Here is a 60,948-nt window from a genome sequence, read left to right on the forward strand (position 1 = left end):
GAATTTGTAGTAGTATATATACACAATGTAAATTTAATTGAGTTTCATTTTAGCAACTAAAGATTTGGGTGGCTTTGGATTGGAGTTAGACACACGTAATTTGATGGCATTTCCTACGTCGGTTTTGAAATGAATCGAGTCGAACTTGTTCCAGCTTAGTTTGACTCGTTAAAAATTGGTCGAGTTCATCGCGAACTTTTTTTCAGGTTAAACTCGACTCGTTAAAAATTTATCGAGTTCGAGTTCATCACAATTTTTTTTTAACTCAAATTTGACTCGTTAGAAAGTCACGAACAACTCGGTTCAACTCATTAGGTTTATTTCATTAGATTCAACTTGTTTGTTTCACAGACATACAAATAATTTTTAAAAGCTATTTTTATATATATTTGACATTTTGAATTAATATTTTTTAAATAAAAATAAAATAAAAGTTATTAGATAGAAATTTAGACGATGTTAATTTTATTTATATAATTATTTGTAGAAATATTTTGTTCACTCGAGAATTTAAATTATCAATTAAAATTGTTAGACTAACAGAAAATATGAGATTAAGATTTGGAGTAAATCTTTAAACCTACTCTTAAAGACAATATAATCTATCTCATATATAATCGAGTTGACTCATACACTTAAGGAGTCGAATTATGTATAGTTTAAGTTCAGCTTATTTAATTAACGAATTTAGTTTTTAGCTCATATTTAGTTTATTTGGGTCATAAACCTAGTTCAATAATTTAATTTACAAATCAAATTTTAAATTATTTTTTAATTGATTCGGTTCATTGTCAGTGTTATCTTTACCTTTTTATTTAATATAATTTTATTGGCTTTTAAAAGAAATTGAGTTCCACTATAGATTATTTAAGTGAAACTTTAGCAACTAAATAAAACTCATTTCGGGTATGTTGGTCTCCCACTATGGCCATATTATGTTAATCAATAACATGACAAAGAAAGTGGCCTTCAAATAAAGTGCACCTGTCCTTATTACTAATTACCCAACATATGTATTTTATGGTAAAAAAAGAAATTTATAAATAACTTTTTGCAATTTCATATACTATATCGTTAAAAAAAATTTCTATTTAGTGTCATTTTTTTGTCATGGTTATAACAATACGCGAGTGTGATTGGACATTTGTAAATTGGGATGGGTAGATGTATTAGCCTATTAATTGTGATTTGGATACTAAACAATGAATTTATATGGTTTTGTCTTTTATACTAAAAAATTGTCTATCATGATGTGCCATTTTTTGTTTTTATCCAAAAATATTAACTTTGCCTTTTATTTCTAACCACCGTCCAATTCCAAAAAAAAACAATTTCACATCATCCATCCAACACATCCTCCACTCCCATGAATTTTTTTATCCAAGGATAGGTTTCTCACTTAAATTCGTATCCAATTTACCTTCCATTTGTACCCCGCACTCAATTCCAAAAAAGGATAACCTCACTACCCATTAAAAAAAGTTGAGTAACGTACATTCAATCAATCTCACAATTTATTTAATTTTTATATTTACTTAATTATAAAATAGTATAATTTTTTTATTTCTAAAAAATATTACATTAAGGGTAACTTTACCCAACTTTTTAAGTTGGGTGGATAAGAATTCACCTTCCAAAAAATCAACTTCCCATAATTCAACACATTCTAGACTCTCTTAAATCCACCCTTAAATTCTTATCTCTAGAGTAAACCATAGCATTTAAATTAAATTAATTGAATGATTTTAAATAAAAATGTTACTATGTTAAATTAGTATTTTTATTTATAACCATATGATTAATCAAAATTAAACGCTATGATTTAAAGTAATCAAAAAAATTTATTCTTGTAGTAAATTTAACATGATATTTTCGATAATTTTTTTACTACATATTCATATAACAAAATCTATCAATTAAAAATTAATATTATATAGATCATGTATATAAAATTTAACATTAATTGAAATTTATTTGATATGCTAAAGAGAATGGTTAAAATTAAATTTTTTCTTTATCCACCTCCCTATGGGGGTCACCCCCAGCGAAAACTCCACTTTACCCCTGCTTCGGAAATGCATTTTCAAAGTATTTTTTTTTCTAAATTTTCCCAGACTTCGGAAGTGCATCTCCGAAAACACCAAAATGGGGGTGTTTTCGGAGCTGCACTTCTGAAAACACTTTTTTTTCAGATTTTAGGGTGTTTTGGAAGTGCACTTCCGAATTATGCAGAAGTCTCTTTTTATGTTTTTTCTAATAGTCCCGTACGAAATATATACAAAACGTATAATATATACAAAACGAAAAAGCCGAACAAAACAAACGACATATCAACGTAAAATACTAATATAATAAATAAAATTCAAATAATATATACAGACGGAGTCATAGTGTGCGAAATATATAATCCGAATACAAAAAAAAATCTGAACCCCTACTGGGTATGCCTAACCCTCTCTCCCTGGGACTTCCTCTGCCGCCTGTATACCGCCGCACGGCCCGCATCACCGACGATCCTCTCCATCACGACGACTGCCTATGGACTGCCCTGATCAACGATACCTCGATCCAACGCGTCCCGCCCAAGCATCTCTATCCGCTGGCAGATCGGCAGGAGATCAATGGCATGGTCATCCTCGACCTACTGGTTCTCCAGGATCTCCTCGTATGCTGGCCTAGGAGCGCCGAGAGCGTCGGATGTCACCAGAGGATGTGACACCCGATAGAACCATGTGACATACCCCTCCACACAGTGCCAGTCCTAGGTGACCTGCATGCGACGATACTCCTCCGAGACCACATGACACTCCCAATCCTCAAATATGCCAATGAGCTGCACTCGGGTCACTATGTCGGGAGCAAACTCAAAAGGTGACCTGGGTATCATCTGCACAAATCCAAACTGGCGCATGCACCGCTCAGGGAGATACCGCACCATGGTGTTGGTCCCGCATGCCAACCAGCCAGAATATAACGGGATGCTGTCAAAGGCGACAACATCAGTGTAGTCGCTGAATGGCCTCCAACTGATGTCATCGTGCATCGTGCGGTCAAGGTACCCACGGTATGGTCCCACTGCATTGTTCCCCCTCTAGAGAACGTATTTGGCGACACTGGGCATGGCGTCCTCGTACTCAGGATCAACGCGGAAGCCGTGGATGCGGGGGAAGTAGGAGATGATCCAGCTCTGAAACACAAACACGATAATGTATTAAAAATAAATACGAAACATAAATAAATGTGAAACAATTAAAATGAAACGTACCGTCAGTAGTGTGCAAGATCCGGTCAACTACCTGGTCCTCCAGTTGGAGGCCTCATTCAGCTTCTGGTATAGGTAGACCAGAATAGCTGACCCCCAGTTCCACTGGTGAACGGTAGTCAAGTCCATGAAGTAGTGGAGGTAGGTCACGTCGACATATCTTGCACTCTTGTCCACAAAGATTGCAGCGCCTACCACAAACATGAACCAACACCGGAGAGCGCAGGCACGGTGATACTCCACAAATAGGGCGTTATCCGTCTCCTCGGATTCGGCCGCCGCCACCAGGTGGTTCTCAAAATACGCGCTCAGTGTGGTGAACCGGATATGAGGCCCATTTGTCGTCTGGCACTCATAGTCAGCCATATCTGGCTCCATACCCAGATAGAGCGCCATCCACTCATTGGCTTCGATCCTCTGGATCCGAGAATGGTCCAGCAGCATCCCCCTAATCGGCAAGTGGAGAAGACACTGCACATCGTGCAAGGTGATCGTCATCTCCCCAACCGGTAAGTGGAAAGAAGACGTCTCCCTGTGCCACCTCTCCACAAAGGCCCCCTGCATGCCGTGGCTGATGGTGGTATACCCCGTCATGCCCAACCCACCTAGCCCTGAAGCTCCCACCGCGTCGTTAAACCACTGCGCCTCTGGTTTAAAGAGACTGAAAATCTTCCGGGCGTGGTTCACCTGTTTCAAAGTCTGTCTCTCCTATTACAACAAAAACAAATAAAAAACACTGTTAAATAGATCGTTAAGAAAATGTTGAATAAATAGCTAAATTAAAAACAGTTAAATAATAAAGTCGGGCAAATTATAAAAAATACCTCACCCCCCAGATACGCCGAGCGACGTGCTCGTGGTAGGTAATCAGCAAGGTCGTGTCACTGAGCCCTCCCGGGTAGCCCTCCTCCTGCTCCTCCTCTTCCCCGTGTGGAGGGTCAACATCTGGTACCTCCTCCGCCTCGTGGTATGTAATTGCCTCCTCCTCCTCTCGTACCTCCTGCTGGCGGGAAGAAGAGACCCGAGCCAGACGATTCCTGTATCCAGATGAGGATGTACCCTCGTCCATCTGCACGGGTACTCACACACGACGACCCTGTCCCTGCGTCGACGCCAGCTACGCCGCCCGCTCGCGTTTAGCCGACGCTGTCTGGGTCTCTCTCCCCTGTCTGATGCGTGCTGGGTTGCCTGCCATGTTCCTGAAAACAATTGAAATCAATAAGAATGTGAAACAATTGAAAATACAAAAAAAAAATTCAATTCTGGACCACTTCGAAAGTTCATTTCCGAAACTGGGAATGGAGGTGTTTTCGGAAATGAACTTCCGAAACACCCTTGCGAAGCAATTTCTGCAACTTCCATGGCAGACCCCAAAATCCAACATCAAAACTACATTTAATCATTCTAAACAACCTACCCCAATACAATTTTTGCAATTTCTAAACACCCTAATAGAGATTTGAATCATAGATCTAAAAATCGAAAAACTTACCAATTGAAGAGATTGAGATGATTTAGGTTGAGATTGAGTAGCTTTTGGAATGCCTAACTGTAGACTACACACTTGCTTTTGCAAAAATTTTGAAGAGAGGAAGTTTGAAGATGATTTAGGGTAAAATGAATGGGGAGGGGGACTGTTTTGCTTAATCTGCAAAACGCGTAGTATTTCGGAAATGCACTTCCGAAATGCTGTTTTCGGAAATGCATTTCCGAAATAAGACAATTTTTAAAAAAAAAGGCGTTTTCGAAGATACATCGCCGAAAACAGCATTTTTTTGCATTTCAGAAATGCATTTCCGAAGTAAGGGGTATTTTTGGTTTTTCACCAAAGGTGCCCAAGAAGACATGGGGCACATCAAATAATTTTTCGATTAATGTTAAATTTTATAAATACAAATATATAATAATAGCTTTCAATTCAACGATAAATTTTATTTTACGAATATGCGGTAAAGAGTTATTGGAGGTGTCATGTTATTAAATTTGATCTTTATTTTATATATATATATATATATATATATATATAAAAAGAAATATTCTTACTCTAATACTAATTATTACAACTTATTTTACATCCTATCCATTAACTCTTCTCAATTTAATGATTAAAAATAATAAATAATATTTCTCTTCTTCACAATTTAATTATATATATATATATATATATATATATATATATATATATTAGTTTTTTTATAAATTTAAAAGAAAATCATTAAAATAAAGTGGCGCCTAAAGCTAGGGATAAAGTGAGTTGCTCACCAATAAAACACACCAAATCTACCATTAGATTTATTCAATAGGGTTAGATTTGATTAAAAAAAAAAAGAGAACACTGACATGTTTTCAATGATAATTTTCTTCATATTTATGCAACTGTATCTTCTCTTTCTAGAAAACGATATCTTCTCCAATAGAACTTTAATGTTTAAATTTCACATACACTAACTTTTATCTTTATTGTTGAAATTCCTTAAATTTTTTATTATTTTCGTTGCTATTAGAGTAAGAATTTATAACTTGTAAGAAATTCTTTCTTCAAACACAATACTCATTTTTTTAAATTTGAAAATGTTTACCATGTTGAATAGGGTAGAAAGATTGGGCATTGATATGGTATTTTCACATATGTATCTGATATTTCATTTCTACTACGTATAGGTGGAACGCACCTTTTTCAATATCTAAACAAGAACATTATTAAATAAGGAAATTTCTCTATAGACCTCTCAACCTTCTAGTCCACCTCTGGTGAAAAATTCAAACTACCTCTGACTTCGGAAGTTCATTTCCGAAATGGAAGAAAAAGGCGTTTTCGGAGATGCATATCCGAAAGCGCCTTTTTTTTTTTGAAAAAATTGTCTTATTTCGGAAGTTCATTTCCGAAAACAGCATTTCGGAAGTTCACTTCCGAAATACTGCGCGTTCTGCAGATTAAACAAAACACTCCCCCTCCCCCATTCATTTACCCTAACTCAAATCAAAACACAACCCCTCTTCAAATTTTCTGCCAAAATCAAGTGTAAGATCAAAGAGCATTCCCAAGTCTTCTTCCAAACTCATCATCAAACACTAATTGGTAAGTTCTACATTGTTTTTTCAAGTTTTAGATCTATTTGAATAAACTCTAATAGGGGGTTTAGAAACTGAAAAAATCACATTAAGATAGGTTAGTACTGATATTAGGATGTTTAGTAGGCATAAAAGTAGTTTTGGTTTAGGTTTTTTGGGTCTGCCATTGGAGGCTGTATTGAAGGTCTGCGCAGGGGTGTTTCGGAAGTTCATTTCCGAAAACACCTCCATCCCAGTTTTCGGAAATGAACTTCCGAACTGTACCAGAAGTTCATTTTTTTTTCATTTGCCTCGCATATTAATCAATTTCGATTGTTTACAAGAACATGTCAGGCAACCAACCAGCACGCATCAGACAGGGGAGAGAGTCCCAGACTGCGTCGGCTAGACGCGAGCGGGCGGCGGCGCAGATGGCGTCGACCCAGGGACGGGGGCAGGGTCGGGGACGCCGTGTGCGAGTTCCCGTGGACGTGGGAGAGGGTACATCTGGTTCAGGATCTAGGAGTCGGCTGGCTCGAGCATCTTCTTCCCGCCAGCGAGAGGAGGAGGAGGAGAAGGTGGCGGCAGTGACTTACCACGAGCCGGAGGGGGTACCGGAAGTTGACCCTCCAGTCGGGGAGGAGGATGAGCAGGAGGACGGCTATCCGGGAGGGCCCTTTGACACCTCTGTGCTGATTCACTACCACGATCACGTTGCTCGGCGGATCTGGGAGGGAGAGGTATTTTTTTAATTTAACCGTTTAATTGTCACCATTTTTTATAGTTTAACCGTTTATTTGTCGCTTATTTAATACATGTTGCTTATTTAATATATGTCGTTTATTTGTTTTTTTTTCAACAGGAGCGAGGGCCGTTGAAAATGGTGAACCACGCTCGGAAGATATTTAGTCTGTTTAAACCAACAGCTGAGTGGTTTAACGACCATGTGCGAGGTTCAGGGCTTTGCGGGCTCTGCATGACGGGTTACACCACCATCAGCACCGGCATGCAGGGGGCATTTGTGGAGCGCTGGCACAAGGAGACGTCCTCTTTCCACCTGTCGGTTGGGGAAATGACGATCACCTTGCACGACGTGCAGTGTCTTCTCCACCTGCCTATTAGGGGGCCACTGTTGCACCACTCCCGGATCCAGAGGGTCGAGGCCATTGAGTGGATGACGCTCTATTTGGGCATGGAGCACGAGGTTGCTCACTTTGAGTGCGTCACGACATCTGGGCCTCATGTCCGGTTCACCACACTGAGCACTTATTTTGAGCACCACCTGGACGCGGCTGCCGAGGCTGAGGGTGAGGGTGACGAGCTATTCACACAGTATCACCGCGGCTGCGCTCTCTGGTGCTGGTACATGCATGTGGTAGGCGCTGCATGCTTTGTGGATAAGAGTGCCAGGTACGTCGACGTGACCTACCTCCGCTACTTCATGGACCTGGATACCGTTCACTAGTGGAACTGGGGGGCAGCTACTCTGGCATACCTCTACCAGAAGCTGAATGAGGCCTCCAACTGGAGGACGAGGCAGTTGGTCGGGATCCTGCACACTACTTACGGTACATTTTATTTTAACACATTATCGTATTTATTTATTTATTTATTTATGTTTCGTATTTATTTTTAATACATTATCGTGTTTCTGTTTCAGAGCTGGATCATCTCCTACTTCTCCCGCATCCACGACTTTCACATCGATCCTGCATACGTGGACGCCATGCCCAGGGCCGCCAGATACGCTCTCCAGAGGGGGAACGATGCGGTGGGACCATACCGTTTGTACTTGGACCGCACGATGCACGACGACGTCACCTGGAGGCCGTTCGCCGACTATGCTCAGATTGTACCCTTTGACGGCATTGCTTTATATTCAGGCTGGTTGGCATGCGGGACCGGCATCATGGTCCGGTATCTCCCTGAGCGGTGCATGCGTCAGTTCGGATTCGTGCAGCGGATACCCAGGTCACCCTTTGAGGCAACTCCCGACACAGTGACTCGAGTGCAGCTCACTGCCATATGGGAGGACTGGCAGCATCATATGGTACCACAGGAGTACCGTCTCACTCGGGTCACACAGGACTGGCACAGTGAGGAGGGGTACGTCACATGGTTCTACCGGGTGTCCCATCCTCTGCTGAGACCCGACGTTCCCGGCGCTCCTAGGCCAGCACATGAGGAGATCCTGGAGAACCAGCAGGCCGAGGATGACCACGCCATTGATCTCCTGCCGATCTGCCAGCGGATAGAGATGCTTGGGCGGGACGTGTTGGATCGAGGTGTCGTTCATCAGGGCGGTCCAGATGCAGTCGCCGTGATGGAGATGATCGTCACTGATGCGGGCCGTGCGGCGGGGTACAGGCGGCAGAGGAGGGCCCAGGGTGATAGGGTTAGGCACACCCAGTAGTGGTCGGGTTTATTTATTTTTTGTTTTCGGATTGTATCTTTAGCACACTATTTTTATTTGTTTCGGTTTGTATATATTATTTTCATCGGATTAGTATTTTTTTTAATTTATTTATCATATTAGTATTTTCAGTTTATCTATTGCTTATTTTATTTGGCGTTTACGTTTAATTAAAATGCGAGACTGTTTTAGATAAAACATAAAAAAAATACAATTTCTGCATAATTCGGAAATGAACTTCCGAATTCACCCCCCATGAGGTGTTTTCGGAAGTTCATCTCCGAAGACACCCCCCATGAGGTGTTTTCGGAGATGCACTTCCGAATTATGGAAATTTTTATAAAAAAAAAGCGCTTCGGAAGTTCATTTCCGAAGCAGGGGTATTTTGGGATTTTCGCTGGGGGTGACCCCCATAGGGAGGTGGCTAAAGAAATTTTCTTAAATAATTTATTGATGAATCATGGTTAATTTATAATCCGGGTTAAATTACAAGTCTGAGAAGGTAGTGGGTGAAGAAGCAGAAAACAACAATAAGGGCATGTTTGATTTGAAATAGAAGTTGTAAAGAGAGAAATATGTCTTTTAAAAGAAGAAGAGAAATATGTGAGACATAAAGTAGATTTAAGGTAAAGATTGTTTTAAGACAAAGAGAAAAGAAATAGAGAAGTATAAAGGTGTTGATGTTTTATCCTAAAGTTGATGATGATATGGTGATTAATCCAACACCTTTATACATTTTTGTTTGAGTCATGTGCTAAGTACAACCAAGAAACTAATCCATTGCGAGTTTCCATACCTCACCGAAAGAACCTTTACCAATTAGTGTTAGTTGCTCAAAGTCATCAATTTCAATTTTACTTCTTTGAAGCCGCATGTACTCAGTTTCTTTACGCTCTAAATTCCTCATCGCCACTTCATGCTCTTCCGCTGGTAATTGAGATTCCTGCACTATCCTTTGAAGTGCTCTACGTTAAATTCAGCATGTATCATTATTATATTAAATCTTAATTAAGTGCACACAAATGAGACAGAAAGAGAGGAGGAGATAGCAATTACTTCTAAATACTTCCTCCAATTTCCAGATGATAAAAGGTTTTTCAATAAAACAGAATAAGTATGAATCTACACCGAAAAAATGTAGATAGTCCAAACCGAGCTCATGAGTCCAAATACACATTCAAACCGGACCTGCACCAGTAAAAAAATTGAATCCGTATCAGTTCGAAAAACCGAAATGAGTCAGAGAAAATATTCGAGAAAACAACATAAAATGAGCACGTGTTAAGAGAATAGAGAGAGAGAGAGAGAGAGAGGACGATTGCAGAAAGGCGTGTTAATAAATATCAAACCCGAATTTTTCTGCATATATAAGCATTCAAGGCACAGTTCTCAAAAAACGAACATTGTTCACCATCTGCAAACTCCATCACTCTCACACCTTCATGCTCCTCTAACTCTCCAAAATTCTGCAGAGAAAAAATTCAAAAATTAAAAGCTTCGTATCAGATTCAATCTTCTTAAAATGACAAAAAGTAAGAAACTCCATCACAATACATACCCTTCAAATGTTCTTCTCATTTTGCTTCCCTAAACACACCAACAAAAACAAAAATAACAACAATAAAAGCAAATAAACAGACATTCAATTTTTATAAATATGAATCACAAATAAATAATTTTTCAGTATTTAGTATCACCATAGCCTATTGTTTCGATGAATGCTTTGATTGTTCTTTCACATAAGTTACAGAATCGAAATTGAAACTCACCATGGTAGAATACAAAAAGGGATACCAGTGCTTTCTCCAAAGTCCTGATTTCGTGTTTCTTCTTTTAGGCTAAATAAGATTTTTGAAACCCTAATTTAGTGCATCGTTACATAATCAGAAATCAGAGTTTCATCTCAATAATAGAGAAAGAAGATAACAAATAGAGGGAAGAGAGATAGAAAGAGGAAGAAGGTTTATGGAGAAGATTGGGGAAGAGGAAGATGGAGAAGATTGAGGAAGAGGAAGAACAACCTCACTTTCTGTAGAGAGAAAGAGAAAAGGAGAAAAAGTGGAGAAAGAGAAACGTAAAAGAGAAAAAATGAGAGAAACGTGATTCCATGAGGTAGATGAGGTAGACTGGGAAGCTTTGCAAGTAAGCTGTCCACGTGGAACAACATAGAAGCAGAAGGGCAAATCAGTATTTTCCAGAGCAGTTAACTTTCTTATATTGTAGATAAGAGACACTATAGTTAATAGATACTCCCACTATTTCAATTTATAAGACGTTTTACATAAAAAAATTATAGTAAATTATAAGTCATTTTACAATTCTAATGTAATATATATATATATATATATATATATATATATATATATATATATATATATATATATATATTTAAATATTTACTATTATTTCTAATTATACACATTATTATAAAATTATATATAATTTGTCTTTCTCATAAAATAATAATTATATTTTTTTTAATTCGTATAAAATATTTAAAATATCTTATAATTTGAAATAGATGGTATATGTTTAGACAATTTTTTTTTTTAAAACTATCTGAATAAATTAATCATCAAAATAAAAACAAATTTTCTAAGCTAATTGGTATTGACATACATTTTACTTGGAGACTTCAAATTGACACGGCCAAACAAATTATTTACTCAATCACTTCCTTTTCGTGACAGACTCATTTTTTGTGTTAAACAAATGATAAATGATTAAATCGTTCGTATCGTATCCTAGCAGTAACATTTTTTTTCCATCATGCTGTTAAAGGAATACTTTTTAATTTTTTAATTAAATGTTTTTTTTCCATCATGCTATTAAAGGAGTACTTTTTCTTTTTTAATTAAATGGTGATGTCCAGTCATAATAAGTGTCGTATTATAACAAGTAAAATGATTAAAAGAATACTGATGTTGATGTTGCATGTTTAACAAAATGACGATTCCCATTGTTATGATTGATTCTATTTACATACAATATATAGATTCTTACTATACATGTATCTTTAATTCAATCAATAATTAAAAAAAAATACAAAACTAAATAGGAAAAAAAAATCGATACATATTCATACAAAATGACTAATTTGTACCAATTATTAGTTTGATTTAATGATTGACATTGATTTAGTAGAGAGGACCACACTTCAATTTCCGCAACTACGATTAAGAGGGGGCTGTAACCACTTGATGTCATAACTGATCCCGAAACAAACTTCATCTGAAAATATTTACAATACATAGATACTACATTCAATCACTCTATGACTCAAATATTCCACATTCTCTAAAATAAATATTTAATTATCTCTTACAATACATTACACAATTTTACACAACAATACAAAAGAAAATATGAAAATGAAATACAAGCTTAAATTATTTTTATCGGTACATTTTATAATGAAGAACTTGAATTTATATTATATAACATTGGATTCTCTCTTCCTTTACAAAATTAATCAATGTGAGACTTCTTCAACACGTATATTCTCAACAAACATCAACAATCACCACTTTGATTGAAAATTATACATCAATTTTCAAGTCAATGGATTAGTGAAAAATATTTGAGTGCGTGAATGAGATAAAACCGTCTAGTGTGATACGAAACCTTACACAAATGACAGTCAAATCATATATGATAGTGGACGATTGTCCTAGGGAGAGAATTGAATGTGAATCTCATGATGGTGGAACCTTTGAAAGAGCTCACAAATGATGATAACCCTCCAAAATATAAACCTTACAATTGAGGCAAGTTTTTAGCTACTAGAAAGTGTTAGTGCACAAGGTTAAAGAACAAAAAGAATAAGAGAATAAAGGTGTTATGCAAATGACGACGGAGAATAAATCTATTAATAATTGACCTACTAGTCTATTTATACACAGAAAAAACTAGGGTTTCCATGTAGGCCCTAACAAAAGTAAACTTAATAACTAATTAAACAAAATAAACTAGAACCTAATAGCTAAGCATAACAAACTCAAACTCCAGAAGCTAAACACACTTCTGGAACAGTCACCTTAGAAGCTTCTGAATATGAATTACTTCCAACACCATCCCTTAATTCATATTCATCTAACAAAAACTACAACACCAAATCCATCCCTCAACTGGATAAAGTGTTCAGTCTTGACATTCTTCATTAGAACATCTGCAAGTTGCTTCTGGTTACTACAGTGTGCAACTCCATTTAGAAAAGCAGATTTCTCCTTGAAAACCCATCTGAAGCTGATGACTTTCTTCTCCTTTGGAAGCTCAGTTAACTCCCAAGTATTGTTTCTTTCTATAGCCTCAAGTTCTTCTTTCATGGAATTTAACCATACTTTCTTCTTGAGAACCGTATCTCCTTCTAGACATTCTTCAGAAGTACGACTACCACAAGAAGCCACGCCTTTGTTAACCCTGGACCTCGTCCAGAACCACTACCTTCAGAAATACCTGTTAGAACAAGATTTGTTCTGATCAATTATCTTAGTTTTGATGATAACAATAATATGAATTTTGCTTAAGATAATATGGTACTCTAATCCAATGCAATTTCCCTTTCAGGAAATATATAAAGAGTACGCATAATTCAGCGCTCAGAAGCTTTGTCTCAAAGGGTTCAGCATGCAACATCAGAACATGGTCTGGCAAGACATCAGAAGATGGTCGAAGCAGAATCAGAACATGGGTCTATGGAAGCATCAGAAGAACAAGAGAACAGAAGCACTAAAGTTCTGATGGTATCACGCTCAGAAGCACTTCAAGGTTAGAAGATCAGAAGATGCTATGCACCAAGCTGTTTGACTCTGATGATATTCAAACGTTGTATTCACAAACATCAGATCAGAAGGAAGTACAAGTGGCAGGCTACGCTGACTGACAAAAGGAACGTTAAAAGCTATTCTAGGCTACGTCAGTAGACACAGCGTGAACAAGGCTCGAGGTAGTTGACAAAAGCGTATAACATTAAATGCGATGCTGTACGGAACACGCAAAGCATTAAATGCATTCAACGGTCATCTTCTCCAACGCCTATAAATATGAAGTTCTGATGAGAAGCAAGGTAGACAATTTTAACGATCCTGAACGAAAACAACGCACATCAAACTTGCTGAAACGCTGTTCAAATCAAAACTCAGAATCTTCATCTTCATCAAAGCTCACTACATTGCTGTTGTAATATATTAGTGAGATTAAGCTTAAACAATTAAGAGAAATATCACAGTTGTGATTATCGCTTGTAAGAAGCATTTGTAATACTCTTTGAATTGATTACATTAAGTTGTAAGGAACTAGAGTGATCGTGTGGATCAGAATACTCTAGGAAGTCTTAGGAGTGAACTAAGCAGATTGTAACTAGAGTGATCGTGTGGATCAGTAGACTCTAGAAAAGTCTTAGAGGGTATCTAAGCAGTTGTTCCTGGAGTGATCAGTGTGTGATCAGTAGACTCTGGAAGACTTAGTTGCTGACTAAGTGGAAAACCATTGTAATCCGTGCGATTAGTGGATTAAATCCTCAGTTGAGGTAAATCATCTCTGCGGGGGTGGACTGGAGTAGTTTAGTTAACAACGAACCAGGATAAAAATAACTGTGCAATTTATTTTTATCTGTCAAGTTTTTAAAGCTACACTTATTCAAACCCCCCCTTTCTAAGTGTTTTTCTATCCTTCAATTGGCATCAGAGCGCCGGTTCTAAGGTGCAAGCACTTAACCGTGTTTAGAAAAGATTCAGGAAGAGAAAAACGCTTCAGTAAAAGATGGTTGATGAAAGTGAAAAGTCTACACCTACACCTGCATCTACATCTGGCTCTGCTGAGCAATACAACGGTAACAATGGTTATACTAGACCGCCGGTATTTGATGGTGAAAACTTTGAATACTGGAAAGATAAACTGGAAAGTTACTTTCTTGGTCTAGATGGTGATCTATGGGATCTTCTGATGGATGGTTACAAACATCCAGTAAATGCCAGTGGCGTAAAGCTGACAAGGCAAGAGATGAATGATGATCAGAAAAAGCTATTCAGGAATCATCATAAATGCAGAACTGTTTTGCTGAATGCTATCTCTCATGCTGAATATGAGAAGATATCTAACAGGGAAACGGCCTATGACATATATGAGTCCTTGAAAATGACTCATGAAGGAAATGCTCAAGTCAAGGAGACTAAAGCTCTAGCTTTAATCCAGAAGTATGAAGCCTTCAAGATGGAGGATGATGAAGACATTGAAAAGATGTTTTCAAGATTTCAAACTCTTACTGCTGGATTGAGAGTTCTTGACAAGGGATACACCAAGGGTGATCATGTAAAGAAGATCATCAGAAGCTTACCCAGAAGATGGGCTCCTATGGTGACTGCATTCAAGATTGCAAAGAATCTGAATGAAGTTTCTCTGGAAGAGCTTATCAGTGCCTTGAGGAGTCATGAAATAGAGCTGGACGCAAATGAGCCTCAAAAGAAAGGTAAGTCTATTGCATTAAAATCCAATATCAAGAAATGCACTAACGCTTTTCAGGCTAGAGAAGAAGATCCTGAAGAATCAGAATCTGAAGAAGAAGATGAACTATCTTTGATTTCCAGAAGGCTAAATCAACTCTGGAAGACCAAGCAAAGGAAGTTCAGAGGCTTCAGAAGTTCAAAGAAATTTGAACGTGGAGAATCTTCTGATGACAGGAGATTTGACAAGAAGAAGGTCATGTGCTATGAATGCAATGAGCCTGGACACTACAAGAACGAATGTCCAAATCTTCAGAAGGAAAGTCCCAAGAAAAAGTTTCATAAGAAGAAAGGTCTTATGGCAACCTGGGATGAGTCAGAAGATGATTCAGAAGATGAGCAGGCTAACTGTGCGCTGATGGCGACAGAAGATGACGAATCAGAATCTACATCAGAATCAGATTCTGAAGAGGTATTCTCTGAACTTACTAGAGATGAGTTAGTTTCCGGTCTAACTGAACTTCTGGAACTCAAGTCTCAGATAAGTCTCAAATACAAAAAGCTGAAAAAGTTATTTGAATTTGAAACAAAGAAGCTTGAGTTGGAGAATTCTGAATTAAAAGAAAAACTTTTAAAATTATCCAATAATGTTGGATCTCCTTCTGATTCAGAAAAATCCACTCCTAGTCTAAACCATATTCTGAAAGAATATGATTTAAGTTTCAGGAAGTTCTTATCTAGAAGTATTGGCAGAAGTCAGCTAGCTTCTATGATATATGCTGTGTCTGGAAACAAAAGAGTTGGCATTGGTTTTGAGGGTGAAACCCCATACAAACTTGAACCTGTTGATGAAATGAAACTCACATACAAGCCATTGTATGATCAGTTCAAGTATGGCCACTCCCATGATATTAGGCACACTTCACATGCTCAAAGTTTTCACATAACACACACCAAAAAGCATGTGACACAACCTAGGAAATATCATGAAACTCACATTAAAAATTATCATGCTGTTCCTCCTATTGCTTACAATGTTAAACCCAAGTTCAATCAGAACTTGAGAAAATCTAACAAGAAAGGACCCAAGAAAATGTGGGTACCTAAGGATAAGATTATTCCTATTGCAGATATCCTTGACTGCAAAAAGGACAAAGCACAACATGTCATGGTACCTGGACTCTGGATGCTCACGACACATGACAGGAAGAAGGTCTATGTTCCAAGACCTGGTGCTTAAGTCTGGAGGAGAAGTCAAGTTTGGAGGAGATCAGAAGGGCAAGATAATTGGCTCTGGAACTATAAAGTCTGGTAACTCTCCTTCCATTTCTAATGTACTTCTTGTAAAAGGATTAACACATAACCTCTTATCTATCAGTCAATTGAGTGACAATGGTTATGATATAATCTTTAATCAAGAGTCTTGCAAGGCTGTAAATCAGAAGGATGGCTCAATCCTATTTACAGGCAAGAGGAAGAACAACATTTATAAGACAGATCTGCAAGATCTTATGAGTCAGAAGGTGACTTGTCTTATGTCTGTTTCTGAAGAGCAGTGGGTCTGGCACAGAAGGTTAGGTCATGCTAGTTTGAGAAAGATTTCTCAGATTAACAAACTGAATCTGGTCAGAGGACTCCCTAATCTGAAATTCAAATCAGATGCTCTTTGTGAAGCATGTCAGAAGGGCAAGTTCTCCAAACCTGCATTCAAGTCCAAGAATGTTGTTTCTACCTCAAGGCCATTAGAACTCTTGCACATTGATCTGTTTGGCCCAGTCAAAACAGCATCTGTCAGAGGGAAGAAATATGGATTAGTCATCGTAGATGATTATAGTCGTTGGACATGGGTAAAATTCTTGAAACACAAGGATGAGACTCATTCAGTGTTCTTTGATTTCTGCATTCAGATTCAATCTGAAAAAGAGTGTAAAATCATAAAGGTCAGAAGTGATCATGGTGGTGAATTTGAGAACAGATCCTTTGAAGAATTCTTCAAAGAAAATGGTATTGCCCATGATTTCTCTTGTCCTAGAACTCCACAGCAAAATGGGGTTGTAGAGCGAAAGAATAGGACTCTGCAAGAAATGGCCAGAACCATGATCAATGAAACCAATATGGCTAAACATTTCTGGGCAGAAGCAATAAACACTGCATGCTATATTCAGAATAGAATCTCTATCAGACCTATTCTAAATAAGACTCCTTATGAATTGTGGAAGAATAGAAAGCCCAACATTTCATATTTCCATCCTTTTGGATGTGTATGCTTTATTCTGAACACTAAAGATCATCTTGGTAAGTTTGATTCCAAAGCACAAAAATGTTTCCTTCTTGGATATTCTGAACGCTCAAAAGGCTACAGAGTATACAATACTGAAACATTGATTGTAGAAGAATCAATCAATATCAGGTTTGATGATAAGCTTGGTTCTGAAAAACCAAAGCAGTTTGATAATTTTGCAGATTGTGATATTGATATATCAGAAGTTGTTGAGCCAAGCAGCAACGCATCAGAAGCAGAGCTTCTCAGAAGCAAAGAATCTGAAGATCAAGTATCAGCTTCTCTAGAGGATCTAAGCATTTCTGAAGAACCATCTGTCAGAAGATCATCCAGACTCATCTCTGGTCACTCAGAAGATGTCATTCTTGGAAAGAAGGATGATCCAATCAGAACAAGAGCATTCCTTAAGAACAATGCAGATTGTCAATTAGGTCTTGTATCTTTGATCGAGCCGACTTCTGTTGATCATGCTCTAGAAGATCCAGACTGGATAATTGCTATGCAAGAAGAACTGAATCAGTTTACAAGGAATGATGTTTGGGATCTTGTTTCTAGACCAGATGGATTCAATATAATCGGTACAAAATGGGTCTTCAGAAACAAGCTCAGTGAGAAGGGCGAAGTGGTAAGAAACAAAGCCAGACTGGTGGCTCAGGGTTATAGTCAGCAAGAAGGGATTGACTATACAGAAACCTTTGCACCAGTGGCCAGGTTAGAATCTATTCGTCTGTTAATTTCATTTGCCACTCAACATAACATCACTCTCTATCAAATGGATGTTAAGAGTGCCTTCTTAAATGGTTATATAGATGAAGAAGTTTATGTCCATCAACCTCCTGGTTTTGAAGACTCTATGTCTCCTAATCATGTTTTTAAACTTAAGAAATCATTATATGGATTGAAACAGGCTCCCAGAGCTTGGTATGAACGCTTAAGTTCTTTCCTTCTGGATAATGGTTTCACTAGAGGAAAAGTGGACACTACTCTCTTTTGTAAAACCTTTAAAAGGGATATTTTAATTTGTCAAATATATGTAGATGATATTATTTTTGGAACATCTAATGCTACACTTGGAAAGGAGTTTGCTGAGTCTATGCAGGCTGAGTTTGAAATGAGCATGATGGGAGAACTCAAGTATTTCCTTGGAATACAAATAAATCAAACATCAGAAGGAACGTATGTTCACCAAACCAAGTATGTGAAGGAACTTCTGAAGAAGTTTAATCTTCTAGACTGCAAAGAAGCCAAAACTCCTATGCATCCAACATGCATCCTAGGTAAGGATGAGGTGAGTAAGAAGGTAGATCAGAAGTTATACAGAGGTATGATTGGATCTCTTCTATATTTGACTGCTTCTAGACCTGACATTCTGTTCAGTGTTTGTTTGTGTGCTAGATTCCAATCAGATCCTAGAGAATCTCATTTAACTGCTGTTAAGAGAATTCTAAGGTATCTGAAAGGTACTACTAATGTTGGCTTAGTTTACAGAAAATCTAAAGAATACAACTTAGTAGGATTCTGCGATGCTGATTATGCTGGAGACAAAATTGAAAGAAAAAGTACTTCAGGAAGTTGTCAATTTCTTGGAAGTCATTTGATCTCCTGGTACAGCAAGAAGCAAGCAACTATCGCTCTATCAACAACAGAAGCAGAATATGTCGCTGCTGCTGGTTGTAGTACACAGATGCTCTGGATGAAGAGTCAGCTAGAAGATTATCAGATATTTGAGAGTAACATTCCTATATTCTGTGATAATACTTCTGCTATATGTTTATCTAAGATTCCTATTCTTCATTCAAAAGCTAAACATATTGAGATTAAACATCATTTCATAAGGGACTATGTTCAGAAGGGTGTTATATCTTTAAACTTTGTTGATACAGACCATCAATGGGCTGATATCTTTACAAAACCCCTGGCTGAAGATAGGTTTAAGTTTATTCTGAAGAACATCAGTATGGATTTATGCCCAGAATGAGAAGATGAGAAGTTCTCATGTATGAGTATCTTCTGAAATGAATGTGGAACAATTTTTTTTAATCAGAAGTTCTGATTGAAATCTTTTAGAAATTATGATTCGGTTATTATTAACGTTTCATTGTCTAAGTTGATTCAGAACCTCTTTTAAAGCAAAACAGCTGTAACGTTTTATCTCGGGATAGTAAACCTGTCGTTACTATTCATAGATAAGCGCGCGTGCAGTTGAAGGGACGCCGACCATAGGTAACTGTGCAAGTCACCTCATTTGTCTTTATTATCTCTCCTCATGTCACGTAACATTAAATGCTAGTCAACATTCGTTTCATTTTATTTTTTTTAAATACTCTTCAAACGCTTCTCTTTCCCTATCTCTTTGCATTCCTCATCAAGTTTCTCTCTCTCTCTCTTCAGTTTTCGTCTCTTGTTCAAACAAACTTTTTCTTTCTTTTAAAAAAAAAATCCTAGCTCAAACCTAGCGTTCACCCTAAGCCTGTTGAAGATCTATGACTCAAAGGCGACAGATCTCTGCATATCTCGGGATGGCTCTCCTAATACCTCTCAAGTCAGACCTCTTCTTTGATGTTGTTATCAACTTTCACCCAAAGACAGAAGACTTTCTTGAGTTATGGGAGGAGGTTAAGAATGATATTCTTAACTTCTATGTTGAGGGAAAGCCCCGTTTGCAACATTAGCTCTCTGTCTGTGAACTGTCCCTCTCTTCCTCTTTGGTCACTTGGATCTCTCCTACAGTGGAGGTTCCAGTCTGGAAGACAAGAGTCCACAGGGATTCTTGATGGGTTGACACCGAGCGTGTCCTGCTAGGGTGCTATTTTTAATTTTTGTAGTCATTTCCTCTTGGGATGACTTTTTATGTATTTGCTAGGAATGTTTCTCATCTTGTTAAACATAGGAACCTTTTGTAATATCTTTTGATTATCAATGAAAAGTTTTTTTGCTTTTACATTCCAGTGTTTTTATTTGTCGTTTTAATCATCTGAATCTTTTGAAATATGCTTTTTGATGATATGACAAAAAGGGGGAGAAAGATAAATGATAAATGATTTGATTAATCTATCAGTTGCTGGGCAAAGCTCCCACACATTCACTAACAAGAACTGTAAGTTCTATATGGTTTAAGTGTTTTGCAGGTATAAAGAAGTGAAGAAAATCTTCAAAGCAAACACAAGAAGCAAAACCATGGAAACTGAAGCAAGCTGAGTGCTGTCAAGCTTCAGAAATCAGAAGCAAGAAAGAAGAATGAATCAGAAGCACTGATAATAGAATTTGATCCATATTTGTCTATTTGTGTTGACAAAATTCTATTTGCTCTGATACATTATTCAAGCCTATTTGCTCTGATACATATAATGTTATGGCTCTGATACATTATTTTAGCCTATATGGCTCTGATACATATAATGTGTTCGAATATACATTTTATGTTCTAACTCGTTCATGCTGACTTTTGTCGTTTAGTTTTTGTTCTGTAACATTTCAGGATGTAGAGATGCTCAGATGATGCTCTGGTACATTCAACAATGTTCTGATACAAATCTAGCATGAAGTGATGTTGGTAGAAATTCAAAGCTCTGAAGCTATCCGAGGGAAGCAGAAATCAGAAGCTGCGAATGTTCTAAAGATCCAGAAAACTCAAGTTCTGAAGCTGTCCTAAATGGAAGCAGAAATCAGAAGCTGTGAATGTTCAGAAGATCAAAGAAATTCAAGTTCTGAAGCTGTCCTAGATGGAAGCAGAAGTCAGAAGCTGTGAATGTTCAGAAGATCAAAGAAATTCAAGTTCTGAAGCTGTCCTAGATGGAAGCAGGAATCAGAAGCTGTGAGTGTTCTAAGGATCTAAGGAAATTCTAGTTCTGAAGCTGTCCTATGGAAGCAGAAGTCAGAAGCTATGAATTCTCTAAAGACAGAAGCTTATATGATCGTCTCTACCGAAATAATCAGGGAAGTCTTTTATTAAAGTTCTTCGAGTATTTATTTCAGGGGGAGATTATTTATCTCAGGGGGAGATTGTTAATCTCAGGGGGAGACATATTCATATGCTTATGCTATAGCTGTGTAATTTGTCTTTTGCCGTCTGTTCTTTCTGATCGCAAATTCATATCATTTATATATGTTTTTGTCATCATCAAAAAGGGGGAGATTGTTAGAACAAGATTTGTTCTGATCAATTATCTTAGTTTTGATGATAACAATAATATGAATTTTGCTTAAGATAATATGGTACTCTAATCCAATGCAATTTCCCTTTCAGGAAATATATAAAGAGTACGCATAATTCAGCGCTCAGAAGCTTTGTCTCAAAGGGTTCAGCATGCAACATCAGAACATGGTCTGGCAAGACATCAGAAGATGGTCGAAGCAGAATCAGAACATGGGTCTATGGAAGCATCAGAAGAACAAGAGAACAGAAGCACTAAAGTTCTGATGGTATCACGCTCAGAAGCACTTCAAGGTTAGAAGATCAGAAGATGCTATGCACCAAGCTGTTTGACTCTGATGATATTCAAACGTTGTATTCACAAACATCAGATCAGAAGGAAGTACAAGTGGCAGGCTACGCTGACTGACAAAAGGAACGTTAAAAGCTATTCTAGGCTACGTCAGTAGACACAGCGTGAACAAGGCTCGAGGTAGTTGACAAAAGCGTATAACATTAAATGCGATGCTGTACGGAACACGCAAAGCATTAAATGCATTCAACGGTCATCTTCTCCAACGCCTATAAATATGAAGTTCTGATGAGAAGCAAGGTAGACAATTTTAACGATCCTGAACGAAAACAAAGCACATCAAACTTGCTGAAACGCTGTTCAAATCAAAACTCAGAATCTTCATCTTCATCAAAGCTCACTACATTGCTGTTGTAATATATTAGTGAGATTAAGCTTAAACAATTAAGAGAAATATCACAGTTGTGATTATCGCTTGTAAGAAGCATTTGTAATACTCTTTGAATTGATTACATTAAGTTGTAAGGAACTAGAGTGATCGTGTGGATCAGAATACTCTAGGAAGTCTTAGGAGTGAACTAAGCAGATTGTAACTAGAGTGATCGTGTGGATCAGTAGACTCTAGAAAAGTCTTAGAGGGTATCTAAGCAGTTGTTCCTGGAGTGATCAGTGTGTGATCAGTAGACTCTGGAAGACTTAGTTGCTGACTAAGTGGAAAACCATTGTAATCCGTGCGATTAGTGGATTAAATCCTCAGTTGAGGTAAATCATCTCTGCGGGGGTGGACTGGAGTAGTTTAGTTAACAACGAACCAGGATAAAAATAATTGTGCAATTTATTTTTATCTGTCAAGTTTTTAAAGCTACACTTATTCAAACCCCCCCTTTCTAAGTGTTTTTCTATCCTTCAATACCGCCTTCAAAAGTTGGATAGCCTTCAAAGGCTTTTCCTTCAGAAGTTCCACCTTCAAAATCATGAAAACCGTCAGAGGCTGGACTACCTTCAGAGGGTCCATCTTCAGAGTCATGATTACCACCAGAAACATGAACGTCTTCAAAATCTTATCCTCTAGAGCCTATGTCTTCAGAGTTTTCCTTTCCAGAAAAATGATCACCACCAGATTCAACATTTGGATCAGAATTAGATTCACCAACTGATTCATCTTCAGAGTCCCCAAAATATTCTTCATCTTGTGACTCTGATTCACCTTCAGATTCTGATTTATCTTCAAAAGCATAATCTTCTTCAGATTCGGACTCATCTTCTAATTCTCCTTCAGACTTAGAATCACCTTCGGATTATGACTTGTCTTTAGCTTCAGAGTCATCTTCTAACTCTGACTCATCTTCAGAAACCTCAGATTCTGACTCTTCTTCAGAATCTTCAAAGTCATCTTCTAATTTTGACTCATATAAAAACTCCTTCAGAATATTCAGAGTTATCTTCTTCCCCTTCAAAATCAAAAAACGACAAACTCACAGGTTCCTCATCATATTCATAAGCCATTAATAGGACAGGATCATCATCAGAATCTCCTCTGGCTATTTTTGCTTCTTCTTTGTTTGACCAACAATCTTTAGCAAAATGGCCAAACCTCTTACAACAGTAACATTGAACCATTCTTTTGTCGTACTTCTCCTTTCCCTTCCGATGTTTCTCCTTATTAGAATAGACGACTTCTGACTTCTGATACCTACCATGTCTTTTCTGCTTCTGGTCTTCATGACAAAAGAAGCTTTCAGAGCCTGCTCAACTTCCCTCTCAAAAGTTCTTTTAGTCAAACGCAACTCTTGCGCCTCTAGACTGCTTTGCAACTCTTCTATTCTCATGGTGTCCAGATCTTTAGAATGTTCAATTGCTACAACAATGTAATCAAATTTAAGAGTAAGCGATTTCAATACCTTCTCTATGATTACTTGTTCAGAAATGGTTTCTCCATACGCTTTCATCTCATTAGTGATCAGAATCACTCTGAAGATGTACTTAGAAACCTTCTCGTAGTTCTTCATGTTGAGATTCTCATACTGCTTTCTCAGGGACTAAAGTTTCACCTTCTTCACTGATGCGTCACCACCGTAACATTTAACCAGTGTGTCTCATGCTTCCTTCGCCGTCATCGAATAAGCGATTTTCTCAAACACGTTCACACCCCCACACTGATGGATGAAGAACAACGCCTTCTGATCTTTTTTCCTTAGGCCACTCTTAGCATTTCTCTGCGCATCAGTTGCATCTTCTGGAAGTGCAATTGAGACATAACCATCATTGATGAGATTAAGAACATCTTGAGCGCCAAATAACACACGCATCTGAATCTTCCAACGATTCCAGTTCTTACCAACGAACACTGGAAGTTTGGTACTAAGATTACCATTTCCGTTCATCCTCAACCTTGTGCAAGTCACTCAGATCTCACCAAACACGGTGTTTCCCAATCCTGCATAATTAGAAAATGTGATTATGTTCCGATTTTGTTCAAGATTCAACACGAATACAAGAACCAAATTAATCACACAACGCCTCACCGTTTCACTCGTGTTTCCCGTGTTTCTCCGTGAATCCGAACCAGAACTTTAGATACCAATTGTTAGTGCACAAGGTTAAAGAAAAAAAGAATAAGAGAATAAAGGTGATCTACAAATGACGAAGGAGAATAAATCTATTAATAATTGACAACTACTAGTCTATTTATACACAAAAAACTAGGGTTGCCACGTAGGCCCTAACAAAATTAAACTTAATAAATAAGTAAACAAAATAAACTAGAACCTAATAGCTAAGCATAACAAATTCAAACTTCAGAAGCTAAACACACTTCTGGAACAGTCACCTCAGAAGCTTCTGACTCTAACAACAGCTTCTTCTATTGAATTACTTCCAACAGAAAGCGTAGAAATTTCATGAAACCTGATGTTGAGAACATCCAAACTCTTCATTTTAGGATTACTCAACATTTGATGTTATATGTGGAAAAACAGTTGTGAGTTATTAGCGTTTAAATGCTTTTTTAAATTAAGATTGTGTTTGGATGAAACATTTTAATTAGGTAAAATAATTTTTTAGAAAATTTTTAAATGACTTGTAAAATTTATTGTTTAGATAAAAAAATATGGATAATTATTAAGATGATGTAAATTTATGAAGTATTTTTTTATTCTAGTTATATTGTTTATTATTAATTTTTTAAATTTTGCATAATGGTCCATATTTTTAAAGAAAATTTTAAATTCACTCTTAAAATTATAAATAAGTCCTTAATAATTTTCAATTTTATTTTTAAATTTTTAAAATTGCAAATTGATATCTATTTTTAATATTTTAAATTTAGCCAACAGTTTTAAAATTTATGAAAATGATCCAAAAAATTTAACAATGAATCATTTTAATACTTCATCCAAACAAAAAAATTTAAAAACGAATGAATTTCAATTGAATTACTTAGAATTTTAAAACAAATGAATTTCAATTGAGCTTGTTACATGTATATTATAATTTATTAGATGGTTTTGTGTTTAATTATTTGGGTGTATTTATTTTATGATTTTTTTTATGCAGTGTTGGATCTACGAGCACTTCCCTCACATCTATGAGCGGAAGATCCAGTGTGTTGCGGCTACTGACCCATGTGCAAAGAGGTGGAAGGCCAAATAGGCCATTCTATGAGGGTTGATGGAGTACAGGCGGAGGCTGGATGCTCTAACCTGGGGTGATGTTATTTGGACACCGTATACAACTCACCGCCCTCATCGTCCTTTTGAGGTATCTATTTTATATTTAGGGTATGTCAGATGGGAGAGTCATATGGCTAGACACTTGCTTGATAGGTGTCTACGCCAATATTGTTATATACATGGCATCCCACGTCCGGTCCCAGAGGCTCCAGCTGGTAGCATTGATCGATGGTTTCACAATCACATCATCAGCTCCCCTGTGAGATCATTGATACAACCGTTGAGGTTCAGGAGCCTGGGAAGTGCGATGATGGATACCTGAAGTGGTTGCATAGTGTGTCACACCCTAAGGTCATACCACCTACCATAACATTTGATGTTCCAGGGCCATTAGCTATCGGAGATTCGTCCGATCCACCACCACCACCTCCATATCCTGCAGGTGACCAGAACAGCCGCCTACAGTTCATCGCCGTTCACTTAGATAGCCTCATGGGTTTGGTGAACCCTGATGGTAAGGTTCATACTATTTTAGCTAGGTTGGCCGATGTTGCCCGTGGAGGGCCTATGTAGATTTATTTTTTTATGGTTGTATTATTTGTATATTTTGGACACATCTTTTTTATTGCATCATCTTTTTTGCTAGTACATGTTTCGATTAGGTAAAGAAAATAAAATAACATCAATAATAAACAAACATAGTTAACAAACATCAAATGACAAACAACAAACAATATCCAAAACATAAAAATCTAGACACTAACAGATGACTTTGGACGTTTCAGACACTTCATCATGTCGTCCACGGATCTTCGGATTTACGCGTCTAACTCGATCGAACCTTTAGTTATCCTACGGCAAAATGATTCCCACATGGCCTTCACATTTTCCTTATTCTTCAACTTGATTAGGTTGTATTTCACCCTTTCATTTGTATCAATCTAGTCCTTCTGAAACTCAATCTTTGTCATCCTTCTGTTATCGGAATCAGACAATAAATTATTAACGTTTCTTTCAAGGTGACAAAGGATTCGGGCCCATCTGGAATCATGGTTTCAACAGCAGGGTTGCAGCCATACACTACTACATTTATCAAATACTGAGGAAGAGACATTTTGTTGAGATATGCTATCCAATAACCTTAAGACCCCTATTTATACAAACGGTGATGGATTCTAGACCACATATATGTATCGGTGCAATCAGGACCCTCCAAAAATGTCAGCAAAATCTCAACCAATGAAAAAACTTAATATTAGAATATACCAGAAATTTCGATTATAATGAATTTCCAATACTGTCTAGAAATTAGAAATTTTTGATATAACGAAAATTTAAAACACACTACCAAAAATTTGAATTCTACCAAAAATTTGATAGGCTGTACCGAAAATTTCGTCTAAAAATTCTTTGTATCTCATCAGTGGTAAAAATGACAAATAGGAGATGACATGTATAATTCTCTTTGGAATGATGGTGAAGTCTAAGCAAAAACTAATTTTATTTAATCAGAAATATATCTAATTATTTAATTTTTTAAAAAAGAAAAAGGAAAGACAGTGGATTAATATGGAACATTGGATTAATCATGTCGTGAAATTTTTTTAATAAACAAAATAAAATAAAAAATTACTTAGATTGTATTGTCACAATGACATATTTAACCTTGCAATTATGCTGATTATTTTATCACTAGGTAACAATAACAAAACACATGCTTCAATTTGTAATATATATACACACACACACCAACACCAATATGTCCCATAGCCAAAACAACTCTTCCACTATAATATTGTTGTCATTGAGCAATCAATAATTCTTTTTAGAAAAACATCACCATGGTAGAGATTGATCCAGATTTCATTCAAGCACCAGAGCACAGACGAAAGCCAGTTATCATAGAAGCTGAAAACATTCCAGTAATAGACCTATCACCTATACTAGACACCAATATTGAGAAAGACCCTTTAGCTTTTGATGAGCTTGTGGAAAAAATAGGAAGTGCATGCAAAGAGTGGGGGTTTTTCCAAGTGATCAACCATGGAGTTCCTCTTGAAGTTAGGGAGAGATTTGAATCTGTTGGGAAGAAATTCTTTGGCCAAAAAATGGAGGAGAAGAAGAAAGTTAGAAGAGATCTGGTGAATGTTCTGGGATATTATGAATCTGAGCTTACCAAGAATGTTAGAGATTGGAAAGAAGTGTTTGATGTAACTTTTCTTGAACCTACTTTGGTTCCAGCTTCAACTGATCCTGATGATAAAGAGATTACTCATTGGTATAATCAGTGGCCAGAGTCTCCCCCAGGGATGAGGTTAGCTTTAATTTATTTTTGTTTTCATAATTTCAAATTCGATCTAAAAATAAAATATAATTATAAATAACTTGTATGATATACAGAGAGGCAATCCAAGAATATGGTCAACACATGAAAAAACTATCAATCAAGATAATGGAACTTATCGCGGTGAGCTTAGGATTACCCGCGAAAAGATTTAACGATTTCTTCAAAGATGAAACAAGCTGGATGAGACTCAACTATTATCCACCTTGTCCTAATCCTGACATGGTTCTAGGATGTGGTCGCCACAAAGATACTGATGCTTTAACTGTCCTTGCTGAAGATGAAGTTAGTGGACTTGAAGTCAAGAGAAAAACTGATGGTGAATGGCTTCTCGTTAAGACTTTGCCTAATGCTTATATTATCAATGTTGGAGACTTAGTTCAGGTATCAAGAACCGCATTAGTCATTTTTCGACCATGTTCGTATAAAATTTATATGAAACCTAATAGAGAAAGTTACTTTTATATTTGTTCAGGTTTGGAGCAATGATACGTACGAGAGTATTGAACACAGAGTGATGCTGAACACTGAGAAAGCGAGGTTTTCATGTCCATTCTTTCTTTATCCAGCACACTATACCATTGTGGAGCCTTTGAAAGAGTTCACAAGTGATGAAAACCCTCCAAAATACAAACCTTACAATTGGGGCAAGTTTATAATTACTAAAAAGATTAGCAATTTCATGAAACTTGATGTTGAGAACATCCAAACCCATCAATTCAAGATTGTTTAGATGCAGCATTTTGCTATAATGCTGTCATCAAGAAGGTGTTGTATTTGGAAAAGGAGGCATGAAATAATAATGTGTTGAATAGCTCTATCGAGCTAGGTGTGTATGAATAAGGCTCTATATGAACAAGTGTTACCAAAATGTATTAGCTTGAATAAGGAGCCATTAGTGGCTCATAAATTACTTCAATTTCCGAGTTTGTAAGATTCAGTTTGTTTTATGTTATTTTTAAAAAATATATCTATATATTATATGACACTATTATGAATATTTGGGGATGTACAATTTCTATGCTTTTTATATTCTATAAGATATTCTATATATTAATAGAATGATGATGACAACTATTGTAGATCATTTATACAATTATCTTTGATAGAATTTGTGTTGTATAAATAAAATTCTTCTCCACCCTAAAGGAAGATTTGGAGATACTAATACAATAATTCTTTTGTTTTCTTCTCATCTATCTCTACTCTTCTACTACAATAGTGATGATATAAGTCATGAAGTTTCTCATTGACATGGTGGAGAGAAAGAAAACTCGAAGATAGAGAGAAAGATGAAATGAAAATTGTATGAATGAATCTCATTGAATGAATAAAGTTAGTTACATGATAGAAATTTATATATAAGGTAGTTGCTAACCAATCTATAATTAACTAACTGAAGTTGTAACTAACTCTCCAATGAGTAATAGCTCTCTACATGTGGAACGTGGTTGATAATGGTGGACTTCATGTTAGACGAAGCTATTAACAGCTATTAACTTGTAATGTAAGGCTTCTTTCTTCATATGCTTTAACACACTCCCTCAAGCTTAGCATGGTATAAATATCAAACATGTTAAGCTTGAATATCAAAGATTTGAAGCTTTTAGGTGGCAAAAGCTTGGTAAAGAAATCAACAAGTTAACCTGAAGTTTTGATTGGAAGCAATTTGAACAGACCTTGCAATATCCTTTCTCTCACAAAGTGGTAGTCAATTTCTAAGTGTTTCGTGCGTTCATGGAAGATTGGATTTGCAGTAATGTGTATGCAATATCAGGTCTGGTAGTGGTGACGCATAGCAGCTTCCTAACCAATCTTCTGTAGCTGAGAATGTCTTCAAAAGGCTTGCTAGAATCCTGATGTAGTGGAATAGATGGATCAAGAGGATTTTTCATCGATTATGAGCCAAGTAAGTCTGTATCTTTTAGCAAATTGAAGCAATATTTCCTTTGGCATATGCTGATTCTAGTCTTAGAATGAGCAACTTTTATGACTAGAATATATTTCAACTTGCCAAGGTCCTTGATCTTAAACTCTGTGAAGTGTGGTTTTCACTTTATAAATCTCTGCCATAGAGTTTCCAAATAGGATAATGTCATCAAACATATACTAGCAATGCAGTAAAATATGGGACCATTATGGAGTGTGAAAAGTGAGTGATCTAAAGTAGATTGCTTATAACCTTGATTGGTGAAAAGTGTGTGAAAAGTGAGTGGTCTTAAGAATCCTATCAGCTTTTTATACCATTTTCTACTTGTCTGACTCAAACCATAGAGAGATTTCAATAACCTGCAAACATGGTTTGACTTTGGGTTACTAACACTCTGTGGCACTGACATGTACTCGTCTTCATTCAAATCTCCATGCAAAAAAAGCATTGTTTACATTTAATTGGTTTAGGTGCCATGAATTTATAGAAGCCAAAGCAAGTAATGTCCTTACGGTGGTTATTTTTGCCATATGTGATAATGCATCAAAGAATTCAAGTTCTTCTACTTGATTGTAGCCTTTGGCTACTAGCCTATCCTTATACCTTTCTATAGTTCCATTTTCCTTGTGTTTCGCCTTATAAAGCCATATGCTACCAATAGGTTTGATGTTTGGTGAAGGATCAACAAAAATCGAGGTTTTGTTGTGTTCCAAAGCATTTAGCTCAGACTTTATTGCCTTAATCCAACAATCATGATTGATTGCTTCCCGATAACTATTTCCTTCAGTCGCATTTCTAACTCACAAAGAAAAGTGTTATTGTGAACTAGAAAGATTATTTAATAAAGTATACCTAATGAATCATGGTAAGTTGATCTCTTTGAAAAACTGTAAGTGAATAGTAATCTTGATTAGTTATCCACTAGAACCACACAAAAGAGAGAGAAGAGAGAAGAAGAAAATCAAGATTAGTTATGACTATTTTACTATTCACTTACTCAATAAGGGTTCAAAGATTACAAGTGAATAACAACAACCAACTTCTCACAACTACCTGAGAGACTTAGTCTATTTATAAACTACTATGCTAACTTAAACAATTGGCATAAACAAACAGGCCCAACTCAATATGTTAAAAATCCTAGCATTTCGACTATTGCATGCTTGAGCGTACTTCGACTACAGCATGTAGGACTTCGACATCAGCATGTGAACAGACTTCGACATCATGCTTAATCTCTATCGAACCAAGAATTTACCCTTGTCAAGACTAGAGTTGGATCCAAAATCTCACATGATTTTTCCTCATTTTCGTTGATTTTCATCGTTTATCCCCGTAGACATTGCAGATTGACCAGCACTTGAAATATATAGCAAAAAACCCAGCATAACACAATAAAAGTACACAAAATGACACTAAAACATGTAACTACCAAGTTATATTAACAGTGGAAATTGCATGCCATCAATGCAGTGGAAAGGGGTTGACCTAATACTCTAGCCCTCAGTCAGTAAAAGAGCGAAGAATGATGTGTGAATGCAAATGAATTTGAATGAATGAGAAGCATGGATTACGATCAGCTGCCCGAATGATCTGGGCAATCAACAAAGTTCTCGTACACATAAATTCCTATCTAAAAGGGGGGAAAAAGCCTCCCTATTCAACGCTTTATTCCTTTTGTTTTACTTTTGAACCTGTATCATTAGACCTTGCAGACGAACCAAAACAAGCATCTTTTGATTAATGAAAAATTAAAAAAATATGTCTAAAAATTATTTAACACGACACACATTGATTTAATAAAACCCCAATGGCTCAAACAAAACACATATTCACAATGTGACAACTACAATCCAACACATACATATGAATGTAACACCTCATTTTTTTTCCAGTGTAATTAATTTAGGAATTTCTTAATGCATTCTTTTAGGGGTGAAATAAACCTCTGAAAATCCGAAAATGCCCTTCGGAGATGCATCTCTGAACGCACCCTAAATCACTTTTCAAGGTGTTTCTGAGATGCATCTCTGAACGTACTCTAAATCAATTTTCAAGGTGTTTTAGAAATGCATCTCCAAAAACACTCATGTTTACACGTTATTATTATTTGAATACATTCAGTGGTATTTTTGGATATGCATATCCAAAAATATTGTTGTTATACCAGCTTGTTGCAGGATTACCCTACCAATATTTCATTCTCTTCATTTTCCCCCTGTAACCAAATTCTACCACAAAACTTCAACCATTCTCAATCAACTTTTAGTCTCCAAACTAAGTCGCAAGTGTTTTATCATATTAAATAGAGCACTGCAATTTAAGGTAAACTTTCCTCATTTGATCTCTCATTTTCTTGCATTGATGCTGAATTTTGGATGGAAAAAACAGTGTCACTTCGGACATGCATATTTGAAATCCACCTACTATATTTCAGATGTGCATATCCGAAAAATTTCCTGTTACAAAAATAGAATTTTGTTTTAACCGATTTTCTATTTTTGCCCATTTTAGATGTGGTGCACCCTAATATGTTTCCCAAAGCTGTCATAAAGGTTTCAAACAAGGTGAATGACGACGTTTCAACCATTGATGTCGAGATAGAATTTACAAATGATCAAATTTTCAGTGCTCGTTAACAAACGTTTGAATGGGTCCCAATGAAAGCTAGCAAACTCGGGTTTGACATTGTGATTGGAAGGTCTGACAATGGCACTAGTATAAGGCAAGTATTTGTAATGATGAGATGAGAGAGACGTGGAAAATATGTTCCAAAATTTTGGAATTTAAAACATGATGACATCAGATCGAGAAAATGTGAGTGTCTGTTTAAATTGCACAGATACTGTAGAGTGTATGATATCTGGCGGTTTAATGTCATATCTAGTATACATAATCATGCGTTGGACATTAAGCTACAAGTTCATCCAAGCAACATACATGCCGATTTGAAACGAAAAAGACCACAAAGTATTTCAAATATCAGGCAGGTATACAATGAAAGTTATCAACAGAACATGGCAAATAGAGGTCCGAGATCCGAAACAAAACAACTTTTAAAACTTTTGGCCAATAACCATTATAATCCAAGGTACAAAGTGTGTAAGGATAAAGTTAGTTTTTGTGTCCTTTTTTGGACTCATCCAAAAAGTATCAAGTTGTTCAATACATTTTCAACCGTCCATATAATTGATTCAACTTACAAGACCAATAAGTAAAGGCTTCCGCTTTTATAAATTATTGGTGTCACTTCTACGGATAAGACATTTTCGATTGGATTTGCATTTTTGGAATCTGAGAAAGAAGATAACATTACATGGGCATTGGATATATGCAAGAGTTGGTTAAAGGATCCGCAAAATATGCATAGTATCTTTGTAACCCACCGAGATAACACCCTTATAAATGAGGTTGGAAGTGTGTTACCTACATCATATGCATTACTTTATCGGTATCATATAACAAAAAATGTGAGAGCTCAGCTCAAACCTGCGGTTGGCACCAAAGAAATCAAGGGTGAAGACAGAAATATGGTCAAATCTAGTGTTGTGTTGGAGAAGATAATGGATGAATGGACGAAATATTATATTCTTCTACAAAAGAGTTGTATTCTGAGAATGTGGTACATTTCAGGAGCTTGTGTGTCAACTATCCAAAATTTTTGAAATATGTTGAATCTACTATTCCTGATTAGGTGAAAGAGAAAATTGTGTGTGCTTGGACAAACTGAATTAGACATTTGGGAAACACAACAACTAATAGAGTGTCGAACCTGCACATTCGGCGTTGAAAAAATAGTCGGGTGATAGCAAGGGAGATCTTTGTAGAGAATGGGACATGGTGAACCAAATACTCCAAAATCAACATAATGAAATTCAAACAACTTTTGGTCGGAACATAAGTGTGGTAGAACACTGATTCAAAGACAACACTCTCTACTCACAGTTGGTTCTAAACATATCTCGGGCGGGATTGAATTTCATTTTTCATGAAGCGAAGCAAGCGAAAACGACGAGGCCGGATAGCTCGAAGTGTGAATGCACAATTAGGAAAACTTATGCGCTTGTCTCTTTTCTAAAACGATGAAGCTAAATTCTCCCATATGTATGGACGAAGTCTACACTCATTGAAAAAGACTCTGATTTGATGACTACGGTGCGACGAAGGACAGTACATCGAGTATAACCATCGCAATCGAGTTGGAAGTGGTCATGGATAGATTTTCTAAAGAATAATTGAGGAAAATCGCCTATCCAGAAATCACTGATTTGAAACCTCCTTTACAACTGGTAAAAACCAAATGTGCCCCTAAAAATGTGAAAAGTACACAAGATGATAGTTCAACAAAGCGGACTCCGTCTTACCATGAAGTTGTTGATTAACATTTTCTAGATTCTCCAACTCCAAAGATAAAAATTGATTTATTTGCAAAGACTAAGTTTAAAAAAATCTTACTAAAAGCTACTATTTCTCAATTCGATAAAAATTCATAATTGATTAACATTTTCTAGATTCTCTTTAGAATTATGAATTCGATTTAATTCAATCCGTCCTCCTAAAAGTTTTAATTTTAAATTTTTCTCTCTCCTGCAATTTAACGATGGTTTTTATAACTTAGCGATAGAATTAGCGACTGTTTTTTACTTAACGAGTGTTTTAGCGACAGTTTTTTACTTAGCGACATTTTTAACGATGATTTTGACCAGAGAGACCAAAGATTAAAGGTAATATTTTTAGTCGAGTCTTTGGCTCCAAGACATGTCATGAGGTATTGAGTGAGAAATCTTTTAGAATTTGTGTCGATCTTATGATGCACATTTGTATGTAAACGAGAGTGGAGGAGTCTAATCGCCGGTTACAAAATAAGTGAGGAACAAGTGCATTAAATATCTCAAACATGTGGCAATTTCTTCTAGGTTTCTTGAGTGCGCTTGAGTACCATTTTGTTTCCAAGTTATATGGATTTACGTTCTTGCAAGTATGACGTTTGTAGCGATCTATTTTGTTTTGAATTTGTCATGTCCACATTTACTAAAGCTCCATTTGTTATGTCCATTTTGACTTTTAATATACATTTATTTAAGATGATGTCTTACACATTTAGGGAGCATGTTGACACAATTTTAATATAGAAGAGATTCATGTCTTTTAATATACCAAAGTTCCATTTGTTATGTCCATTTTGACTTTTAATATACCAAAGTTGATCCGAAGTCAAAAATAGCACGAATTCATGCATACATAATAAAAATCAGCATTTAAAAAGAACTTGGAAAGTGGAGGAAAATGGAAACTTCAATAAATTAAATGCTTTGAAGGGAGACTTCTGATTCGGTACAATGATAATGATAATCTTGAAATAACAATTAAGAAAAGCAAAACATAACAATAGAGACTTGACTTTTAATATACTAGAGGATATTTAAGAACTACATCACCGAAATAGACTACATCTTCTAAATGATATTGATATTGAAGATGCATGAGCTAGATTTCGAGCTCCTAACATCTTCAATGTTGCAATTTTCAAATGTTTTCCAATTGAAATAATAATCATACCTTTAGATGAACATGCATCTTCAATCACGTAATTATCATTTTGATTTATCATCAACTGCGCTAAAAGGATATTTTCTCTTCTATACTCATGCATCTAGGGGTGTGTGCAATATAATTGCACACAATATATTTGGAGAGAAAGTACTTCATGGAGAGCTTCCAAAAATTTGTGTCACTTGATAGTAAATTAAATTTTATTAGAGATTCAAATTTCTTCTCAACTTCCACTGTCCATGATTTCAAAACATCTTTATTGTCATCAAACTTCCAACTTGAGAAGGCGCCCATTAACCTTTGATTTTAAACACTCTATACCTCCATCGTCTTTTTAAAACAATCAACTGATTCATGGTACTCATTCGAGCTTGAGTCAGGCCTTCCTTTTCCAATACTTTATGCATTATTTCTAGATAAAGAAGGCATTGGCCAAATTTGGGTGCCTAACCACTTCAAACAGTCATCACTATTATATCGTTTTATGTTGATTGTCACCTCCCATTCGGGAACTTCAGCTTGAAACCTAGGTCCAATGGGAATAAATGGCCTCAAAAAATGGTTACCCCTAGAAGGTAAAAATTTCTTTCGAGTCAGCAAATTCTACATCTTCTTTTAATTTCTCTTTGATTGATATCGCGATACCATAAAAGTAACTCTTATTATCCATTAAATCTCTAGCATGAGCATAACAACTCTCTTCGTTTTTAAGATAACTTAATCGCTTCAAGGAATCTTCAGCGTCACTTAGGTGAGAATAATCTTGTCTAGAAATAGCACAAAATCCTACTCCGTCATTTTGAATAGGGGAATCATATTTCTGTGTCCTTGGTAAACTAATCATTTTTTCATCCGATGGTGTTGAACATAAGACATGAGATAATTTTCTTTTTTTATCTTTGGCAGTACCATATTTCTTTTTACCAACAAATTCAAAACTAATAGCAAATTTATCGCCATTTATGTATTGCTTACATTTCCTCTTCTGAAATCAAAAATAAAATGATTGTGACTCTATTACATGTAAAACCTATTTACAAACCTATACACTATCTTAAATAGTTATATCAAGTTTTGATTGAGTCTCTCTGATAGTATAATATCAACTATAATATCCAAATTTCGATGGTATTTAAAAAATCTCGATTGCATAACAATGTAATTCAAATCAAACAGAATGTTAACCAATATATATATATATATATATATATATATATATATATGTGTGTGTGTGTGTGTGTGTGTGTGTGTGTGTGTGTGTGAACGTATTAAATGAGAACTTTTAATAATAACCATACGATTTAAAATCAATGCTCAGATATGCATTTATGTGATATGTATTCAAATCAGAATCTATCTATTAATTACTGTCTCCTAAAATTTGATTGGAATCTGAGACAATGATTTTAAATCGTATGGTTATTATTAAAAGTTCTCAGTTCTCATTATAGCTAAAGTTCTCATTTGATACGTCCCCATATATATATATATATATATATATATATATATATATATATATATATATATATATATATATATATATATAAGGTTCAAGGTTTAAAGAACAGATTGTGGGACGGAGGGAGTACAATAATCGTATGCTTTCGCATTTTTCAAATGAAGAACACATTGTTTAACAATAATATTTTTCAGTTAATAGCCTTGATACTTCCCAATAAAAAAATATCAGGGCACAATCCCACACCAGATATATTTTTTTGGCCCCACGTTGTCTTTCTTTTTTTATTTCAATCTATATTTTTACTTTTCTTTATATTTCTACCTTGAAGTTCTATGTCTTTAACATGACTAAACAACAATAGCAATTAAGTCTTATCCTACAAAGTAAAGTCAGCTATATTGATCACTTTTTACCATGATATTCTATTAAGAATCATATTTCTATTCAGAATCATACTTCTATTCATATCGTGAATCTCAAAATATATCTCAATAACTTTTCTTATAGTCTTTCTTTGTCTTCATTTTTCTTGTTGAGAATCAAGTGTGAGGAAGAAGTCTCACATTGATCAGAAAAGAGAAGATTGAGCACTTTATAAGTGAGAACTCACACACCTATCCTCTTAAGATTTTGGGTGAATATGTGGTGTGTCTCTCCCAAGTGTAAAAAATGCTCTCTCGCGTTGATCCCCCGATTGTTGCCTCCAATAGTGGTATCATGAGCTTTAGGTTTCGAGTGAATTGACCGCCTTACATGTATTGCAAGTACTCCTCACAAGTGGTGGATAGGAGGTGTCTCGTTAAAGAGTGTCAACGGCAGTACAAGTGTATATGGAAGAAAGAGCTTCCACTTGAGGGAGAGCATTGTGTATAAACCCACACTTGAGGGGGGTGTTAAGAATCAAGTGTAAGAAAGAAGTCTCACATTGATTAGAAAATGGAAGATTGAGCACTTTATAATTGAGAGAACCCACACACCTATCACCTTATAGTTTTGGGTGGATGTGTGGTATGTCTCTCACAAAAGTGTGTCCTAAGTGTAAAAAATGCTCTCTCGTGTTGACCCCTGGATTGTTGCCTCCAACATTTCTCTAGTTGCTTGACTTTTCTCCATCTAATCTATTATCCTTACTGCAAAAATCTATAGGTATTATCTCTATATGCTCAAACCACTTAAGTTTATTTTTCACCGTTTTTTCTACTATAGGCCTTACTCCAACACTCTTTGATATTTTAATGTTTAATGTTATTATATCTAGTCTTACCACACATCCAACGCAACATCTTCATCTTTGCTATACTTACTTTATTCTAGTGTTGATTCTTAACTGTTCAATATTATGTCTCATACAACATCTCAGGTCTTACCGCAGTCTAATAAAAATTTTCATTCAGCTTGAGCGGTACTTTGTGTCACATAATACCCTCGAAGTCCTCCTCCATTTCAGTCACTCAACTTGATTTTGATGGTTTATATCGTCTTCTATTTCTCTATCGTTTTATATTACGAACCCAAAATATTTAAATTGTATGACTTAATGGATGATATGGTCTCCAACTTTCACAACTAGGTTAGAAACACTTCTTCTTTTGAACTTATATTCTACATACTTCGTCATAATTTTGCTTAAGCAAAAACTATTTACTTTTTAAACTCGTCTTCAAGTCTCTATCCTCTCATTTAAATTCTCCTTTGACTCTCCAAATGGGACTATATCATCTGCAAAAAATATGCATCTCAATGCTAACTCTTTGATGTATTTTATGAGTACATATTAAATTAAGGTAAAAAGGTAGGGCTTGGAGTAAACCTTGATGCTACCCTATTATAATGGGAAAATCATTTGTCTATCAACGATATCTCTTCTTACATATCTCAGTTATCTCAAATATATACAATTTTAACCCCCTTATTCTCTAGGGCTTTCCACAAATTTCTCTAAACACTTTATCATACGTCTTCTCAAAGTCAATAAAAATTAAGTGCAAGTCTTTTTGGTTCACTCAATATAGCTCCATCACATGTCATAATAGATAGATCAATTTCATGGTAGACCTTCCAAACATATAACCAAATTGATTCTTAGTCTCTTTTCTTAGCCTCCGCTCAATCACTCTTTCTCATAACTTCATAGTAAGATTCATTATAGATTAGAGCTAAAGTGTTTCTTCCCAATTCATTTGACATTTGTTTTGACCTCATGATTTCATTAAAGAGTTTAGTAAGACACTCAATATCTCTATCACTAAGAATTTTCTATACTTCAATAGATATGTTGTTTGACCCAACTATCTTATTGTTGTTTATCTTTTTCAACACATCTTTTACCTTTTATTTTTAAATCTGACAGTAGTAATTATAGTTTTGATTTTCGTTTTTAATGACTAAATATACAACTAAAAAATGAATAGAATTGAACAAATCTAATCTATGAAACATGAACTCCAATACATCCACCTGACTCAACACATACACGTCGTCTTTCTATTTTATTCTAGCTTTTGACGCATTTTTCAGTTTTTATTCTAATTATATGTTAGGACATTTTCTACCACCAAATGGACCGAACACATGTCTGAAAAATAATTGGAATTCAAAGAGTTTTGTTGCACATTCGGTACAAGTAGTATCCAAAACTAATTAAAATTTATTTTTAATTTTAAATATTTAATGTAAAAACAATATGGCATTAAATATTTTACCTAAATATGTATACATACCTGTGAATTTTTAGAGCTAGAATTCAAGAGCTCGGGAACTTGGTGTTTTTGATTTTGAAAACCATGATGCGATGACATTTTATCATAAGATTTCTCTCTCTAAAGCATACTTTTCACGTCTTGAGGCAAAATATACACACACATTTCAACTACAAGCTATTCACATTTACAAAGCGAAAATATGAGAGTCACCTCCAAATCACGTGGATATGTAATGTGTTAATTTAGTACTACTCTCTTCACACTTAAAAAAAATGCTAATTAAAATATTTAACTAAGTGCATTTAATCTTGAATTTCATATAAACAAGCCAAATTTAATATTAAGTCATGTTTAATATTTAATGAAAATTTCATCTAACTACTTTTAAAAATATTAGATCAGGCAAAAAAAAAAAAACTATAAAATAGGTCTGACTTGAGTCTTAAAAATTTAAAGTATATCAGAAGGAGAAAGTTTAGACATATGACTCGTGTTTAAGATATATGGATCAAATTACACAATAATGTTCGATTCAATATCATGTTTCTATCTAATTTGTTAATCTATAAAAAAAAAACAGTTTCTTTTAAAAAACTTTTAGGTTTTTATCTACCTCTCATTATTTGACTCGTCTCTATTTGATCTATTCTCCTTACAATAAAATTTACAAGTTTTCTTTCGACATGTCTAAACCCCCTAAACTTATTTTTCATCATCTTTTTTCCTATAAATACTATTCTCATACTCTTTAATAGTATCATTTCTAATCTTTATAAAATCAAATTTTAAAATAGAAAAGTTATTTTGCATGTACATAAACAAGTTCGGTGAAATTTAGTTTTCATACAAACCTTAAAGTATGTTGGATGTTGGATTAGGAAGTATACCAGAAAAAATGAAACGCCTCTCTTTTAAGAGATGATGTGATAACCTAATAATAAGAAAACATTAGTCTTCTATCCAAAATAAAATAAAGGGTTAAATATGTTTTTAGTCCCTATAAAATTACCAAAAACTACTTTTAGTCCCTATTAAAAAAAAGTCGACTTTTAGTCCCTATAAAATTACTTTTGCACTCACTTTTAGTCCCTGTAGAGGGACTAAAAGTGAGTGCAAAAGTGAGTTTATAGGGACTAAAAGTCAACAATTTTTTTATAGGGACTAAAAACCAAAATTGAGATATTTATAGGGACCAAAAACTTATTTAACCCTAAAATAAATTAAAGATGAATTATAAGCATATAATTTGATAATTATCATAAAACATTAGTCTTTTATCCAAAATAAATTATAAGCATGTTGGCCTATAATTTATTTTAGAGTAAAAAATTATGGTAAGATTAGGAATGTTAACGGGGCAGAGAGAATGCTCGGAAGATACTTCTTGCTCCCGCCTCACCCCCTCCAATTTATTTCCCATCCCCAATCTCCATTACGGGGAAATATTTTTCCCATCCCATCTCCACAGATCTCCACGGAGATCAACAGAGATCGAATCTTAAGAAAATTTCTAGATTTTTTTATCAAAACTATGACACTAGTATTTCGTTTTTACCATACATTTAAAAAGTAATTACCATAAGCACAATGAACAAAGAGAATGGTTGTTGTGATGAAGAGAACAGTGAAGATGATGAATGGAGGAGACAAAGATAATTGAGAAAAGACGGTGTGTACATTTTATGTATTTGGTGCACTTTCTAGAGCTAGATACTTGGGTAGTGAAACAATATATTATACCATAACACAAAAATAAAATGTTACACTAATGACTCTTCATTTTCTAATACATAAATATTTTTTTATGTAGACCTTTATAATTGTATATTATATAATATACAAAATGTAAATGTTAAATAATATGGTCGGAGTCGGAGAATCCACGGGGCGGATAGTACTTTCCCAATCCTCGTCCTAAAATATCATCGGGGAACTTTTCCTTACATCTCGTGTTTGCGGGAAAAAAAATCTTCAATTTTAGTGCTCCAAACAGATAATCCCCACAAAGATCTTCATTAACATATATATAAATTGACATCTCTAAGTAAGACGCATAAAAATCATGACATACGGTTAATATGGTCTTTTCTTTGATTACCTTGTAATTTAAATTTTTAACTTTAACCCCTTACAACTTTGTATTTCAAAAACAACAAAGAGATAAAGATCATACATAATCTATGGGATTGGATCGATGTAATAATATAGTATTTTCTTGTATTTCACACTGCAATGATGGTTTTATTTAAATCTTTTATATCATCTCTAATAGATAAATAGATAGCTAAATTAGGTAGAAGGAATAGAGAAGTAGACAAATTTTGAGAGAAATATTCAAACAACTATACTTTATTTACCAAAATTTTGGGCTAAGTTTAGATTGATAGTATTTAATGAAATAAAATCGTAGCTAACTTCATTATATTGTTTAAATTTACAAATAATAAATAAAATGGGATAAAAAAGATAAAATTTATTTTATCTTTCACCTAAATAATGAAGTGAAATTCTTAGTTTCATTTCACTCCAATTCATTCTCTAAGTTTCATCCAATTATAAAACAAATAAAATGAAATAGCCTTAGACTATGTTTAGATACTAGTAAATCACCCGTGCGAATATTTGATATTATATATATAATTTGTTTTGATATTTATAATATTTATAATATTAAATAATAAATATAATTATATAAAGAATAATGGTATTCATCCATTTGTATAGGTTAGAATAATTTTGTAGGGTAGTTTTATACTCAAATGCATAATGAAAGCAATATTTATAAATAAAAAAAAGTTGTCTGAATTTAACTAATCGTGTCCCGTTATAAATTTATTTATTAAGATATAGATTTTATTTAAATAAACATTTAGATATTTTATTGATAGTGTCCCGTGAGAAAAATAAAAATTTTGATATTTGAAAATAAAAATTTTGTGTCTCAAATAAAAACAATTGTTAAATAAAACATGTATTTTGCTGGTAGTTTTCAGTGATAAAATAGAAATATTGACATATGAAAATATTTTTTTAATAATTATGAATAATTTTGACATTTGAAAATAATATTTTTAATAATTATGTTAATTCAATTTATTAATTAATTTATGTTTAAAAAATAAAAAAGAAAAGAGAAAATTAATTTGAAAAGTGAAAGATTGAGGGACATGTGTTGCATTTTGGTTTATTTGGAAGTTGTATAAAATGGTTGGATTATGAAAAGACAATTTAGTCATTTTTGCTTTGTAAATTGTTGAAACAAAAAGGGTAATTTGGATAGAATGGTAGACTTCTTTTTTAATAGCTTGATAGTAGATTATAAAACAAATAAAATGGAATAGAGTGGATTGAAAGGGCCAAATGAAATAAAAATATTATTTTATTGTTTGAATAGTTCAAGATGAAAAAGAGCAATTTTGTCATTTCGTCTAGGGGTGGAAATAGCCCAGGTCAGATCTTAGAAGATTAAGTCTAGCCTACGATAAATTTAAAAAGTTTGAGTTTGCTATAAATTTAAAAAGTTTGAGTTTGCTATATTATAGATTTTCTTTTCTTGGTCTGACATTTTTAAAAGTCTGACCTGACTGAAAGTCTATTTAAAAGTTTGTTTTACATTAAAACTTCCAAATAGTATATTTTACCTATGAAATTTTGTAGGTCGGCATTTATATGTATATATAGGTCGATCTATTTAGCATAATTTTTAATAGAAATACATATATTGGTCGTCATATTTAGCCTATTTTTAATATATATATATATATATATATATATATATATATATATATATATATATATATATATATATATATATATATATATATATATATATATATATATATATATATATATATATATATATATATATATATATTGGCCTTCAATAGGTTTATCTAACTTAAGTATGATCTATTTAATTAAATAGATTTTTAAAAATCTAAATCTAGCCTAAATAAATAGGTTTATCATGGCCTTCAATAGACTAGACTATAGAACCTTTATGCTAGCCTCAACTATTCTCACTCCTAATTTCGCTCAAACAAAAGTTAATAGAAAGTCATGAAATGCATTTCTTCTAATTCTACTCAATTCCATGCATTTTAAATTAATCAAAATAATAGAACATATGTATATATATCATTATGTTGCATCTCATTCTCTTTTATTTAGGGATGACAATTTTACTCATCCCTAATGACTACCGAAACAATTACTCACGTAGGGTAGGATACAAACACACAAAATGAATACGAGCATGGACACGACAATTACCCATGAAAATAAGCGTATATTGGCGCGGGTACGAGTATCTTATTATCCACTCCACCCCATATTTGCACAATACATATTTTTATTTACTCCATCATTATTAAACTTGTACTCGTTTTAATTAAGGTTTTTATTTATTTCTTAACTCAATAATAATTTTTTTAAAATGTGATTATAAAATAAAAATAACATGATAAATTATAATTGATCCATCATTTTTTATTAGAAATGCGGGTAAATTGGTACGGGTATGGACACTTAGGTATACCTATAGGATAGGTGTGTGGGTGTAGAAGTTGGTGCCCACGCAAGTATGATTTCGGGTACAAAATTTTTTTTATACTGCGGATATGAAAACAGATACTATAGTTCCCTACCCTAACCATTGTCATCCCTAATTTCATTCCATTAATTCATACATAACCTTTATTTTTTTTATCTTTCTTTAAAAATTATTTTCCATCATCATATAATTTTAGGGTTTACTTTACATTTAGAGATGAATTTTGAGTAGGAAAAGATTCAAAACAAGATAAGAGATAAGGATCTCAACTTGAGAAAATTATGAGTGAAAAAAATTGGGAATCATTTATAGATGAAAAGTGGTAAAGAGAGTTATTATTTATAATAATTGAAAAAAATAAAACTTAAATCTGAACAAGAAATCATTGAGATCAAAATCATATCTCAAATAAATATATAAAATTACAATTAAGCTACATATGGTTTAGATTCTTCCATCAATAAGGAAGAAAAAGATAACTCAACAACATACAAAGTATAAAATGCAGAAAATCGAAAAGTTAATATAGAAATCTTGCAAAAAAAAAAAAAAAAAAATTACAAGGTGAAACATTAAGAAAGAAAAAAGACTCACCGCAAATCAAGAAGGAGCCACGCGCAACCTAGGGATGTCAACTTGCCTCCATTAGCAGGGATCCCCGTGGGGATTCCCCATTTGGGGCCCCAAAGACAGGGATTTTTTTCCCTGCGGGGATGGGGAACAAAGTCTCCCCCAAGACACTTCAGAGACGGGGGTGGCTTAAATATCCCCCGCCCCGCCTAAAGTAACATAATGTCCTTAAATTTTATATAATTTTAAATTATTATGGAAGTTTATTTGTCATTTCATATAATTAATCTTATACACAAATTTAAAATATATATGTATTGTTAGTAGAAGAGTGAGATATAAATGATTATTTCAATTTTTTTAGTTTGAAATTTTGGTGGTCATGACACTCAATATTATAGATTAAATATTGTTAAAACAATATATTTATCATAAAAGAATAATTTCTAAATTTCTTGTGGTTAGTTTTTCAAAATTTTACTATTAATTTGATTTAAAATAATAAATAAAAAATCATGTTTATGGATCTCTGCATGAACCATGAGGATCCGTGGGGATCCGCGGGGATGGAGATGGGGGACAAAATCCCCCCGTAGCGGGGACCCGAAGTGGGGATGAGGAATAAATTTGAGGGCGGGGATTGTGATGGGAATGTATCCCCCGCCCCCGCCCCGCCCCATTGACATCCCTAGCGCAACCTATGAAACTGATAATGAAGGATGTATGTATTGTTTGCTCCTTCAATCAAGAAGACATAATGAGTTAGGGTATAGTTGGTGCTTTTATATTAAACACTGATGGGCCTTACAAAATAGGCCCAATAAAATAAAAAGAAAGTTCAAGACAATATTAGGAAAATTATACCCCGTACCCCTACCTTTATCCCAATACCCCTACAATTTAAAAAAAATCCCAATTTTGTCCTTATTAAATTTTTAACTTTTCTTTTTTATTTTATTTTTCAATTTTAGTGAACCGGATATCCCAAGGGTGGGTGTTCCGGTTCTTTTTTTTTTTCAATTTTACTGAACCGGATATCCCAGGGGTGGGTGTTCCGGTTCCTTTTTTCATTCCATTGAATCCATTCATGTTCTTTTGACAACCTGCATCAAAAGATTGAGAATGATGTGGTTATGTTCAGATTTTTTATGTGATGCGTTTTCTTCTGTTCTTCCTTTGGATCGCGAATGCTGGTTTTAATACTGGTTTTAATTCTTTTGATTGTTGTATCTTTATCTTTTTGTATGTACCTGTAGATCATTAAAATAACGAACAAATTCATATGTGAAACAAAATTGTATGCAAAAGATAAGACTCCCTAAAAATATCTCAAAGTTCCTAAAAGTAGCTCCTTGAAAAAAAGAACCGGAACACCCAATTCTGGGATATCCGGTTCAGTAAAATTGAAAAAAAAAAGGAACCGGAACACCCACCCCTGGGATATCCGGTTCAGTAAAATTGAAAACAAAAGGAACCGGAACACCCACCCCTCGGATATCCGGTTCAGTAAAATTGAAAAAAAAAATATAAAAAAAAAGTTAAAAATTTAATATGGACAAAATTGGGATTTTTTTAAAATTGTAGGGGTTTTGGGATAAATGTAGGGGTACGGGGTATAATTTTCCAATATTAGAGGAATTTTCAAATTGGAATTTCTCATATTTTTTATTTAAATGTTTGATTTAAAATATTTGAGGTTTTTTCGAATATGTCGAAAAAATCTTTTAAAAATTAAAAAATTTGAAAAATTGGTTAATTTGATATTCGAATTAATCAATATTTCATATATTTTTTAATTTTATTTTTAAAAAATATTTATTTATAATATAATTAAAATGAATTATTTACAATAAAGAATAACATAAATACAAATGGTTATAAATAAAGAATAAATAGAATAACATAAATACAAATGGTTTAAAAATTCTTTCAGATATGTATATTCGAACTCACTCTTTTTCAAATGTTTTTTATTTAAATGTTTGATTTAAAATGTCAGAGCATTTTTCGAATATGAATATCCGAATAAACCAAAAAAACTTGAGAAATTTAGAATATTGGTTCGTTCATATTCAAATTAACCACTATCTCGAATTTCCTTTGATTTGATTTTAAGAAGATATTTATTTATAATATAGTTATAATATAATTAAAGTGATTTATTTATAATAAAAAATAAATTAAGTACAAATTGTTATAAATGTTATAAATAAAGAATAAAGAGATTAAATAAAAATTTAATTTTATAATAATTTATTTGTCACAAATTTTTTAAAATTATAAAAGTAACTATTTTATAAATGAATACAACATTATAATTATTATTATATCTTGATTATAATGGTATATATTTAATTATATTTTAATATTAATTTTTTAACAACTATTGAATTATTTCGGATATGCATATCCGAAAAATCCCAACATAAAAAAAAATGTGTCTTCGGATATGTATATCAGAAATATAGGAGTATTTTGGGATTTTCGCCAAAAATTAGTGAGAAAATATATGGGTGCATATATTAAAGACCATTTGATATATTAAAGAGAAGGATCAAAACTAACGATTTTGTTGAAGTCTTGTAAGACGTTAGTTTTTATGCATCTCGTTGACATATCAAAGGATTTTAGATTAATTTTAAATTTTGTAGAGATGATCTATATGATAATAGTTTTCAATCCAACGGTGGATTTTATTATATGGATATGTGATAGAGAGTTATCGAAAGTTCCATGTTACTAAGTTTGACAAGGGGTCATTCGATCCTGACTCTAATATATATATATATATATATATATATATATATATATATATATATATATATAACATGTGTCAAGTAGTCATTGGACCTTACTTTAAGATAGTATTTGTGTCTTCTTTTATTGAGTCTTTGGCTGACCCAGAACAATTTCTTCCAAGACATGTCATGAGGTATTTAGTGAGAAGTCTTTTAGAATTTGTGCCGATCTTATTATGCATATTTAAATGCATATGAGAGTGGAGGATTCTAATCGTCGGTTACAAAATAAGTGGGGAACGAGTGCATTAAATGTCTTTTCTATCGTTAGGACATTTCGTAGGAATCTCAAACATGTGGCCCTAGGCTCATAGGCTAGGGCGTGGCAATTCCTTCTAGGTTTCTCGAGTGTGCTTGAGTACCATTTTGTTCCCAAGTTATGTGGATCTACGTTCTTGCAAGTATGACGTTTGTAGCGATCTATTTTGTTTTGAATTTGACAACACTCTTAAGAGAAGTCTTCATCAGACTTGTTCAAAACTTGTTGGTTTAGATGATATCATCTGACATGTTGATCAAATAGTGGTGCTTGATATGTTGATTAAGTGGTGGTGTTTGATATGTTGGTCAAGTGGTTGTGCTTGATGTGCTTGCTGAAGAGGTGGTGTTTAATATCTTATTGAAGAGGTGGTGTTTGATTATGGTTCTAATTCTTGAACATGTGACTTCACACACAAGAGAAAGGTGAATTGTGTGTTTCGAAAAAACTTGATTTTGAAAAACTTTTAGAATTAATTTAGGATTTTAAAAGCATTTTAGAAAAGTTTTAAAAGTGAGCAGCAAAAATTAAAATTTAGAAAGTAAAACTTAAGGGAAAAGAGAAACCACGAGAAGTTATCAAGGTTCAGTAAAAAAAAAAGATCAAATACTCTCCCCAAAATTTATTCTTGAGAGTATCCAATAATTCTTTAAGAGTTTTTAGTAGGTTGAATTCTTGGTCTAATAAGTTGAAAGGTCTTACGAGTAGAAACCAATATTTTTATGCTTCTACTTTCGTAGTAAAACTTTGATTAAAAATAAAAAATTTGGAACATTAAATTATTCTCGTTAAAAATTTATTATGCGCTTAATTTTTACGAGTTCCGTCATCATGATGATCCTCACGTTTCGACAATTAAATTGCTCAAACATGGTAAAAGAAATATCTAAACAGCAAAAATTCAAGGCACACATAATAAAAATCAACAATTAAAAAGAACGTGGAAAGTGGAGAAAAATGGAAAGTAGAATAAATTAAATGCTCTGAAGGGAGACTTTTGATTCAGTGCAATGATAATTTGGAAATAACAATTCAGAAAAGCAAAACATAACAATAGAGACTTGACTTTTAATTTACTAGAGGACATTTAAGGACTACATCTTCGAAATAGACTACATCTTCTAAATGATATTGATATTGAAGATTCATGAGCTAGATTTCGAGCTCCTAACATCTTTAATGCTGCAATTTAAAATTTTTTCCAGTTGAAATCATAATCATACCTTTAGATGAACATGCATCTTCAATCTCATAATTATCATTTTGATTTATCAGCAATTGCGCTAAAAGGATATCTTCTCTTCTATACTAATTCATCTAGGGGTGTATGCATTATAGTTGCACACAATATATTTGGATGGAAAGTACTCCACGGCGAGCTTCCAAAATTTTGTGTCACTTGATAGTAAATTCAATTTTATTAGAGATTCAAATTTCTTCTCAACTTCCATTGTCCATGATTTCAAAACATCTTTATTGTCATCAAACTTCTAACTTGAGAAGGCGCTCATTAACCTTTGATTTTAAACACTCTCTACCTCCATCGTCTTTTTAAAACAATAACCTAATTCATGGTACTCATTCGAGCTTGAGTCAGGCCTACCTTTTCCAATACTTTATGCATTATTTCTAGATAGAGAAGGTATTGGCCAAATTTGGGTGCCTAACCACTTCAAACAGTCATCACTATTATATCGGTTTATGTTGGTTTTCACCTCCCATTCGGGAACTTCAGCTTGAAACCTAGGTCCAATGGGAATAAATGGTCTTGGAAGATGGTTACCCCTAAAAGATAAAAAATTCTTTCGAGAGTCAGCAAATCCCATATCTTCTTCTTTTAGTTTCTCTTTGATTGATGTCGCGATACCATAAGAATAACTATTATTATTCATTAAATCTCTAGCATGAACATAACACCTCTCTTCATTCTCAGGAGAACTTATTCGCTTCACAGAATCTTCAGCGTCACTTAGGTGAGAATAATCTTGTCTAGAAATAACACAAAATTCTACCCTATCATTGTGAATAGGGGAACCATATTTCTGTCTTCTTGGTAAACTAGTCATTTTTTCATCCGATGGTGTTGAACATAAGACATGAGATAATTTTCTTTTTTGATCTTTGGCATTATTAGTACCATATTTCTTTTTATCGATAAGATCAGAATCGGTTACAAATTTATCATCATGTATGCATTGCTTACATTTCCTCTTCTGAAATAAAAAATAAAAAATAAATACTTGTGACTCTATTATATGTAAAAAAAATTACGAATCTATACAAAATCTCTTTAGACACTCTAATCATAACTTATCCTAGTTAAAAAAAAATTAATTCAAAGATAACAAGACTTGCATTTAATAAGATTTATCTCTTTAGTCTCGTTTCCAATATATAATAGTATAAAGAAAAAATTTCGTTAAAAATGGTCTTGTATAACAATGTAATTCAAATTAAACGGAATGTTAAACCAATATAAATTGGGTTCAAGGTTCAAAGATTTGACTACATTAGTCGGAAGTCTAATCGATTGTATAATTTTAGTATTAATTTTTAAAATACTATACTACAAAAACATGAAATATTAATACAAAAATAAGTTTATTATACAAAAAATCCAAAATTTACTCCATTTAAAATTTCCAGGTAGGGCAATTCATGAAAACATCATTGTTGCTAAAGAGATGATGCACTTGATGAATAAAAAGAAAGGGAGGAAAGGCTACTTTGCTATAAAGGTTGATCTAGCAAAAGCTTATGATAAAATTAGTTGGGAGTTCATTTGGCATGTCCTGTGTGAAGCCAAGATTCCTGAGAATATAATAGATATTATTATGCATGCTGTTACAAGTGTTGAGACCAATGTAAATTGAAATGGAGCTAGATGCGAGTACTTTCGTCCCCAGCGTGGTATTCGACAAGGCGTTCCAATATCTCCGTATTTATTCGTTCTTTGCATGGACAAGTTGTCGCACCTAATAGAGCAGGAGGTCAAGAACAAGAATTGGCGTATCTTTCAAATGGGGAAGCAAGGTCCGGTGATATCCCATCTCATGTTTGTGGACGACCTTCTCCTTTTCGGTGAAGCTACGGAAATTCAAATGAATTGTGTTATGAAGACCTTGCAAACTTTCTGTAGTATGTCTGGTCAAGAAGTGAGCAATGAGAAAACGAGCATTCTTTTTTTAGCGAATGTGTCGCGTATGAATAGGAATAAACTGTTGCAAATTTCAGATTTTAAAGAGACGCAGAATTTTGGGAAGTATTTGGGTGTGCCCCTCAAAGGAAGAAAGCTTAAGGCAACAGATTATCATTACATGGTGGAGAAGATCTCTAACAAGCTTGCTGCTTGGAAAACTAACTCTCTCTCTCTCTCTCTCTCTTTTGCAGGTAGAATTACGCTGGCGAAAAGTGTTCTTCAAGCTATTCTGATATATCCTATTTGGGTGTGCCCCTCAAAGGAAGAAAGCTTAAGGCAACAGATTATCATTACATGGTGGAGAAGATCTCTAACAAGCTTGCTGCTTGGAAAACTAACTCTCTCTCTCTCTCTCTTTTGCAGGTAGAATTACGCTGGCGAAAAGTGTTCTTCAACCTATTCTGATATATCCTATGATGTCGGACATGATTCCAAAAGGCTGCATTGATGAAATTCACAAAGTTCAGAGGAACTTTATCTGGGGAGACACAGTGGAAAAACGAAGGTTTCATGCTGTTGGTTGGGACATTTTAACTAAACCAAAGACTCAAGGCGGTTTAGGGCTGAAACGTCTTGACATCATGAATAGGGCTTGCATTGCGAAACTAGGTTGGAAGGTTATGCAGAATGCAGATGAGCTATGGTGCAAAGTTATGAAAGGTGTCTATAATTATAGCCCTCACATGAATGATATTAGCTATACAGGAGCCAGCTCTTCACTGTGGAAAGAGATTGTCAAAACTATCCCTCTTGTTCAGGATGCAGGTATATGGAATATAGGAAATGGTCAGGACGTGAAGGCGTGGGACGATAACTGGCTCGAAATAGGAAAAAGCATTAGTAGCTATAATTTTCAGATTCCAGTTGATTGGTTAGGAGCTATGGTGAGTGATCTGACTGATGCAAATGGAGATTGGAATTGGAGACTGTTAAATGAGATAATACCGTGTGAGATTAGAAAAAGATTCCAAGCCATTTTACCTCCCAGCAATGCAGAAACTGATAAAGACGAGTTTTATATTGAAACAAAGCAGGATGGGTCTCTATCGGTTAAAGCCATGTATACAGATCTTGCTTATGAGAAAGAAGAAGAGGAGAATTCTGAGTGGAAACAGGTGTGGAAGCTTCAGGTCCCAGAAAGAGTAAAGACTTTTATGTGGTTGATGAAACATGAAAGATTGCTAACTAATAGCAGTAAAAGTGCTAAAGTTTTGGGTTCAGCTGCCTGCAAGTTGTGTGGTTGCCATAATGAAACAGTTTTGCACGCGATGCGGGATTGTAAGAGTGCTCGTGAGATGTGGGAAGTTTTGGTGCCGGTTAGATTGTGGAGCGACTTCTCCGAATCTGATATGAAGAACTGGGTCAGAATTAATATCGAGGCGAAAGAGTGGAGGAGTAGTTGGGCAATGGCGTGCCATGCCCTCTGGACATGGAGGAATAAAGAGGAACATGATGAGGAATTTAAAAGACCGTTTGATCCCGGAAACTGCATCCATATGAGAAATAGAGAGTATGCGGCAGCCACCAAGTTGGATGTTGAAACACTTTGTAGGAGCAGTATCAGTAAACAAATTGGGTGGACTCCTCCAGATTCAAACTTTGTTAAGCTCAATGTTGATGGAGCTTGTAAGCATAATTCTGTGGCAGGCTATGGAGGAGTAATTCGAAATAATTTTGGGAATTGGATTGCGGGATTTTCTAAAGCTTTGGGGTGTTGTAACAGTTTAATAGCTGAGCTTTGGGGAGTGGTTGAAGGCTTAAACCTTACTAAGCAGATGGGGAGGAGTAAGGTTTTAATTAATGTTGATTCTTTGGATGTCGTTAAGGCGATTGAAAAAGGACATACTAGAAAAGGTGAAGGAGTTGCCCTCCTCAAAAGGATCCAGAGATTGATAGAGATGCACGAAGAGGTGCATATTGAGCATACGTATCGTGAAGCAAACCAGTGTGCAGATGCTTTGGCAAATATTGGATGCACTCTTGACTCAGAGATTGTTATTTTTGAGTCGGTTCCAATGGCTATTTCTAAGATTTTCGATAATGATAAAAGTGGTGCCACCACTGAAAGAGTAATTTTCGTGTAGTTTGTTTTTGGGTTTCGGCCCTCCTTTGTACCAAAAAAAAAACTCAACTGTTCTTAATTTGTGTACGGGTAAATTTTAATAAAAAATCATGTTACTGTACTATACAATCATTGTATGCTTTCAAAATTTTCAAATGAAAGAACACATTGTTCATCCGTAAAAAATTTCAATTAATACTAGGGATGCCTAAAATTAAACTGGCCCAATAAAAGACCGTCAATCGAATCAAATCAAAACCATAAAAATTACATTTGATTTGAATTTATTTGAACCATTTTTTATTAGAATCTCGCGGTTGGGTTTGGTTTGAGATTTTGTATTTTACAAACTAAATCAAACCACATTACAAAATCTTACTGACCATTATATATTTCTTTAATTATTAAGAGAAATCAACAAGTATTATGAGTAATATATGTATATTTTATCATAATTTTTGTATGATATTTATTATAATTAACATATTAATAAAAACCAAAATATTATTTATTTATAAATATTATTTTGAGAAAAATATATCTTATCGTATTTTTTGTATTATATTTATTTAAGAAAACAATTTTATGTTTTAGACCTAAGATAAAATTGTAAAACGTAATTTTATGCATCAAATTATAAATTTATTTTGGCATTTACAAACTCATTTTGACAATTATAAATTTATTTTACGGTAACGTATGAATGATTAAAGACAAAATTATATTTTTATCTATGTGTAAGTATGGTTTGATAAATTTTTTGTAGAAAATCAAACCAATTCAAACCACATTGGTTTGATTTCATTTGATTCGATTTTATATCTAAAAGCAAAATGAAACAAACCAAACAACACTTTTTTTTTTGCGGTTTAAATGACTTTTAGCGTCAAAACTACATAAACCACACCGCGAACATCCCGATGAAAAATATCATAGCTAAATCCTACTCTAGATAAATTTTTTAGGCCCCACGTTCTCTTTTTTTTTTTCAATCTACATTTCTACCTTGAAGTTCTACATCTTTTAACATAGCTAAACAACAATAAGAACGTCTAATCTTACTAAGTGAAATCAGTTATATAGATTAAATTTTTGCCACAATATTCTATTTAGAATTATACTTCTATCTAAATAGTTAATCTTTAGATCTATCTTAATAACTTTTCTTATAGTCTTCTAATTGAGCGGTACCTTTGTGTTACATAAAATCCCTGAAACCCTCCTCCAATTCATCCATTCAATTTGTATTTGATGATTTACATCGCCTTCTATTTCTCCATCGTTTTAAATTTCGGACCCAAGATATGTAAACCGTATGACTTGATGGATGATATGGTCTCCAACTTCCACCACTTTATTAGGAACGCTTCTTATTTTGTTGAACTTACTCTATATATACCCGGTCTTACTTTTGCTTAGGCAAAACTATGTGTTTCTTAAGCTCACCTTCATGTCTCCAACCTCTCATTTAAATCCTCCTTTGATTCTCCAAGTAGAACTATATCATCTGCAAAAAGCATGCGTCTCGGTGCCACCTCTTGAATGTGTTTTACGAGTATATCCAAAATTAAGGTAAAAATATAGGACTTAGGGTTGAACCTTGATGCAACCCTATTATAATGGGAAAATTGTTTGTACCTCCACCTTGTGTGTTCTTACACTATTTTATATCTACTCATACATACCTTAGATACCTCAAATATATGCAATCCAAACTCGTTTTTTCTCTAGGGTTTTACACAAAATTTCTCTAGGCACTCTATCATACATCTTCTCCATGTCAAATATATTTGATATCTCTGCATACATACCTCAGATACCTCAAATATATCCAATCCAAACTTGTTTTTTCTCTAGGGTTTTCCACAAAATTTCTTTAAGCACTCTATCATACATCTTCTCTATGTCAATAAAAAATTAAGTGCAAGTCTTGTTGGTTCATTCGATACTACTCCATCACAGGTCGTAATAAATATATTGATTCCACGGTTAACCTTCCAAACATAAAACCAAATGGATTTTCAGTCTCTTTTTTTAGCCTCCGCTCGATCATTCTTTCGCATAACTTCATGGTAAGATTCATAGATTTAATCCCCTATAATTTGTACAATTTTGTATATCCCCCTTTATAGATTGGAACTAAAGTGTTTCTTTTCCATTCATTTGATATTTATTTTGACCTCATAATTTCATTGAAGAACTTGGTAAGACACCCAATACCTCTATCACCAAAAAAAATTACATACTTCAATAGGTATGTTATTTGACTCAACCGCGTTACTGTTATTCACCATTTCCAACACCTCATTTACCTCTTATTTCTAAATCTAACAATAGTAATTATAATTTTAATCTACTTTTCTACTGGCTAAATATATACAATAAAAATGAATAGAATTGATCAGATCTAATACAAATACACCCGACTTAACACAACCACAGAGACTTTCTAGTTTATTCAAGCTTTTCGCCTTTTTTCTTAATTTTTATTCTAATGATATGATAGGACGGTTTCTACCATCAAATGGACCGAACACATATCTGATTCAACTAGTCGAACCTCACTTTTTAATACTTTTTATTACATTTGGTAATAAAATTAAGATAATGTTAAAAATAATTGGAAATCGAAGAGTTTTGTTGCACATTCCGTATAACTAGGAGTGGCAAAACGAGTTCGGCCCATTAGGCATGCTTGTTTTGACCGCACTTTAGTGCGGGGCTGGCCAAGATTTTAGGGTCTCACCCTTTTATGTCACTGCCCCGTCCCCTCTGTTTTTCTTGCGGGCTTTTGCGAGCATGAAAATTAACATAAAATTTTGCATTTTTAGGCTTAATATGTGTAGTGTTCGTGGGCTTAGTCTGCCTCACACTCACTTTTTTGCGGAGAGGACCAAGATTTTAGGCTCGCATCCTTAACTATGTCTGTTCCGTCCCATTTTTTTGCAGGTATTTATAGGACAGACCTAAATGGAACGGTCATGCCCGTTTGCTATCCTTACATACAAGTAGTATCAACACTAATTAAAATATATTTTTAATTTTAAATAATTAATGCAAAAAAAAATATGACCTAAAACATTTTACGTAAATATTTATACATACCTGTAAATTTTTAGAACTAGAATTCAAGAGCATGGGAACTTGGTGCTTTTGATTTTCAAGACCATGATGCGATGACATTTTATCACAAGGTTTGGAAGCTGTCTCTTTTGACCGTATCATCATATCTCTACCATCAAACAACTCTAAAGCATACTTTTCACTTCTTGTTCCACTCTTAAGCATACTTTTTACTTCTTGAGGCAAAATATACATACACACTTCAATCTACAAGCGATTCACATTTACAAAGGGAAAATATGAGAGTCACCTTCAAATAATGTGTTAATTTAATAATATTCTCTTCACACTTAAAATAACATGCTAATTAAAAAATTTAACTAAGTGCATTTAATCTTGAATTTCATATAAACAAGTCAAATTTTACATTAAGTCATTTTTAATATTTAATTAAAAAATTCATTCTACTACTTGCACCAAATACTTTTAATTAAAATGAAAAATATATTAGAAATAATAGTACTAAATAGTTTTAAGATAGGATATGATTAAGGGTGGTTATAGGCTGGCCGAGCTAGGCTTTGCCAAACCTGAATCTAGCCTGTCAAAAATTTCAAAGCCTAAGTCTGACTTGTGGCCAAACAAAGACTTATTTTTAGTCCTAGGCCTGGCCTTTTCGAAGGCCTATTTGGCCTAAGAGCCTACAGAAAAGCTTATTTTATTTGAGCATTTATAAATAAGAAATTTAACTAATGTTTAAATAGACTAACAAATTCAAAGATCAACAAGACTAAATGCTTATTTGGTTTACTTATTAAAGTTTACCTATAAACATAAATTTTTTGATACTATTTATTTGAGAGAACTTAAGAGAACAACTTATGGCATTGTTCATACTGTTAATTGTTATATGTTCATCAAAATGACAAAGCTTGATTTTTGTATTTTACTTCGAAGTATGAATACAATATTTATAATAATAATTAAATTATACATATATATTTAAATAGGTCAGCCTACTAGGCTTAAAAGGTTTTTTATATGGCCTGTGGCTTAACCTTTCTAGCTAAATAGGCTTTTAAAAAATTCTAGACCTTTTCTATTTAAAAAAAAGTCTTGCCTGACCTAGGCCTACGTAGGATAAGCCGTAGGCCCTGTTAATCGGCCTGACCTATTCCACCCTATATATATATAGAAATACGCCAATCATTAATTTTTAAGAAACATAAGATAAGATACGTTTAAAATATATTAACAATTAGCTATGAGAAAAACTAATTGATAAATTCTAGAAAAACTAATTGAATTTACAAAATTTGATAGGAATTGATAAATCGGTAAAGTAATAATGATGATAAAAAGAAATCAATCTTAAAAAAGGTAATAGTGAGAGAATATTAAATAGTGTATCACAAATTACTTTAAAGTGAAAAATATAGTTAAAGTTTGAGAGAAGAGAGACAAAGTTTGATTTATATCCTATAGGAATTGGCATAAGATAGGTCGGTCTCTAAAGATCTATAATAAAGCCTATTTAGGTTTGATTTGGCATGCCCTGTTTAATAAAAATATTAGGTTTAATTTTTTTTTCAAATTCTATTTAATTAAATAGATTACACTTATGCTATAAAAAAGATCTATGAAAATTTATATATCAGTCTATATATAGATATCTATTAAAAAAAATAGGCTAGTATATAGAAGCTTGTATTGTCTATTTAAAGAAAAAGATAAATTTAAAAGTTTTAATCTGAAATAGTTTTTTAAATGAATTTTTTAACCTTCATGGATTAGCTTAGTGGTTGAGGCTTGGGTCTTGAGAGTGTGTTTCTCTCAAAGTCTCAAGTGTTCGAATTTCGTTGGGTGTAAACAATTCATGTGTTGGGTCAGTCCGTACAGAGATTTGCTACGGCTTTAAACGGGGCCCCCGCAATTGGACGATGGGATTTATCCCCTTGAATTAGTCGGTCGCAAGACCGGATACCAAGATTTAAAAAAAAAAACTTTTAAGATAGGCCCGACTTTTAAAAATATCAGGTCGTGCCAAAAAAACCTATAAAATAAGTCAGACTTGCCTTAAAAGTTTAAAGTATGTCAAGGTCTGGGCCAGACCTATAGAAAAATAAATCAGAAGGAGAAAATTTGACTTATGTTTTAGAGAAAAATATAAACCAACATGAGATTAAATGGCGTATTCGTGGCATATTAAAGACAGTTGTAAGTGTATCACAATGCATTGCCATTGTATCAAGACATATCTTTTTTTGTTTTTCGAATAAAAAAATTGGATACTCCTTCGATACATTACCAATGACATATTAGAGAGTATCAATGTATCAATACGTAACAGATACATTACGATATAGATTTTAGAGTATTCATGCTTCATTGTGCTACAACAACAGCCATGTCTTATTCTACTAAATGAGATCGGCTACATATATCAAATTATTGAGTAATGTTGTATCAAAAATCACTTTGCTATTAATCTCGAGTTCTTTTTCAACTAATTCTTTTATAATTTTCTATGTTTTACTCTACCTCAAGCAATCTGACAACCCCACATTTGATCTACTTTCCTTACTACTAAATTCACAATTTTTCTCTCTACAATTCAAACCATATAGACATAGTTTCTACATCTTTTTTACTATAAGTGATCTCAATACTCTCTCTAATATTATCATTTCTAATCCTAATTCATCTAGTTTTAACACATTTAACTCAACATATCTTTATCTCTTTAAACTTAATTTTTTTTTTCAAGTTACTCTTTGTTGCCCAATAATACAACATTGATGATCTTAATTCATCTAGTATTTCACGGTGAAATAGAACAGTTGTCATCTTGCCTAGGGGTGGAAATAGGTCAGATCATGCCTAAGAAGACATGAGTCTAACCTACGGTAAATTTAAAAGACCCGAACCTAGCCTATGACCTATTATAGGTTTTTTTGCCCCACTTGACTGTTTTTAATGTCTGGTCTTGCCTGAAAACCTATTTAAAATACGGTTTTATATTAAGATTTTGAAATAGTCAATTTTATTTATGAAGTCTTATAGGCCGACCTATATATGCATGTACATACCAACATTTATAGCTTAATTTCTAATATATATGCATATATAGGTGTCTTCTTTAGCTCATTTTTAATATATTTGAATGTATAAGCCAACGTACAAGACTTCGTAGGCTTTTTAATAACTTAAATTTGACCTATTTAATTAAATAGATTTTTTTAAAATGCCTAAGTCTAACCTATAAAATAGGCCTAACCTTAAATAAGCTAGATTATAGGTATCTATAGACTACCCTAAACTATTCTCATCCCTAATTTCATCCAAACAAAAAAATAATAAAAAGTTTTGAAATGCATCTAATTCTACTACATTTCATCCATTTTAAATTATCCTAAATAATAGAATATATGTGTATATCATTATGTTGCATCTCATTCTATACCATTCCATCTATTCAAATATATACTTAATTTTCTTATCTTTCTTTAAATTGGTTTTTCATTATGTAATTTTAGGGTCTACTTTATAGTGATTTTTATTTAGAGTAAAATTTCATATATTAACAATTTCATATATTTAATCGATGAATATTATTTTTCACCGGTATAGTCCAGTTCGGAGGTCAATTATGATATTAAGTGATTTCAAATCCTTTCTGATAATAGTTACATGTGATTGAACTGTGGCACTTCGTACTTAATTCAACGTCAATCACCACTGATCTAACTAACGATGAGTTTAAGGGATGAATTTTGATTAGAAAAATATTCAAAACAAGTTAAGCATCTCAAGTTGAGAAAATTATGAATAGAAAAAAAGTATTTGAAAACTTTTTATAGATGGAGAGTGGCAAAGAGAGTTATTAATTATAATAATTGAGAGATTAAAAAGTAAATCTGGACAAGAAATCATTGAGATCAAAATTATATCTCAAATATAAATATATAAAATTACAGTTAAGCTTTTTTTATATGGTTTATATTCTTCAATATATAAGAAAGAAAAAGATAACCTAACAACATAGAGAGTAGAATATGCAGACAATAGAAAAAATAACATAAAAGTCATGACATAAAAAGAGCACCAGGAGATGCAAGCTGAAACCACAAGAAGAAAAATACTCACCGCAAATCAAGAAAGAGCCACGCAAACCTATGAAACCGATAATGAAGGATGTGCCGATTGCTCCTTCAAGCAAGAAGACTTGAATTAGGGTAATTGGTAGATTTATATCAAAATTAATGGGCCTAAAAAATAAAGCCCAATAACAAAAAAAAATCCAAGAGAAATATCAAGGAAGAGAATTTCTTTATGGACCCAATCTTCTTGGACACGCGCGGCGAAAATAATAAAATGCTTCTATATTTTGAAAATACGTCTCCGAAATCATTTATTTTTGAAAAAAAATTGATTTCGGAAGTGCACTTCCGAAAACATAAAATTTGTAAGGTTCTAATTTTTGAGATGCATATCCGAAATATTCCAATTTTAGGTCTTGAAATGTTTCGGATATGCATATCCAAAAAAAATTCAATAATTATTAAAAAATTAAAATCAAGGTGAATTAACACAATTAATAGTATAATTAGTTGTATTAATTAAAATATATTATTAAATATATATCATTATAATCAAAATATAATAATAATATTAGCTTAATAAATATTTAAATTAACACCTTATTTACTATTTTTTATGATACATAAAAAATCATTTGAAAAACTAATGTAATTCGAAATTTATATTAAAATAAGAATAAAATAAAATAAAATAGTGAATAATTTTATTCTTACTTGATCTCTTTTATTTTAAATTTTTGTTGAATAACTATTAATATATTTATTTTTTTATAATTATATTGTATTAGATA

The 60,948-nt window shown here is 33.8% G+C and overlaps 2 protein-coding genes across 5 annotated transcripts; one reads left to right on the forward strand and one right to left on the reverse strand.

Moving 5' to 3' along the window:
• The first annotated feature begins 27,313 nt into the window (after positions 1-27,313).
• On the forward strand, positions 27,314-28,841 carry LOC131595654 (flavonol synthase/flavanone 3-hydroxylase-like). The gene is made up of 3 exons (XM_058868070.1): positions 27,314-27,877; positions 27,964-28,291; positions 28,383-28,841. Exons 1-3 carry the CDS (start codon positions 27,405-27,407, stop codon positions 28,638-28,640), a joined length of 1,059 nt encoding a protein of 352 aa, XP_058724053.1. The 5' UTR covers positions 27,314-27,404; the 3' UTR covers positions 28,641-28,841.
• An 8,230-nt stretch (positions 28,842-37,071) lies between these two features.
• On the reverse strand, positions 37,072-60,331 carry LOC131595655 (uncharacterized). 4 transcript variants are annotated; one of them, XR_009281956.1, is made up of 4 exons: positions 60,204-60,331; positions 56,100-56,324; positions 40,406-40,485; positions 37,072-39,728 (listed from the first exon to the last, which is right to left on the reverse strand). XR_009281956.1 is itself a non-coding variant. In XM_058868071.1 (3 exons), the coding sequence occupies exons 2-3, from the start codon at positions 56,310-56,312 to the stop codon at positions 49,350-49,352; spliced, it is 810 nt and encodes a 269-aa protein (XP_058724054.1). In that variant the 5' UTR covers positions 56,313-56,324; positions 60,204-60,331; the 3' UTR covers positions 47,104-49,349. The 4 variants fall into 4 exon arrangements, 1 of the variants encoding a protein (XP_058724054.1); XR_009281955.1 differs by lacking the exons at positions 37,072-39,728; positions 40,406-40,485 and adding exons at positions 44,489-44,728; positions 45,375-45,414; XR_009281957.1 differs by lacking the exons at positions 37,072-39,728; positions 40,406-40,485 and adding an exon at positions 45,591-45,926.
• Positions 60,332-60,948: the final 617 nt, after the last annotated feature.

This window comes from Vicia villosa, linkage group LG4 (assembly GCF_029867415.1).
Source record: "Vicia villosa cultivar HV-30 ecotype Madison, WI linkage group LG4, Vvil1.0, whole genome shotgun sequence".
NCBI lineage: Eukaryota > Viridiplantae > Streptophyta > Magnoliopsida > Fabales > Fabaceae > Vicia > Vicia villosa.

What these genes read in the sequence shown, in the direction of transcription:
- LOC131595654 (XM_058868070.1), top strand. Translation starts at nt 27,405, where the DNA reads ATGGTAGAGATTGATCCAGATTTCATTCAAGCACCAGAGCACAGACGA. An exon ending in GAGTCTCCCCCAGGGATGAG is followed by an intron (nt 27,878 to 27,963) that starts GTTAGCTTTAAT and finishes TATGATATACAG; the next exon opens with AGAGGCAATCCAAGAATATG. An exon ending in ATGTTGGAGACTTAGTTCAG is followed by an intron (nt 28,292 to 28,382) that starts GTATCAAGAACC and finishes ATATTTGTTCAG; the next exon opens with GTTTGGAGCAATGATACGTA.
- LOC131595655 (XM_058868071.1), bottom strand. Translation starts at nt 56,312, where the DNA reads ATGTATATTTTGCCTCAAGAAGTAAAAAGTATGCTTAAGAGTGGAACA. An exon ending in CTAGTTCTAAAAATTTACAG is followed by an intron (nt 49,947 to 56,099) that starts GTATGTATAAAT and finishes TTTTTATTTCAG; the next exon opens with AAGAGGAAATGTAAGCAATG.